This window comes from Amblyraja radiata, chromosome 37 (genome assembly GCF_010909765.2).
Source record: "Amblyraja radiata isolate CabotCenter1 chromosome 37, sAmbRad1.1.pri, whole genome shotgun sequence".
Taxonomy (NCBI): domain Eukaryota; kingdom Metazoa; phylum Chordata; class Chondrichthyes; order Rajiformes; family Rajidae; genus Amblyraja; species Amblyraja radiata.
The window spans coordinates 886,849-958,937 of NC_045992.1; the positions used below are offsets into that span (position 1 = coordinate 886,849).

Genomic DNA, 72,089 nt, shown 5'->3' on the forward strand with positions numbered 1-72,089 from the left:
CCCAGGTGTAGGTCAGAAGCCACCTGGACTGGGAGGCTGGAGATCGGATGCCTATTCTGGTGCGGCTCTCTGCTTACGGAATGAGCTAAAGTGTGGACAGAGCTACCAGCTGGTCACCGACCGACCCTGGCCTGTCCCATGAGTGTTCAGCTTCAGTTGGGGGGGGAGGTGAAACTATCCCAATTGTTGGGAAAGAAGTCAAAATATAATCACTTTGCCAGCTCTTGATAAAGTACCATCTTGGGTATTCCCTGCATCCAATAAAAGGCTGGAATGGGGGTGGATTCCTTCCAAATCCAGAGACACAACTAGCTGGGAGTAGTTTGAATCTGGGATCATTCAAACTCTGGTGGCTGCACTGCTCAGTGTGAAACCTCCCAACATGAATGTGAAATGCTGCGTGCTGATCGCCCTTGTGCTTGCAATAATCTGCATCAACTGGACCCAAGGTACGTGACAGTACTCACTGATAACTTACAGTGTGAATCACACGCAGTATTTGTACACCTTACCATTTTCAGGACTGTCCACAGTGTGCTGCAAGAATCTGTGTTAGCATTGCCAAAGCAGACGGAGCAAAGTATTTGCTGTAACATTGGCCGCCCTCAAAACAATTTCTCGTTTTGGTACAGATTCAGGTTTGGTTTCATCAGATCTGAATGAAGATATTTTTCAAAACAACTGTTAATTCCACAAAGATTGCGCACAGGGTTCTGAGCAAACGTGAGTGGGTGACAGATGTTGCAAATGTCCACACTCTTTAGAAAATACTCTGTCTAACGTTCTAAAATAAACTCCCAGTAAAATTCTTAACTAACATGTTGAACTGCTTTGTTAGTGAAGCATTTTAAATCCTGATAGATTTCCAAGTTTTTGAAACACGCACTTTAATAAAGACCTTCCTTTCAGAACTCAGTTAAGAGTGAATGGAAGTGCCTGATAACTTGTGATGTTCTCAATGTCATGTTAGTAACAGAGGATTAGGTGTGTGGTATTTGTAGTGAGGATACCTTTCTAGATGAATGACCTTCACAGTGCATGTGGTTGGAACACAGATGGGTGACACTGTCAGACAGGGGTTGTCCAACCTGCAACGTTACTGACAGTGCTGTGTAGAACTTATTCAAGTAACAATCAACCATGTCACTGCTGCGAGAGAACCCTCCACTGATTTGGACTCCCTGCTGCTCTGTGACTGCCTGTTTATTTACTCGCAATCCTTCCAGAGGCCGTATCACCTTTCAACCAACTTTCGCCATTCACTCGGCTTTGGTTAACATTCGCCGTAAGGATTTCTGTGAGGGATTTAATTGAAAACCTAACCTAAAACCCCTGTCCCACTGTACAAGTTCATTCCAAGAGCTCTCCCGAGTTTGCCCTGATTCGAACTCGGAGATTTACGGTAATGGCCACTCGTCGGTACTCGGGGCTCTCGTGGACATTTTTCATCATGTTGAAAAATCTTCACGAGTCTTCCCGTGCTTACCTGCCGTTAGTGAGTCTTCCCGAGTACCTTCCGTTAGCGCTAAGAGACGTCCCTGAGCTCCGACGTACTCGCTACGTTCACTCTCCGTGCTTATCATGAGTTTGATTTTTTTTAAACTCGGGAGAGCTCTTGGAATGAACCCGCACCGTGGGACAGGGCTATTAGTTTAATATATAAGGCATGATTGGAACATTAAATCTCCAACATTTCTTTAGTAAAATAAGGGGAAACGGTAGTCAGGAGACAAGAGAGGTTATTTTTCATGTGTGCAGGTTATGGAATAATGAAGTTATGAAGTGAAACAATTCATAGAAGAATTTTGTGGCATGAATTTTATCTGCAAAGCAGATTTGTTAAGGACCAGTCAGTTTATGACAAATTAGTTATTTACTCAAATTGCTTTAAAACAGTTAGGCAGAATTTCAACAAGTGTTAAACGTTAAAGAGTAATTTCACCAGACCACTCTGGTCATTCTGTCAAGAGTTTAAATATGTAATAACACTGAGAATGGCTCCTTGCCTTTTGTCACTTACAGGCTGAGAACATTTTACTGTTCCAGGTGATATTCATATTGGCTGCTTACAGATTGTGCATGGTAAATGAATATCATTATATCATGTAGGAACTGCAGATGCTGGCTTACTATAAAGGCACAAAGTGCTGGAGTAACTCAATCGGGCAGTAGTTACGTTGTCAGGCCAGCAATCCCAAACTCAAACTACTGATCTGGCCAAGTAATTGTAAATCCCAGCACAGTGGCTGGAACTCAAAATCCATGCACACACCGTGAGGCTTCTGGTGTGTCCGAGAAACTGTTTCACCAACGCCCTTCACTGAAGGACCCCTGACATGCATTCCGTGGACTGCAGGAGGCTGAGGCCTGATCTTATGGAGGTATATAAAATCATGAAGGGTTTAGATAGGAACTATCTATTCCGTTCTGCAGACGGAAGAAGGTCCCAGCCTGAAACGTTACCTATCCATGTTTTCTAGAGATGTTGCCTGACTCGCTGAGTTACTGCAGCTCTTTGTGTCTTTGTGTCAGGAGTGGCCATTCTGCACGGTTACCTTCAGATGGGTGATACTTCAATAGACAATAGGTGCAGGAGTAGGCTATTCGGCCCTTCGAACCAGCACCGCCATTCAATGTGATCATGGCTTACATCTTACATTCCTTACACCTGGCCTCACACCTGTGTGAGTGTTCGCCCCCCCCCCCCACAGGGAGGAGACACAAGTGTAGGGGCTGCATCACAGACACTGTTGTGAAGGTGAATAGACAAGCAGCTGTGAACCATCCTGTCTCACTGCACCCACTCTGCTCTCTCTCCGGCTCCCCGAACACAGACTCGCTCTACATCACCGCCTAGCAGTCTGAAGAAGGGTCTCGACCCGAAACGTCGCTTATTCCTTCGCTCCATAGATGCTGTCTCATCCGTTGAGTTACTCCAGCATGTTGTGTCTATCTTCAGTTTAAACCAGCATCTGCAGTTCCTTCCTACACATTCTAACAGCGTCAGGTCTGATTCAGGTGCGGAGTGTAGCCAGCCGTCAGGGACTTGGCTTCAGTCACTGCCGAGTTATTTAACCCATCGTGGGGCGTGGAGTTGTGCTGCTGTCATGATCTTCAGCAGACCTCATCACAGAAGGAAGTCATCTATCAGGCTGCTAGGTCTGGGCTGCAATCCTGAATGGCGTGTGTGAGAAAGATCAGATAACGATACTGCAGGCCTGAACTCTGCTGCTGAAAGGTCAGGCAGACAGCAGCATCTTGTATTGCCCATGCCAATGCTGTCACCTACAGTCCAGATGCATTTGTGTAACACAGAACATGGATCAGTACAGTACAGCACAGCATCAGGCCCTTCGGCCCACAATGTCTATGCTGTACAAATGAAGCCAATTTAAACTAATGTCCGATATGATCCACATCCCTCCATTCCCTGCACATCCTGGTGCTTATCTAAAAGTCTCTAAAGCATCACTATCGTATCTGCCTTCACCACCACCCCTGGCAGCGCGTTCCAGGCACCCACCACCCTCTGTAAAATACTAGTCCTGCACATCTCCTTAAAACTCCCCCCTGACCTGAAAGCTAGACTTTGACATTTCCACTCTGGTTAAAAAGTTCTAAATGTCTTCAGTATGAGTCTCAAAACATCATATATTTCTGTAACTCAGCAGGACAGGCAGCATCTCTGGAGAGAAGAAATGGGTTTCGGGTTGAGACCCTTCTTCCTGAAGCTGAAACGTCACCCATTCCTTCTCTCCAGAGATGCTGCCTGACCCACTGAGTTATTCCAGCATTTTGTATCTATCTTCCGTTTAAACCAGCATCTGCAGTTCCTTCCTCCACATTTATGCACTTCTGTCAGGAAATAGGCAATAGATGCAAGAGTAGGCCATTCGGCCCTTCGAGCCAGCACCGCCATTCAATGTGATCATGGCTGATCATCCACAATCAGTACCCCGTTCCTGCCTTCTCCCCATATCCCCTGACTCTGCTATCTTTAAGAGCCCTATCTAACTCTCTCTTGAAAGCATCCAGAGAGAATCGGCCTCCACCACCCTCTGAGGCAGAGAATTCCACAGGCTCACAACTCTCTGTGAGTAAAAGTGTTTCCTCATCTCCGTTCTAAATGGCTTACCCCTTATTCTTAAACTGTGGCCCCTGGTTCTGGACTCCCCCAACATCGGGAACATGTTTCCTGCCTCTAGCGTGTCCAAACCCTTAATAATCTTATATGTTTCAATAAGATCGCCTCTCATCCTTCTAAATTCCAGAGTATCCCTCAGCCCCTTCTCAGGGGGATATGTACCTGCAACCCGCCATCCCTCTGTACATCCTTGTTCCTGCCAACCTTGACCTTTACTATACACTGTCATGCATAAAGTGACATCGCACCATGAGACATGAACTAATAGACTATCTTTACTCAAATACCTCGCAAGTTCACAAACATGGGCTCAGCTTGGTCAAGTTGGTCGGCATGAACAAAGTGGGCTGAAGGGCCTGTTTCCATGTTGATCCTATCATTATAATATTAAATCTTAGAAAGTAGTGTGGAATTGCCTGTGGGACCGTGTTCATCACCCCTCCCACCAGATGTCCTGCAGACCCGCCAAAGCCGTGGGTGGTTTGGGCAGAACATGAAGAATCTTCGCATTCTACCTCTCCTTCTGCCAATATCTGGACATAGAGGCGACACAAGTGTTTCATATTCATTCTGTTCCAATCCGCCCTGAGAGAATTGTTCCTGCGTGCATCATCAAAGCAGGCGGGAGCTGTCTGCGACGTTAGAGTCTGTGTAAACAGCCGTCTCGTGCTGTGATTATGGCCTTATGATTTGAAGAAGGTGCTCGCGTGGCAAGGGGAGCGATGCGGAAAGGGTTAACGGCTTTTACCACGTGTCATTTACATTGCTCTGCAACTTTTCACATCCCATTAAAAAGGAAAGTTTGCTGCTTGACATTGGGCCCCCACAAAGTGACATTGATAAATCAGGACTTGATTTTACGCTGGGCTCTAGTTCAGGCAACCAGATGCCCTCAGTACAGACACTGAAATGCGGCCTGCAATGTGAACTGCTGATGGCTTTTAACCTGGGTCCCAATAGATAATGGACACTCTGATGCATTACATTACTCTGCCAATGTGTGCTGGACTTCAGGGTGTTGAGCTGATCAATATTCACAGCAGCTCGCCCCATGCATTTGCATCCCATATTCAAGATTCGAGATTCAAGATTTCAAGAGAGTTTATTGTTATGTGTCCCAGATAGGACAATGAAATTCTTGCTTTGCTTCAGCACAACAGAATATAGTAGACATAAATAAATAAATACAGAACAGAACTGATCAGTGTGACCGTATACCAATGCATATATATATATTCTATGTCTCTCTATATACATATAGGGTGACATAGTCATAGAGTGATACAGTGTGGAAACAGGCCCTTCGGCCCAACTTGCCCACGCCGGCCAACGTGGAAGAATCAGTCTCGGTCTGAAGGGATCGACTCCCAGCTACTACAAGCTGCAGCAAGTAAGAATGTCATTGTTCTATCTGGGACATATGACAATAAAACCATCTTGACCCTTGACCAGCATTCATCTCCTGCCAGGTGGACTGATGGATCACTGAAGGTAGTTCGAATTGATCGCTTAGACGATAGGTAAATCACAAACCCCAGCCCTTTCGTTTTGAAGTTGAACAGATGGAATCTATAAGATTGCCTGTTGATTAGCACAGTGCGTGCAAGGTCTCCAAACCCATCAGCCAACCTCTCAAGGGGCAAGATACGGGCCAGGGGTTGAGGTCCCTTCATGCCTGACGTACCCACTGCACAAGTACAGAGCAAGAGGGCAGTGCTGCACACAACAACAACTCTGATGTAGCCTCTCCATTCCTGTATGTCAGTGGGCCATGGATGCTCAGGTCTCTCAGTGGGGAGTTTGTGCTTCAATTCATTCAAGTCCTGATCAATGTCCATTCTACTGTCACTGACGTTAATAGTTAACTGGTCCTCTATCTCACTTTGTGTTTGTGATGTTGTCGCCCTCTGGCTGCACGCCACCAGCAGTCCGCCAGCTCCAGGTTTATAAGGATGAGAAAAGAATGTCCATAGTTTATGAATCCCACACTGGGAGCAGGCAAGGGAGTCGTTAAAGTAAAACTCCTCCTGTAATCAGCTGATATTTATTTTTAAGGAGTACACTTTGTGTAATTGAAAACGAGGCACCTTTAGATTAACTCCCATCAGCGAATGCAAAGAGCTTTGTTTAAAGACTGGGAATTAACTTCCTGGAAGCTTTTGTAACCACTAATGTGTAGCATCAGGTTTGTTAATCACCCAGCTTGTACAGAATCATCCCTCCTTTATTTCACGCTGAACATTTCATCTCATTTTATTCAATAAAACATATCTTGTTCCACATTCCTGCCAACAATATTTTCTGGAAATGTGAGAGTTCAAACTACAATGTGCTGGAGGTTCTCTATGGGTCAGTCAGCATCTGTAGAGGGAACCAGATGCCCTCAGTACAAACAATGGGCAAACAATGTTTCTCAAGTATTGTCTTGACCTGAAACATCATCTGTCCATTCCCTCCTCAGATGTTTCGATCTCTAGGTTTCATGGGATGTGGGCCAAACGCAAGCAGGTGGGATAGTGTAGATGGGACATGTTGGTCAGCATGGATGAGTTGGGCCGAAGGGCCTGTTTCAATGCTGAATGACTCCATGACTATAATTCCAGACAGGAAGCAGCTTCTCCACATCCGTACGTTCCTTTGAAGTCACGAAAGGGACTAGTCTGAAGAATGGTCTTGACCCGAAACATCACCCATTTCATCTCTCCAGAGACGCTGCCTGTCTCGCTGAGTTACTCCAGCTTTACGTGTCTATGAATGTTTTCTAATTTGTGTGTTCACAGGAAAGTTGTGATTGCGGTTGTGAAATGGTTGTGACAGTGTTTGTATTCCTTCATTCTCTCCCTCTCTCTCTCTCTCTCTCCATCTCTCTCCCTCCCCTTCCACCTTTCTCTCTCTTTCACCGTTCTATTTTATCGTCTCTGCAGGAAAGCCGTCCTCGATAATAAACAGATGTAAGTGTCGTGGGGGAACAAAGCGCCTTCACCCGAACCACATCCAGAAGCTGATTGTGCTTCCCATTCCAAACTGTCCCATGCAGATCATGTAAGTTCTAATCATCTCATGATATTGTTGCTTTTCACTTACATTGATTGCTGCTAACTTAAAACAGTTACGTGAGCCAGCATCCCTGATCAGTAAGGCCAGCAACATAATCAAGAACCACTCTCGTCCCGCTAAGTTACTCCAGCATGTTGTGTCTATCATCGGTGTAAACCAGCATCTGCAGTTCCTTCCTATATCAGTCTCATCCTGGTCCTCACTCTTGTCCTCTCTCCCAACGGGCAAAAGGTACAGAAGTTTGAAAAGGCACACGTCCAGATTCAGGTACAATTTCTTCCCAGCTGTTATCAGGCAACTGAACCATCCTACCACAACTAGAGTGCGGTCATAGCCCATTGGCAACTATCTTTAATCAGACTTTATTGGATGTTATTTTGCACTAAACGTTATTCCCCTTATCCTGTATCGATACACAGTGGACAACTTGATTGTAATCATGTATAGTCTATCTACCGACTGTATAATACACAACAAAAGCATCTTTCACACTACCACGGTACAGGTGACAATAAGCTAACGTAAGTAAAAGATCTTGGGCCAGTACTGTGATGAGTAATGGCCCTGTCCCACTGTACGATTTCATTCTAGAGCTCTCCCGAGTTTAAAAAAAAATCAAACTCGTGGTAAGCACGTAGAATGTACGTAGCGGGTACGTCGGAGCTCGGGGACGTCTCTTAGCGGCTCGTAATGCTAACGGCAGGTACTCGGGAAATGCGGTAAGCTCGTGAGGACTCATGAAGATTTTTCAACATGTTGAAAAATGTCCACGAGAGCTCTGTCTCGACCCGAAACGTTGCCTATTTCCTTCGCTCCGTAGATGCTGCCGCACCCGCTGAGTTTCTCCAGCATTTTTGTCTACCTTCGATTTTCCAGCATTTGTAGTTCCTTCTTAAACATAAAGTCATCGAGTCACAGAGCTATACCACAAAGAAAAAGGCCATTCGGCCCACAGTGCCTGTGCTGATGATGATGCCAAATCCAACTATAATCTGCTGCACGTGATCCATATCCCTCCATTCCCTGCGTAACCATGAGCACATCCACACGTCTATTACACGCCACTATCGTATCTGCCTCCCCCACCACCACCACCACATTCCAGACACACGCCACCCTCTGTGTAATAACCTGCCTCAGGACACCTACTTCAACCTTTGCCCCCCCTCGCCTTCAAGTTATTCCCTCCAGGATTTGTTTTTTTCCATCCTAGCTGTCTGCAGTCCCTGTTCGTTTCTCTAGCATCCTAAACTTTGAGTCTAATTGTGACTTAATGTTCAGGATTAACTGGGAAACGTTAGTGTAGCTGGGCCTGAGGGAAGATCAGAGGCCTTGCTTCCTCATCCTGGCAATCTGTCACAACTAGAAGTGAAGAGGAATGTAATCTACATCTTCCAGTGTCCCGTGGGGAATATCCAATGGCAATTGTTTCAAGGGCATCATTTTCCATTTCCAAATGTTTGCGAAAGCTGTGAAGTAAGTGGGGCCAAGAGGACTCAACCCAGCTTGTTAGTTGGGTCTGTTGGCGATGAAAGGACAATCAACTGCCGAGTATCTGGAACCCGGCACTGAGCCAAATCCCAATCTCAGCAGCCCAAGAATCCACCCGGCAACAAACATGGAGATGGTCCCATCTCCGGCTCCTTCCCTCTTCCAGGACATCGGAAGCACTTCCTAACCAGAGGGACGAAGCTGCTATGATACGGAGGCAGGTACACTCTGCACAGGAATCTCCCATATACATGGTGAGCCAACACCAGGACAATCTCTCACTCAGATACTGGTTGCAGGATAGAAACACATTTTATTCAGGAGATTGGTCAGAATGGCCTTGTACTTTGCTATAACACAGGAGATATGTTGCCTTAATGTGAGAATGCAAATGGATTAGTTTCTTTTAGTTTTTATATAGATGTACTCCATAGAACCAGGCCCTTCAGCCCATCGAGTCTACACAGGCCATCGTCTATGCCCTTTTACACTAGTTCTATGTTATACCATTTTCTCATCCACATTTTCTCAAAGCACATCTCCGTTATACATTGCCTCTCTCACCTTGAAGCTATGTCCTCTCATACTTAACACTTGCACTCTGGGGAAAATAGGTTCTGATTGTCTAAATATGAAAATATGACCAAGGCCGACATAACAATGGTGACGATCTCATTGTAAACAGCACAGGAAGCATCGTGATGTCAGCCTCACACTGATCCTGCCCATCTATGGCAGGCAGAAGGAGCCCAGCTCGCACCCCACCTCCAGCTGGGCTACAGAATGAGCAGTGGTGCCAGATGTTAGCAGCTGGAAACAGCAGGAGGAGGATGCAGTGGGTGTGGGGAGCAGATGGAGAGGTTTGATCCGTGGTGTAGGCTGCTGGCTGAGTAACTTGTCCATTGCAACTGGTGATGCTGAGGATCCAAATCACACTAAAAGTTTCATCAATTGTGAATTTAAGAAGCCATCTAAATCATTAAAAATGCAGAACATTTACTGTTGGAACTCTACTAATACTCCGATGTTTCTGATACTACAAAATGAGGTAAGATTGTGAAGAGGAAACAGAACATTGGTTTGTTTCAGTACAGTTTGGAGATGCAGCACGGAAACAGGGCCTTCAACCCACCGAGCCCACGCTGACCAACAATCACACCTTCATACTGCATCTGTTATCCTACTTCCTCATCCACTCCCTACACACTAGAGGCAATTTGCAGAGGGACAATTATCCTACAACCCACATGTCTTTGGGATGTGGGAGGAATCTGGTGCACACAGAGAAAGCCCACATGGACACAGGGAGTACATGCAAACTCCATACAGCCAGCAGCCGAGGTCTGGATCAAACCCGAGTCTCTGGTGCCAGTTGCACCACTGTGGCCAAACACAAGAAGTGTAGGGGAATCGAGGACCAGAGGACGTAGGCTCAAGGTGAAGGGGAAAAGATTTAATAGGAATCCGAGGGTAACTTTTTCACACAGAGGGTGCTGGGTGTATGGAACAAGCTGCCAGAGGAGGTAGTTAAGGCAGGGACTATCCCAATGTTTAAGAAACAGTTGGACAGGTACATGGATAGGACAGGTTTGATGGGATATGGACCAAGTGCAGGCAGGTGGGACTAGTGTAGCTGGGACATGTTGGCCTGTGAGGGCATGTTGGGCCGAAGGGCCTGTTTCCACACTGTATCACTCTATGACTCTAAGAAGATAGGGGAGCAGGAGTAGGCCACTCGGCCCCTCAAGCCTGCCCTGCCATTCAATATGATCATGGCTGATCTACCCCAGGCCTCATCTCCTCCTCTGTGCCAGCTCCACATCGACATCAGTTTGTGGATTATTCCAGAATATAACGACGCCTCCAGGGGCTCAGCCAGAACCAGAGAGAATTCCAGAGATTTGGCATCAGGGGGAATGTGAAGAGGTAATTAAGTAAATGTGCAGATGGAATATAATATAGAAAATAGAAAGTTATTTATTTTGGTGCACAAAGCTGAAAATAAAAAAATATAATAGTGAGAGATTAGGTACAGAGGATATCAGAGAGTACAGCAGGTAGACACAGAGTGCTGGAGTAACTCAGCAGGTCAGGCAGCATCTGTGGAGAACATGGATAGGTGACGTTTCACAGAGTGCTGGAGTAACTCAGCAGGTCAGGCAGCATCTGTGGAGAACATGGATAGGTGACGTTTCACAGAGTGCTGGAATAACTCAGCGGGTCAGGCAGCATCTGTGGAGAACATGGATAGGTGACGTTTCACAGAGTGCTGGAGTAACTCAGTGGGTCAGGCAGCATCTGTGGAGAACATGGATAGGTGACGTTTCACAGAGTGCTGGAGTAACTCAGTGGGTCAGACAGCATCTGTGGAGAACATGGATAGGTGACGTTTCACAGAGTGCTGGAGTAACTCAGTGGGTCAGACAGCATCTGTGGAGAACATGGATAGGTGACGTTTAGGGTACGGACCTTTCTTCAGACTGCAGAAGGTGTCTACACTTCAGACCGGCTGAAGGAGGGTCCGGACCTGCTGTAACACATCCATCCTCTCTCTCCACAGATGCTGCCTGACCCGCTGAGTTACTCCAGCACTCTGTGTCTATCTTTGGTATAAACCAGCATCTGCAGTTCTTTGTCTCTCTCCACAGGACAGCCCTTTGACTAACAGAGTCCATGAACAGATTAAATGTATCTCCTTTCCCTACACGAGACCTATATTCCTCCAAACCCTGCGTACATCCGTATTGATGGGGAAGGGGGCAGCTGGAAGTGTTTAGACCAACCTCTCCCCACTCGACTGGCACCAGACAACTCGCTGTGTGAACGATCTCAGCACAGTGTTTGTTGATGGTGGTGTGTGAATGTGCCTACTTAGTGACCTGCAGGAATGTTAAACGGGGAAGTTTTCTACTTATGGTCATTCAGGGAATACCAGGCATTTGTTTATCATTCATTTGCTTCACTTGCACAGCCATAAGTGTCTGTAACACTAAAGAAATATATCAATCCCAGAGACAAAGATCACTCTCCGATTTAATTTAAAAGTCAGTTTTATTGAAAAAGAATACAGGCACAACATGCTAGAGTAACTGTGGATTAGTGCTACTTGACTCACTGAGTTACTCCAGCACCTTGTGTCTTTTGTAAAACCGCATCTGCAGTTCCTTGTATCTATATTTTGAAAAAGTTGAACACAAAAAGGTTGGAGTTAGTAACTCAGTGGGTCAGGCTGGAACTCTGGAGAGAATGAATAGGTGACACTTAGACAATAGACAATAAACAATAGACAATAGGTGCAGGAGTAGGCCATTCGCCCTTTGAGCCGTTCAATGTGATCATGGCTGATCATCCACAATCAGTTCCCCGTTCCTGCCTTCTCCCCATATCCCCAGACTCTGCTATCTTTAAGAGCCCTATCTAGCTCTCTCTTGAAAGTATCCAGAGAACTGGCCTCCACTGCCCTCTGAGGCAGAGAATTCCACAGACTCCCAATTCTCTGTGTGAGCTCTCACTTAGGGTCGAGACCCTCCTTCAGAATGTTTGTTGCTTTTTGCAACTCTTTACTCAGTAAATTTCACGAGAATTTTGAAAGTTGATCATCAAAAGCCAACAGATATAGATTTATTGCGTAGGAGGGAACTGCAGATGCTGGTTTACACCGGAGATAGACATAAAATGCTGGAGTAACTCAGCGGGACAGGCAGCATCTCCGGAGAGAAGTAATGGGTGACGTTTCAGGTCGAGACCCTTCTTCTGACTGGTTTAGGTTTATTATCGCCACGTTTTCCGTGGCGCAGTTAAACACTTTTGTTCTGCATACTATCCAATCAGATCAGATAATACTATAGATAAGTACCATCAGGGGTAAACTCAGGTACAAGGGGAAAGATACAGAGGACAATAGAACTGGTGCTGGATTTACAATTATTTAAGAGTGGTTGTTTGTGATATTGTAGATCTTGCTCTGGGACCAGCAAGCACAGAGTCAGCACACTCCATCACTATCTTGGTACGTTGATGAATTGTCCAGCTTCACCATGCATGTCATGTCTTTACCCACTGGGGCTGTTGGTTACAGTAACAACATTGCTCAGTGTTCACCAGTAGAGAGTGTTTAACTATTACATGGACCGGCAATGGAACAATGCAACTCTTAACTGGCCCATTAATTTAATAGCATACAGATGTATAATTATCATTAATACAATGATTAATAACAGTAATATCCTTAATAATGCAAAACCAAAGCCTACGCTGCCCAAAGCAACAGTCTATTGAAGTTCCCAGTTGCTGAGGTTAGTGTTGTGCGGTGTTCAAGGTGACTGATATTCTTGAATCTATGCTCAAACACTTGCATTAGTGTCAGTATTTTCTTACTGGGTGATGATGAATGATTGTGGTTGGTGCTGGGCAGAGTTCAGGAGCCTGGGGTGGTGTTGATTAATTGAATGGTTAATACTTTATTGTCACAGTGAAATTGTTGGCTTTGCACTCCATACTCAAAGTATGTTGGCATGTATAGGGTGCCGACAAAGTTCCATATTCAAGGGCTCATTGACAGTCTCACTGCAATACGGAGATATTTCAGACGCAGCATGGACCTTTGTTGCCTTCTGCCACAGTGAAGAATGCTGTGGTGGATGTTGGTGTTAAATTCTATTGTGTATTGTGTGTTCTTTTTAAGTGTATCGCTGCTGGCAACTTCATTTCACTGCACCTTCAGGTGGAAATAAATTGACTTTGACTTTGACCTCAGCTGGGATGTGATGATCACACCTTTCCTGAGCTGCTTGTGGAGAGTTCAAAGGTTCAAAGGTGATTCAAAGGTTATTTATTGGTCACATACACCTAGGTGTAGTGAAATGCTTCTTGCCAATGCAGCACATAAAGAAAGAATACAGACATAACATTAATAAGAGATTTAAACATATAGAACATCCCCCCACAATGGCTCCCACCATGAGGGACGGCACAAAGTCCAGTCCCCAACCCCAGTTCACCCATAGTCGAGCCAATTGAGGCCTCCACAGTTGCCTCTACGGAGGCCCGATGTTCCTGGCCTTTCTCGCCGGGTGATGGTGCTCCGGCGTCGGGAGAATCCTCACAGCGGCCTGGAAACCCTGGAACGGCCGCTTCCGTACTGGAGGCCGCGGCTTCCAAAGCCAACAAGGCCGCGCCGGTTGGAGCTCCACTACTGGCGATCTCGTCGCGAGATCCCAGGCTCCCAATGTACAGTTCGGCGCCGCCGCCCGCAGCTGGCCGCTCCTCAGACCCGCAGCTCCGCGATGTTGTTCCCGGCGGTCTTCAGCTCACCGGAGCTCCAGCGCGGCGACCCGGACAAGGCATCGCCCGCTCCACGATAGCGCTCCAGCGCTGTGCCGCTGCCGAAACCGTGGTTCTGGGCGGTCCCCGACAGGAAACACCACTCCAGGCCCGCTGGTAGGCCGCGAGGACGGGTCGAAGCTGCAGCCCGGAGAAAAGCTGCCTCTCCGACCAGGTAGGGACCCTGAAAGGTAGTTTCCCCCTTCCCCCCCCCCCCCACATAAAAAAGTCTAGAACTCCAGAAACAAAAACACTTTAACTAACTAAAAATTAAAAAAAAGATGAAAAGACGGACAGCTGCTGGCTGGGCAGCCGCACACAGGTCAGCGCCCCCGGAGGAGAGTGCCATTGATGTAAGGCCCAGCGCCATCACTGGTGATGTAAGGCCCAGCACCATCACTGATGATGTAAGGCCCAGCGCCATCACTGATGATGTAAGGCCCAGCGCCATCACTGATGATGTAAGGCCCAGCGCCATCACTGATGATGTAAGGCCCAGCACCAACACTGATGATGTAAGGCCCAGCACCAACACTGATGATGTAAGGCCCAGCACCAACACTGGTGATGTAAGGCCCAGCGCCATCACTGATGATGTAAGGCCCAGCGCCATCACTGATGATGTAAGGCCCAGCACCAACACTGATGATGTAAGGCCCAGCACCAACACTGATGATGTAAGGCCCAGCACCAACACTGGTGATGTAAGGCCCAGCACCAACACTGGTGATGTAAGGCCCAGCACCATCACTGATGATGTAAGGCCCAGCACCATCACTGATGGTGTAAGGCCCAGCACCAACACTGATGATGTAAGGCCCAGCACCACCACTGATGATGTAAGGCCCAGCACCAACACTGGTGATGTAAGGCCCAGCACCAGCTGTGATGATGTAAGGCCCAGCGCCATCACTGATGATGTAAGGCCCAGCACCATCACTGATGATGTAAGGCCCAGCACCAACACTGGTGATGTAAGACCCAGCACCATCAATGATGATGTAAGGCCCAGCACCAACACTGGTGATGTAAGGTCCAGCACCATCAATGATGATGTAAGGCCCAGCACCAACACTGGTGATGTAAGGCCCAGCACCATCAATGATGATGTAAGGCCCAGCACCAACACTGGTGATGTAAGGCCCAGCACCATCAATGATGATGTAAGGCCCAGCACCAACACTGGTGATGTAAGGCCCAGCACCAGCTGTGATGATGTAAGGTCCAGCACCATCACTGATGATCCTGACATCTCCTCCTCCTGAGCAAGACTGTTTGATAGAGGGGTGAGGGGGCAACTCCGGAGGCTGCCTGTACCTCTGCCCATCACACAGGGCCCACCATTCTCACCCACCTTCCACTCACAGGAAACCTGCCCAAGATCATCGTCTGCTGGACGTGCAGTTGGGAACTGCTGTATTCTCAGTTCCAGCTAGAGGGGATTCTCTGTAGTTGGCCCTACCCTTGACTATCCATCCTTTGTGTGATTTCTGCATCCGGTTGTTCAGAGACCAAGGGACTGATAAACTGGATGTTAGTGAACAGGGAACTGGCAAAGGCCCCACACCGAGCAGAACCTGGGCATAGTTCCACACAAGAAGCATTTTATATGCTGTAACTTGTCTCCCGCATGCCATTGGGTTCCTGGAGAGTCGTAACTGGATTAGCTCACCTCATATTATTGCATTCTTCTGTCCTCATGGAACATACTCAATAATTTCAACGGAGCAAGGTTTGAGAGTGTTCTCAGCAGCCAGAGTTATAACTGAAGTCTGTCACTTCATTGCAAGCTGGGATAATCCGACTTGTTCCTGAGGCTGGGAGATCTCCCAGACCCGAGTGAGGGAGTTGTGGAGTTTCTCCACTGGTCTGGGAGCTTTATGCCTTGGGGAAAGCTGCGGAATGTGGGCCGAGCTGCCAGGGGCAAGGCTCATGGAGGCAGAGACAGGCAGTGCTTTGCTTATAAATGGAGAACATCTGTGGAGAACATGGATAGGTGACGTTTCAGGTCAAGACCCTTCTGAACACTTATTGTTTTTGGTGACGGAGCACATCAGTAGAATACAGGTACCAGCACCTCTAAAATGGTAACAACTTTTAGTGTAAATTAATTTTTAATGTGGTTGATTTTATTCCTTTTAGTTATTTGTTTATTAAATTCACAAATCAAAACTGCATATGGAGATATATTGATAGATAAAAATACTTGATAAATGTGGCTTAATTTTTAATTGATGTGCGTACCATCACCTTTTTATCTACTGGAAACAGGCCATTCGGCCCACAATGTTAATGCTAACCAGTAATCACCTATCCACACTCATTGCATCTTCCAACACTAGGCCACTAGTTTTCTACGTCTAGGTAATTCAGGATACCTCTCAATTGTTGTCAGTGTTTTAGTTTAGAGATACAGCATGAAAACAGGCCGTTCAGCCCACCAGGTTCATGCTGACCATCCATCACATGTTCACACTAGCTCTATGTTATCCCACTTTCTCATCCACTCCCTACACATGAGAGGAAATTTAAAGAGACCACTTAACCAACAAATCCACACATCTTTGGGATGTGGGAGGAAACCGGAGCATCCAGTGGAAGCCCACACATCACAGGAAGAACGTGCAAACTCCACACAGGCAGCACCCAAGGTCAGGATGGAGCCTGGGTTTCTGACGCCGTGAGGCAGTAGCTCCACCCACTGTGTCGCTGTGCCACCAGTAGGCGTTGGTATACAGTGGCGCAGTGGATAGGGCTGCCACCTCCACCCACACACCAGTAATGTACATTGCTGTGGACTGACCAAGCATTTTGCCTTTGACAATGCAATGCAGATACCTCGTCTCACTGCTGTACTTTGATCTTCTCACTTGACAGAGCCACTCTGAAGAACAACGGTGGCCAGGTCTGCATTCACCCGAAGACAAGATGGCTTCGCAACAGAAAAAGATACCTGTAAGGAACAAAACCACAACGATGGCTGTCTTTCAAGTCTCTTGCACTTTAACTGAGATTAAGTACACTAATCGCAAGCTAATGTTTTCAAATGAAATAACTTTGTTAAATTAGTGAGTGTGCAAAGCGCACTTCCTCAGGTTCCTGTAACAATGACTCCCTCTCACATCAATGGTCACAACAGTTCTGAGTCATTGGAGCAGGATAACTTTGGAGAATGTTGGCAAAATTCAAAGCAATAATAAGAGGCAAATGGATTAAACTTTACCTGTTATATAGACACAAAATGCTGGAGTAACTCAGCGGGACAGGCAGCATCTCTGGAGAGAAGGAATAGGAGACCCGTATTCAGACTCAGCCACCCATTCCTTCTCTCCAGAGATGCTGCCTGTCCCGCTGAGTTGCTCCAGATTTTTGTGTCTATCTTCAGTGTAAACCAGCGTCTGCAGTTCTTTCCTACAAACTTTACCTGTTTGTGGAATAGTTCTATTCATCATGGAAAAACCTCCCCTTCTTGATTTTTCTAAGGAGCCTGGCTGTGTCCAAATAAATCAAATAACAACCATCGATAGTGGAAATTGTCCCAATCCAGTTCAAGACTCACCCTTTAAATTCAACCCATTGATGGAATGTGGAGCATAGCAGGCCACATTGTAACTGAACATAGAAGATAGGACATAGACCAGTCCACCATAGACCAGTCCAACATAGACCAGTCCAACATAGACCAGTCCAACATAGAACAGTCCAACATAGAACAGTCCAACATAGAACAGTCCAACATAGAACAGTCCACCATAGACCAGTCCAATATAGACCAGTCCAACATAGACCAGTCCACGCCGCCTGCCACTTTTGCGGGCTGGAAGAGTCTGTGTACCACGTGTACATGGAGTGTGTGAGGCTGCAGCCACTGTTTGAATATCTAAAGGGGCTGCTCCTTGCCTTCTGGCTGCATTTTTCACCCACCATCCTCATCTTTGGACACCCTGTGCGTAGGGGAGAGGGTAGGGCTCAAGATGTCCTGGTTGGGTTGCTCCTGGGCCTGGCCAAGCTGGCCATCCGCGAGTCACGGCGCCAGACGGTGGAGGGCTCTACCCGAGCCAGCTGCCTGCCCCTTTTCCGGGGTTACGTCCGTGCCCGGGTGGGATTAGAAAGGGAATACGCCCTGTCTACGGGCACCCTGAGGGAGTTCCGGGACCGCTGGGCACCGAGGGGGGTTGAATGTATCCTTGACAAGGATTGTAATATAATTGTTTAGCAGTTGCTTAGCATATTTGTTCGTCTTGTATTATGGTGGTGTTTTGTTTTATTGTATTGTCAATACTATTTTAATATTTGAATAAATATTTTTGATTAAAAAAAAAAAAATAAAAAAATAAAAAAAATATATAGACCAGTCCAACATAGACCAGTCCATATAGACCAGTCCAATATAGACCAGTCCAATATAGACCAGTCCAATATAGACCAGTCCAACATAAAACAGTACAACTCCATGGGCCAAGTTAGTGCCAGGAAGTTACACTTAATGGGAGATACACAAAATGCAGGAGTAACTCAGTGGGACAGGCGGCATCTCTGGATAGAGGAATGGGTGACGTTTCGGGTTGAGACTGAGAGTCAGGGGAGAGGGAGACACAGATATGGAAGGGTAATGTACCTTGTATTTTTAACGAGCCATCATTACCTTGCAGGAAATCCCTGATGTAGACGCTGCCATGATGTGCGGATCCTGTGGGCCTTGTCAACACATTTATATTCCATGGAGACTGCGATCTGCTTCACTCAGTAACCAACTATTGAAAACCCAGCGATATCATTTACCAGCCAAACATTTATACCAGCATGTGCTGACCAATGCTTTCAGATTCAGTGTAATGACCATCTCTATATTGGTTTCACCTTCCACACGCTAACCTTATGTCTGAACAAAGAGGAGCATGCGCAGGGCGTGACAAGGCAGTGCCTCTCAGTGGTCTGGTTTGGACCCATCTCTTCTTGCACAGCCTAAAGTTGTAGGACAACTTGTTCTATTTGATCTTATTTGATTGTGCACGCCGGGTTGATTGCATTCGTTGAAACAGGGCGGACCACGTGAAGGTTGCAATCTCCCACCCCGACCTATGTATTGATGTGACAACCCAACTTGCTTCTTTCACCACATAACTTGCAGGAACTCAACTAACCAATAGAACATCTCAAAGACCTGACCAAAAGGATGGCAGGCCCACTGCGGGCAAGTTGGAGTGGTGCAGGAGAGATTCTCCTACATGTTACCTGGGCTTGTGCGCTTGAGCTATAGGGAGGTTGGATAGTGCTGGAGCTTAATTCTTTGAAGGGTAGGAGGTGTGAATTTATAGCGATGCACCAGATACATGGTATATACGTGGCTGGTCCAGATGAGTTACTGTTTAATGGTGACGCCAGGATATCGATACAGGAGTGTAATAAGAAGGAACTGCAGATGCTGGTTTATACCAAAGATAGTCACAAAGTGGTGGAGTCAGGTCAGGCAGCATCTCTGCAGAAGATGAATAGGTAACATCTGAAGAAGTGTCCCGACCCGAATCATCACCTGTTGATGTTCTCTAGTTTGCTGCCTGGCCTGCAGAGTTACTCCAGCACTTTGTGTCTATCTATTGTTACTGGAAACTTGGTGATGGTGAAATTGAATATGGAGTTGGTGTTTAGACTGTCTCTTGTGTTGGGGGGTAATATTGCTTTGCCAGTTATCGGACCATGTGAATGCTAGCCAGGCGCTGCTCTGCCGAGGCAGGAGCTGCTTCATTCTCTGACAACAGCACTCCACAGCCAACCTTTCACCTTAAATGGAAAGCAGAGGCAGCGGTCGGTCGACAGTGAGGTGGCGGCACCAAGGGAAATGATGCATCAGTCCCAGACCACAGGCCAACAAAACCCAGCAGGAAAAATAAATAATAGCAGTTACCCGCCGGCCCCATAAACATTCATACATCACAAGGGGTCACGAGGGATAATCTGTTGGTGTTTTGGTCTGCTTCTCATAACACATAAACTTGCTCTGCTAAATATGTAGGAAATACACTTTACACATGCTTACAGTACGGCATCTAAAACATTCATGCTCCTTTTCATTTCTTGAATGCTTTCTTTTGAAAATTGCCTGTAGCTCAGTGATGGCTCTCCCACCAGCTCTTGACCCTCTCATCCCCTCCCCATCCCCCTCTCCCCCTCTCCCCCCTCACACACCTCGCCCCCCTTGCCTCAAGTCACCCCGTTCCTGTACAGTCTTCCCTACACTCCCATCCCCCCCCCATCTCCGTTCCCCACTCCCCCCTCCCCCTCAGTCACCCTGCTCCCTACACTCCCATCCCCCCCGTCTCCGTTCCCCACTCCCCCCTCCCCCTCAGTCACCCTGCTCCCTACACTCCCATCCCTGAGTTCCCCATTAATCCCCCTCTTTCCCCTCCCGCCTGTCCCCTTCCACCCATTCCACTCCCTCTGGCTTTACATTTCATTCCTCTTCTTTCCTTATCTGTCACTCTTTTGTCACCTCTGGTCTTTGTCACTTCCTGCACCCATCTGGCCATCACCCCCCTCACCTGTATCCACCTATCACTTGCCAGGCTCTGTCGCGCTCCCACCTGTCTTTTCCAGCTTTCTCCACCATCGTTCCATCAGAGTGAAGAAAGGTTTCAACCCCAAACATTATCTGTCCATTGCCTCCACAGATGCTGCCTGACCCGCTGAGTTCCTCCAGCACTGTGTGTTTTGCTCTCAATGTTAGTTCAGCTCAGTCACCAGCTGCTCCATCTCTGGCCTTAAATAATGAGTTCATTCCTGTTCAGCCTGAGCTCATAAATCTGGACATCCCTTTTCTTTGGTCTGCGATGTCCCATCTACCTACTGAAACACGCAACAAACATCACAGAACAAGGTGTTCTCCTGAAAACTCTGACCACTGGTAGAATAATCCACTAGGCACCTAATCATTTGAAGATTACTGCTGTGCTCCTAATATTGAACAAATCACAATGTGCTGGAGTTATGCCCCTGTCCCACCTAGGAAACCTGAACAGAAACCTCTGGAGACTTTGCGCCCCACCCAAGGTTTCCGTGGGGTTCCCGGAGGTTTTTGTCAGTCTCCCTACCCGCTTCCTCTACCTGCAACCTCCGGCAGCCACCTGCAACCTCCGGGAACCGCACGGAAACCTTGGGTGGGGCGCAAAGTCTCCAGAGGATTCCGTTCAGGTTTCCTAAGTGGGACAGGGGCATTACTGAGCGGGTCAGGCAGCATCTGTCTATTCAGCCTATGGAGGGAATACCTCCACAGATGCTGCCTGGCCCGCTGAGTTACTCCAGCACTTTGCATTTTGCGCAGGATCCCAGCATCTGCAGTTCCTTGAGCTCCAAATGTTCATTGTCTCTGTGACAGTGTTGACCACTTTCCAAGTCAGTTGATCGGAAGCAACATTTATTTCTCTTGCAGCCTGCCACAGCTCAGATAAGATGAATATAAAGATGCACAAATTGAGGAGAGCAATTGCCAAACAAGTTGAAAGAAACAAGCCCAGACAAGTCTCTATTTGGCAAATTAATACGTCAATGCATCTCGGCAAGTTGACGCTTGCAGTTCATTCAAAACATATAATGGAATATTATTAACATTAACATATGGGGTACAAATATTATGAATATAAATGTAATTCTATTCAACAGTATCAATGTCTGGGGTGGGATGGATACATTTGTTTTGGAGTATTTTCTTACAGGGTGGTCTAAATAAAACCGAATTACTTCTGGAAATGGGTTTAAAGGGCCCAAGGGAAGGACTGGGCTCTATGTCACTTGTTATAAACACAACACTCACAATGGAGCTGATCTTACCTAACGATCTGTATCAGCTATTGATTTTGTCCTTGAATATTCTGCATTGTTTCCCAAATATTTCACAAGGACAGTAATAAGCAGTAATTGCAAATTCCGAAGCCTCTCAGTCTGACAACATTCCTGAGCGCGATTGCTTATTGTGACACAATACAATGCCATTTTGTAAGGTTCCTTATAATTCTAAATTTACAGAGTCTTTGTGCTTTACTCCCAGGAGCTCAGCTGGCTTTGTTAGTCGCCGCTGTGTGATTTCCTGCCTCCAATCAGCCACCATTGCAAAGGAAAGTTCAACATTTGTGAAAGTTAAGATTCCTCACAAAGTTTATCTGCTAATCTCCACTGTAAAACTTTGTAATCTGTGAAAAGAAATGCGACTAATTCACAAAAGTTATTGTATTGGGAAATTATTATACGTATTGTTTGTAAGTCTTATCCAAAATAAAAGCATATTGACTTTAATCTTTGCCTCTCCATTGTTGGGGACTGGAGGGTAGACTTTACCATTGGACCGTTGGCCGAAATAGACAGTGTTTGGACTCCAGGTGTGATCATTGTTCATGAACTGCTTTGGGTCGGTGGTAAATGGACACTCTTTCTGTTTTAGCGACAGAAGAAACTGCAGATGTTGGAATCTTGAGCAAAACACAAAGTGCTGGAAGTACTCAGTGGGTCCGACAGCATCTGTGGAAGGGTTTGGGCAGATGACGTTTCTGGTTGAAATCCTTCCTCGTACGTAATCAGTTCCCCTCAACTTACACAGTTGATGTGTTATGTGAAAACTTCACCTATCCATTCCCTCCACAGATGTTGCCTGACCAGTTGAGTATTTCTAGCACCTCCTGTTCTATTGTAAATTTCCAGCATCTGCAGTTTCTAAAATACTCATCTTGATTTTCATTACTCTGATCCTCCAAGTTGGTGCCGAGCCAAGGTGACTCTCTGGGTGCTGATCCCAGAAGTGCATCTGCAATTCCTCATTACAATCTCTCCACTCTTATAAATCTTTATTTCAACAGCATCAGATTTACTGGACTTTATCTTGCACTAAACGTTATAGCCTTTACCCTGTATCTGTACACTGTGGACGGCTTGATTGTAATCATGTATTGTCTTTCCGCTGACTGGTTAGCACGCAACAGCAATACACGTGAGAATAATAGACTCAAGGCAAGGCAAGGCAAGGCAACTTTATTTATATAGCACATTTCATACACGAGGCAGACTCAAAGTGCTTCACATAAAAACATGTCATACAATAAATGAAATAATAAAATGAAATAAAATAGAAGAACTAAAAGAAAAGAGAAGCAAAATTAAAAATGCATTATAAAAAGTGCAAAAGTTAAAAGTGCAATGTAGTTAAGATTTAGCTGAAAGCTAAAGTAAACATAAAAGTTTTCAGTCTTGTTTTAAAAGTGGTCAAAGTTGAGGCAAGTCTTAAATCTTCAGGAAGTTTATTCCAGCTATTTGTTGCATAGTAACTAAATCCTGCTTTCCCATGTTTTGTATTTACTCTGGGAATCACTAGCAGATTGGTTTCAGAAGATCTAGAAGGCTTATATAGTGGAAGCATGTCAGTGATATACTCAACTAAAACTATTTGGTCCATTTTATGGGAAGTGACTTTCTGAAGCCATGCTGTGTGTTCTCCACCATACTCAAACACAATAACCTAGCACTTTCACCACCAAATTTCTGAAGCAAGAAAGTAACCTGAGGCAGTTTTCTAGAGAGTCGCGGGCAAGAGCAGATGACAGAGAGAGCCTTGTTCAATCAACAAACATTCTTTAATGAGGTTGACTGTTGTTTTAAGACTGAAGGGTCTACACTCCAACAAGAGAAAAATATTCAAAATGTTTTTACACCACCACAAAATAAACACAAATTGGGAAACTATCTGACCACCTCCACTCAGTCACCAAGATAGATCGTACAGGCAAATCATTTTGGTTGTATAAAATTAATTCAGGACCTGTTCTTGCATGAAGAGGCTCCTAGCATTAGTTCTGAATGTTGTATGTTGTTTTGAAGTAAGCCCATGGCTTTAACTCAGGAGGTTGAGTCGAGGTCACATTCCAGGCTGCTCTCTAGTTAGTGATTGTCCACAAGGGTCTGTCCAGGCCACCTCAATCCAACACCCATGGGACTATTCTAACCTACTGACCCCAGCGCAGACAAGGCAATACCAGCCCGTTAATCTGGCTCCCAGCCTCACAGTCTCATTAATCTTGACTGAACCACAATAACATCAGCAGTAGCCTGGTGTTGGTGGGCTCAGCAACCCGGCCCCAGACACCGTCGTCGCTGTGGCTATCCCTTGAGGTCGAGGATGATGATCTACGTTCTGTAGTTTTTATGGACTCTCAGGTGGCTCATGAGTCCAATCCTGGCTTTGAAAGTTCTTTGACATTCAGGACATCCAGATGGCAGATCGGCCTTTGGTTGTTGCTGCCTTTCCTTCTGTTTTCTTCTCTTTTCTTTTAATTCTGCTGCTCACAGAATGAAGTCGCCTGTGCGTGTGTTTGTTTAACGTGTACTTGATGTTGCACGCCAAGAAGCACATGGTCCTTCACAAATCAATCAACTGATTCCAATAGCAAGGGAACCAAGTCGATTGGAGCCGATAGATCTGTTGCAGCCTTCATCCACCTTCACAGCCGTTGAGTTCAGGATCACTTTGTCCGCCTGGTCCGTCGTTGAGGTCTTGTAGGTTGGATCGTTCCTAGTCTGAACCCTCATCCTCGACCTTACCGCCATGGGTGGCCGTACCAGAAGCTGGAGCTTCCGATGGCATCGCTCCCGGAATCATGGGGTCACACAAGCCTCGTCACCACCACAAGGTCAATGGTCCAGACACCACACCCCTTCCAATGTGGAGGCCAACAGCCAATGATGCACCACCCACTGTGGGCATGGAGAGAAGAACGGTTGGTGGTGGGGACAGAGGGGGTCCACACAGACCCTCACCCCTCCTCATCCTCCCCCCCCCACCTCCTCCTCCACTCCAACCCCCCACATCCCCACCCCCCAGCCCTCTCTCCAACCTCATCCTCCCCCCCCCCACCTGCTCCTCCACTCCAACCTCCACATCCCCATCCCCCAGCCCTCTCTCCAACCTCCTCCTGCTCTCCCACCTCCTTCTCCACCCCAGCTTGCACCTCACCCCCCCTCCTCCCCTCCTCCCCTCCCCTCCTCCCCCAACACAACTTCTACACCATCTCCCTCCTCCTCCTCCTCCTCCTCTAAATGGGGGCTCATGGATGGCAGATGAGAGTGGAGGAGACTGTCCATTCCCTCCTCAGATGCTGCCTGACCCGCAAAGTTCCTCAGGTGCTTTGCTGCTCCAACCAGCTGCTGGAAGCTGTCCACCACGTTAGAGGCACTAGAGGTCTTACGATCCTTGCATTTCTCTGCCAGAGGTTTGTGTTTTTATTGCAGGTTTTATTGGGTGAGTTATCTGGGAGAGTTCTGGCTGGCAGGATGATTCCTGGATTCTTTCTGCCTGCAACCTTTCAAAGGCTCGCTGCCATGAGTTGATGTTACATTTTAACCAACATTCTCAAACGCTCACCGCTGTAAGTCTGTGGAGATTTGTAACTTCATAAAGTTGCTGATTATTTCCAGTTGTCGTGGCCGAGCTTCAAATCTTCTTTTCCAGGGATCAAGACTCTACAATTTGCTTTCCAAATTGGAACAGAATTGTGTGGGGCATTAACTTGCCCTTGGAACAGGTACTAGATGGTTTACGTTGGGGTCTTGCAAACAGAATGGAAATAAATCAAAGGACTAAGAGCTTGTTGATGATGACTGAGTGAAGAATATTAGTTTAGTTTAGTTTAGAGATACTGTGTGGAAATGTAACCATGTTGCACTGGGATTACAAACAGGAACAATTTGCAAACATAAGTAATAACTAATAAGTTAAGTATATCTTATTTTGACTGTGACTTTGGTTCCAATACAGACTTTAGTTTGCACAATATTATGGGTAGCTAGTATTGGGCTCAATCATTTATTCTATTTTTGATTATTTTATATCATTTATGTGTCATTGTGTTCACAGATGTGTTAAGCTGCAGCTAGTAAGTCTTTCATTGTTCTTGGTATATATGTGACCACTAAAGACTCTTGACTCATCAATCTCTTCATCCCCTGCATATCTGTGTGTCTAACTAAACATCTCTTAAACATCACTATCATATCGGCTTCTAAAACCATTTCTGATTGGTAATTCCAGGCATCGATAAATCTGTGTATAAAGGACTTGCTCCGCCCATCCTTCTCCCCCTCTGCTCTCAAAGCTATGTCCTCGAGTATTTCAACCCCAGTTCAGCTCTAACATGGCTCATACTGTGGAGCATTGGAATAAAACACAGAGTGCTGGAGTAACTCAGCGGGTCAGGCAGCATCTGTGGAGAACATGGATAGGTGACGTTTCACAGAGTGCTGGAGTAACTCAGCGGGTCAGGCAGCATCTGTGGAGAACATGGATAGGTGAAGTTTCACAGAGTGCTGGAGTAACTCAGCGGGTCAGGCAGCATCTGTGGAGAACATGGGTAGGTGACGTTTCACAGAGTGCTGGAGTAACTCAGCGGGTTAGGCAGCATCTGTGGAGAACATGGATAGGTGAAGTTTCACAGAGTGCTGGAGTAACTCAGCGGGTCAGGCAGCATCTCTGGAGAACATGGATAGGTGACGTTTCACAGAGTGCTGGAGTAACTCAGCGGGTTAGGCAGCATCTGTGAAGAACATACCATGAGGAATCAAGTACTGTAACTGCAATAAAATTGAAGTGACACAAAACTGAATATTTGACCTGATGCACAAATATAATCAATTTATGGGCTTTAAATACTCCAATCGTGTGGTTTAACGTGGAGTATTTAATCCTTCTCTTTATTCCTCTCTTCTCATTAAACGTACGCCAGATTCAGAATTAGTGATATCTTTGTGCTCATCTCTTTACTTCATCTCATACAAAGTAAAGCGACTGGAGCCGGCTGGGATATGAACCATGTTTAATTCATTATGGATGCAGCTGGATTCAGGACGCTCCCAAATTAGGAGCATGCACTCTCCCACTGACCTTCATGCCTCGTATCTGTGGCACCATCTCATTGCTCTTCCTCTCTGTCAGGCATTCCAAATCCTTTTTCTTGGGACCTGTAACAACTGCCCAAGAGCTTGAGTGACCAAACACATTGTTCACGACCGAGAGACACCACACTGTCGTGATGCACCACAGCTTGGTTTGGGAACAGCTCTGCCCAAGACCACAAGAAATAGCAGAGAGTTGAGGATCTAGCCCGGTCCATCACACAGGCCACACTCCCCACCATTGTAGATGTAGCCCAGTCCATCACACAGACCACACTCCCCACCATTGTAGTTGTAGCCCAGTCCATCACACAGACCACACTCCCCACCATTGTAGATGTAGCCCAGTCCATCACACAGACCACACTCCCCACCATTGTAGATGTAGCCCAGTCCATCACACAGGCCACACTCCCCACCATTGTAGATGTAGCCCAGTCCATCACACAGACCACACTCCCCACCATTGTAGATGTAGCCCAGTCCATCACACAGACCACACTCCCCACCATTGTAGATGTAGCCCAGTCCATCACACAGACCACACTCCCCACCATTGTAGATGTAGCCCAGTCCATCACACAGACCACACTCCCCACCATTCTAGATGTAGCCCAGTCCATCACACAGACCACACTCCCCACCAATGACTCCATCTACACTTCACGCTGCCTCGGAAAGCAGTCAACATATCAAAGACGTGTCCCTGTCCCACCTCGGTCAATCCTTCTTCTCTCCGCACCCGTCCGGCAGAAGGTACAGAAGCTTGAAAGCGCGCACCACCAGACTCAGGAACAGCTTCTTCCCCTCTGTTATCAGGCTTCTGAACGGTCCTTGCATAAGCTAGGGTACTGTCCGATTCACCTCTACCCCATTGCGGACATTGGACTTTGTCTGTGGAACTGATGCGCTACAATGCTGAGAACTATATCCTGCACTCTGTATCTTCCCTATTGCTCTACCTGTTGTATTTGAGTCTGACTTACCTTGATAAACCCAGCCTCAATTACCTCCTCTGGCAGCTTGTTCCATACATCCACCACACTTTGTGTGAAAAAGTTACCCCTCAGATTCCTATTCAATCTTTCCTCCTTCACCTTGAACCTATATCCTCTGGTCCTCGATTCACCCACTCAGGGCAAGAATGTCAATAATAAACATGAGGCTTAAGCTAGCAGCGTATGTTGGCATCTCCTGGGGTAAGACTGGCTGGGGAAGGGACGAAGAGAATCCATTTTAAACAAACAGTTTAATACCTCCACTCAAGGACTGGAAAAGGATGTAATCCAAATATATAAGGAAATTATCTAATCTCTACTCCGTTTTGCTCTTTGACCCTGTCAAAAAGTATTTATTTATCTTTTCCTATCCTCCAAGACTGCGAATAACTAGCGTGTTGTACATGGTTTGCAAGAAGAGGCGGGAGCTGGGTTCAGCCCTTCACTGACCATCCCAACCTGCTGTTTGTAATTGAGCTTTGCTGTCACTCCTCACCCCTCCCCGAGTCTGGACATCTATCGTTCTGATAAAGATCTTGGGAACGGCAGCCTCCAGTGCTGGAATGGTAACAAAGGCGACCTCCACCTCGAGGGTACAGCAAACTGAAAACAGCTGTCAACGTCACTGAACATGAAGCAGTCTCTTTGACAGCAACTCCCAAACCTGCCACCTCTGGCAGACTGAGGACTGGGGCGGGAGGCATGTGGGAACACAACTGCCTGCTGGTCACACTATCCTGACTTGCAAATGTAGCACAGTTCTTTCATGCAGGCAGGCTTTACATCCTGATACTCCCTGTCCAACAGCACGGTGGGAGTTCCTTCATCAGTGGACGGCAGTGGTTCAAAGATGCAGCTCCTCTCCAGGTTCAAGAACAACTTCTCCTCATCTACCACCAGACTCTTGAACACCGCACAACCCAAACCACTGACAACCCTCCCTCTGAAGAAGGGTCTCGACCCGAAATGTCACCTATCCATGTTCTCCAGAGATGCTGCCTGACCCGCTGAGTTACTCCAGCACTCTGTGAAACGTCACCTATCCATGTTCTCCAGAGATGCTGCCTGACCCGCTGAGTTACTCCAGCACTCTGTGAAACGTCACCTATCCATGTTCTCCACAGATGCTGCCTGACCCTATGAACTAGGGGTCACAGTTTAAGGATAAGAGGGAAGTCTTTTAGGACCGAGATGAGAAAATCATGTTTTACACAGAGAGTGGTGAATCTGTGGAATTCTCTGCCACAGAAGGTAGCTAAGGCCAGTTCATTGACTATATATAAGAGGGAGTTAGATGTGGCCCTTGTGGCTAAAGGGATCAGGGGGTATGGAGAGAAGGCAGGGATGGGATACTGAGTTGGATGATCAGCCATGATCATATCGAATGGCGGTGCAGGCTCGAAGGGCCGAATGGCCTACTCCTGCACCTATTGTCTATGTTTCTATGTTTCTATGACCCGCTGAGTTACTCCAGCACTTGGTGTCTATCCTCCTTCATCAACAATCTACTCTGCTCTTTGTATAAAATGACACTCGTCAAGAGTCAAGAGTGTTTTATTGTCATATGTCAGGGATGGGACAATGAAATTCTTACTTGCTGCAGCACAACACAATATGTAAATATGTAAACATATTACATAATTGGGGGAGAGAAAAAAAATAAAAAGTTCAATAAATAACAAATATGGTGCATACTTTAGCTTCCACATAATATTATCATCTGCCTACCTGGTTTAACAGTTAATGTGAAAATAGACACAAGATACTCGTAATTCAATGGGTCATGCAAATCTCTGGAGGAAATGGATGGGTAGCGTTTTGGGTCAGGACTCTTCTTTAGACAGCTTGTAGTAAGGAGGAGAAAGCTGGAAAAGAGAGGTAGGAGATCTGAACAGATAATATATTGTATTATTGTTTGTTATATTTATGTGTTGTTGTGATTAATGTGCCTGTAATGTTGCAGCAAGCAAGAATGTCAATGTGTAGGAAGGAACTGTAGATGCTGGTTTGTACCAAAGATAGACACAAAGTGCCAGTGTAACTCAGTGGGTCAGGCAGCATCTCTGGAGAAAATAAATAGGTGATGTTTTGGGTCAGGATCCTTCCTCAGACTGAGGAAAGGTTCCAACCTGAAACACCACCTGAGAATGGCATTGTCCCTGTCCCAGTGCTTGCAACAATTAAACACTTTTGACTCTTTGACGCCAATTCGAGGTGAGCATTAAATGCTGGGCTTTACAGCAACACTGCCTTCCTGAGTAAACGCCAGAATTTGGACATAAATAAATACTTGACATTATGGGAGTATGCCTTACTAATAACAAGGACAGGCAGAACTTTAACATAATCTCCAGCAGTTCACGATTCCATCTGCAGTTCCCATTTAAGTTTGAAACTGCTGCGGCTAAACTGAAATAATACCATTTAATGAATTCACACATAATCTCCAAAGCTGTGCTGGACCTATGGAAAGTCACTGTGGAAAAGGCATGTTTTAAAAGCTACATGTTCTCAGTTCAATTGTAATGAGAAACATCGCTGGCAGTGATTACTAGCGGGAGATGTGAGCATGTGTGAATCACAGAGGTCATCGGCTTCTCTTAAAATGTCTCTGTTTCAACGTGATTTGCTGCCTAGTGTAGACAAATGTAATTGGAGCAAAAACTCCAGTAGTTGCTGCAAATGTGAACCAAGTGGCAGGAAATACTGGAGGTTCTCAGCAGGTCAAGCAGCATCTGTGGGGAGGGAAGCACCAGATGGTGACTGAGTTGATACTTCCAGCGTGGCCTCTTGTTGGGTGGACTGGTTGGTCTCAAGCCAATGGGAGAGAAGATTCCGATTATCCGTGGGAGACAGTGAGGATGGAGGAGCATTGTGTGGAGAGAGTTGGTGGTACCGTGGGTGAGGAGGGAGGAGCAGGGGAAAGGTCAGTGATAGGGTGGAAGGCAGTAGACACTGAATGAGAAAAGTGATGATAGACACAAAAAACTGGAGTAACTCAGCGGGACAGGCAGCATCTGTGGAGAACATGGATAGGTGACGTTTCACAAAGTGCTGGAGTAACTCAGCAGGTCAGGCAGCATCTGTGGAGAACATGGATAGGTGACGTTTCACAAAGTGCTGGAGTAACTCAGCGGGTCAGGCAGCATCTGTGGAGAACATGGATAGGTGACGTTTCACAGAGTGCTGGAGTAACTCAGCGGGTCAGGCAGCATCTGTGGAGAACATGGATAGGTGACGTTTCACAGAGTGCTGGAATAACTCAGCAGGTCAGGCAGCATCTGTGGAGAACATGGATAGGTGATGTTTTGAGTGGAGACCCTTCTTCAGAAAAAGGGAAATTGGTGCAAGGCAAGTGAGTTAGTAATGGGTCAAGAAGATGGGAGGGAGGGGGGTGAGTGGAGAAAGGAAAAGGAAACATGACTTTTCAATGCTCCATGATAATGATCCTGACCTGAAATGCCATCTCTTCATTCCCTCCACAGATGCTGCCTGACCCGCTGAGTTCCTCCTCTACTGTTTTATGCTCAAGATTCCCCATTATCATTCAAGGAGAACCATATTCTTGCTGTGAGAGGAGGGAGGAGGCGTGGGAGGGTGTGATTGAGGAGAAAGGCTGGAAATGGTCAAACAGAGAGAGTTGTAGAGATAGCAATGAGAACAAGCAGTAGTGGGGAAAATCCCAGAGGCATTTCAAGATAATGGCAAATGTTATACTTAACCAATTGAGATGGAAGGTAAGTATTAATGTTATTGAAACCTTACCTTTAAATAATCATGCTGACAGCATCAATATACAGTCAGGCAGGATATTAAACTATAGTTTAGAAACTAAATGGAAACTGTATATCATTGACTTGGCTGTGCATCAATGAAGTGGAGGCAAACAAACCTATTCAGCTGTTGCACCAATTTGTGAAATATAATACCTGGAATAATAAGCTGGGAAAAGTAAATCTAAAAATATTTCAGTTATGAGTGAGGTTCAGGGGCCGGCAAGGAACTCCAGCCAAAATGTTTGTGAAACAGCCCGCTGCCAATGTTGTTAAAACATATTTGCATCTAGAGGCAAATATAAAGGCCTGTAATATGTGTGTGGGTGGAGTCTGCAGGCAACTGAGGAGACCTTTAACAAAGCAGGAAAGGGAGAAGGTTGATAAATATGCTGGAGAAACTCAGCGGGCGAGGCAGCATCTATGGAGCAAAGGAAATTGGCAAAGTTTTGGGTTGAAACCCTTCCTCAGAGAGTTAGATTTAGATCTTAGGGCTAATGGAATCAAGGGATATGGGGAGAGAGCAGGAACGGGGTACTGATTCTGGATGATCAGCCATGATCATATTGAACGGCGGTGCAGGCTTGAAGGGCCGAATGGCCTACTCCTGCACCTATTGTCTATGTTTCTGTGTTTCTAACAGGGCTGCATGTGAACAGAAAGTCAGTCTTGGAGCAGATTCAGAACATGGACAGTTCATCCTTGCATTTTGCTTATCTTTCATTCATTTGTTCTATATCATTTGTTTCTCTCTCCCCCGACTCTGTCTGAAGAAGGGTCTCGATCCGAAACGTCACCTATTCCTTTTCTCCAGAGACGCTGCCTGACCCGCTGAGTTACTCCAGCACTTTTTCTATAAACCGGCATCTGCAGTTCCTTGTTTCTAAATGCAGTTTAATATTTGGAGAGGTGCAAGTTAGCAAGAAAACTGCTAAATAAATGGTCGGCTTTTGTTGGTGTGGGCACGTCTTTGGAGTTCATATATACAGCTCCATGAAGGTCACACCACAGGTCAATGAGGTGATTAAAAAGGGCCACACACAATGCATTCATACAATACTGAGCCTCAGCTAGCACGAGCCGGGAGGTTATGCTGTAGTTACACACGCCACTCGTAAGGTCACATTCTGTTGTGATGCAGCAAGTAAGAATCTCATTGTTCTATCTGGGACATATGACAATAAAACACTCTTGAATCTTGAGTTCTGCTCACCTTGTTGAAGAATTACACTGGAAAGGCAGCAGAGATTTATTGGGGACTGCAGACACGAGGACAGGTCTGACAGGCTGGGCTTGTTTTCTCTGGAATTGAGAAAGCCAAGAAGAAATGTAATAAAGGAGCATAAAGTTGTGAGGGCGGAGAAGTGAATAGGAAGGTCACGCTGGGCTGAGTGGGGGAGTTGAGGACTTGGCAGAGGCAGCATTGGTGGTATCTCTCCAGTGCCTAGAGTAACACTGACCGAAGTGGAGGGGTGGACAGTGAGTATTGATCTGTCTCGAGATGTGTCCATGGAAACTCCATCACCCTCGTGGGTGGGGTGGGGTGGGCTCACAGCAGCAGTTGGTGAGATCCCCGAGATAAGAGTGGACAAGTTTAGGGAGAGATCTAAATACAAGGGCGAGGATTTAAAGTGTGGGGCTTCAGAGGTCACAAAGGACTCAAAGGTGAGAGGTGAAGGGCAGGGTTGGACCACGAGAGGGTTTGGATGAAGGTGATGATGAAGGAATGAAGGGAATGGGTTTCCAAAGCCCTACGAGTGATGACAGAGCGGGTTAAAGTGCCGCCACTTCTGTTCTATGTTCTACCTGGGGAATAGTGAACAACCTGTGTGCTGGAACAGAATAATTCAAGGTCCTGAAGAAGGGTCTCGAGCCGAAACGTCTCCTATTCCTTCGCTCCAGATGCTGCCTCACCTGCTGAGATTCTCCAGCATTTTTCCAGCATCTGCAGTTCTTTCGTAAACATTTCAAGGACTTTGTTCTGTGAGTGGGAAGTAGGGGTCAGGCTACAGTTGATAATATTTTGCGACCATGATATTTGCAGTGTTTTAAACCTGGCTCTGTTCACCTCAGTCTCTTCAGCCTTGCTGGCCATTTGATTCTGGGAGTAGTGCAGAGAGGGGAACGCTTTCTCAAGGACATCATGCGGTGAATTCAGAACCACGATTGTTGGCGTGACTTTCGCATCCTATTCCTTGGCAAATACTCCTTCAGATTATGAAAGCTGGCCAAGATTTGTAAAACACTTTAATCCTTTGGAGACACAAGAAACTGCAGATGCTGGAATATTCGGCAAAACACAAGATTCCATCACACAAGGATCGATCGGCTGAAGGGTTTGTTTCCATGCTGAATCTCTAAAGTCAACAAAGTCAGTGTTTCTCAAGCGATAATATGTCTTCCCAAGTCTGATTGAAATATAATGCACAAAGTGCTGGAAGAGCTCAGCGGGTCAGGCAGCATCTGGGGAGGGAATGAACAGACAAAATGTCAATGTCCATTCCCTCTAACGATGCTGCCTAACCCGCTGAGTTCCTCCAACACTTTGAGTTTTGCAGTTTGAGTCTTCATTGTTAAACAGCCTGCAGCAAATTGTCTGCATAACTCTGTGTCAGTGTAGCTCAGGGCTAAACACACAAATACTTATTTTGTCCACGATCTTGAGCAGTGTTGCCTTTCAGTTTTCATTCTTTATTGAACGGCTGCCATGCTTCATTGTTTCCATTGGTTCTTGTTCAGTTTGAAGTAATTATAGAAGCCAGTTCCCAAGATAAATTTATTACATTCAGATGTTTATTACATAACATTTAACGTGGAAAGAGTTTCTGCCAGAGTGGAGCTGGGCGGAGGGACATAGTTGCTGTGAGTATTTCTCGGATGTAAAGCAGGGCGAGTGCCAGTGCCCTGGGGGCGATGAGACCCAACCTTTGATGCAGTCCCTAGCAATCACAGTGGAACCCATAACTGCGGTCAATGCAGCAGTAACAGAGCAGTAACAGAGCAGTAACAGAGCAGTAACAGAGCAGTAACGGAGCAGTAACAGAGAGCAGTAACAGAGCAGTAACAGAGCAGTAACAGAGCAGTAACAGAGCAGTAACAAGGAGCAGTAACAGAGCAGTAACAGAGCAGTAATAAGGAACAGTAACAGAGCATTAACAGAGCAGTAACAGAGCAGTAACAGAGCAGTAATAAGGAACAGTAACAGAGCAGTAACGGGGCAGTAACAGAGAGCAGTAACAGAGCAGTAACAGAGCAGTAACAGAGCAGTAACAGGGAGCAGTAACAGAGCAGTAACAGAGCAGTAACGGGGCAGTAACAGAGAGCAGTAACAGAGCAGTAACAGAGCAGTAACGGGGCAGTAACAGAGAGCAGTAACAGAGCAGTAACAGAGCAGTAACAGAGCAGTAACAAGGAGCAGTAACAGAGCAGTAATAGAGCAGTAACAGAGCAGTAACAGAGAGCAGTAATGGGACAGTAACAAGTTGCAGTAAGGGCAGAAGACTCAGGGCAGAAGGCACAGAAGCTTGAAAGCACACACCACCAGGAACAGCCCCTCTGTCATCAGGCTTCTGAATGGTCTTTCCATCATCTCAGGCACTGTCTGATTCACCTCTACCTCATTACAGACATTGGACTTTGTCATTTGTCATTTTCTGCACCCTATATCTTCCCTGTATGTGAGTTTGACCTGACTATTTATTTATGATATATCTGATCTGAGTCGATAGCATGCACAACAAGGCTGTACCTCAGTACACGTGACAAAGATAAACCTAAACCTATCTCTAATATTCCTTCCACCCAAACCACGGACATTATCGTGGGGGAATAATATTTTCATTCATTTACTTTAGGCTGCCAGTAAATGGCAAGAGATTTCAATTCTTTGAGTTGCTTTTAACACATTAGCAAACACATTCACAGTAAATTCCTCTGTGAAATGTTTTAGCAAAGCCCTTCACCTGATAATGTGATAGCTGTATTATAGTGGTGCACATGGGAACAACATGTCCAGTTTGTAACTAGGTCTCACCAGGAGGTAGAGGGCCAGAACCTCAGTCCTTTCTGAACCGTGGTGAAGGTGTGGGAGGTGAGTGGACCGCGTGTTTGAGGTTGAAGGAGCGGGTGGAGTGGTGGGCCGCTGGAGTGGCCAGGGATCACGTTGATCGAGTGGAGCTGGAGGCCCCACAGAGGCTGAGCGTGCGGATCAGAAGTGTCCCGCAGCGGCATGGAGCGGCATGGAGCGGCATGGAGCGGTATGGAGCGGCATGGAGCGGTATGGAGCGGTATGGAGCGGCATGGAGCGGTATGGAGCGGCATGGAGCGGTATGGAGCGGCATGGACCGGCATGGAGCGGTATGGAGCGGCATGGAGCGGTATGGAGCGGCATGGAGCGGTATGGAGTGGCATGGAGCGGCATGGAGCGGTATGGAGCGGCATGGAGCGGTATGGAGCGGCATGGAGCGGCATGGAGCGGTATGGAGCGGTATGGAGCGGCATGGAGCGGTATGGAGCGGCATGGAGCGGCATGGAGCGGTATGGAGCGGTATGGAGCGGTATGGAGCGGTATGGAGCGGCATGGACCGGCATGGAGCGGCATGGAGCGGTATGGAGCGGTATGGAGCGGTATGGAGCGGCATGGACCGGCATGGAGCGGCATGGAGCGGTATGGAGCGGCATGGAGCGGTATGGAGCGGCATGGAGCGGTATGGAGCGGCATGGAGCGGTATGGAGCGGCATGGAGCGGTATGGAGCGGCATGGAGCGGTATGGAGCGGCATGGACCGGCATGGAGCGGCATGGAGCGGCATGGAGCGGTATGGAGCGGTATGGAGCGGTATGGAGCGGTATGGAGCGGTATGGAGCGGCATGGAGCGGTATGGAGCGGCATGGACCGGCATGGAGCGGCATGGAGCGGCATGGAGCGGCATGGACCGGCATGGAGCGGTATGGAGCGGTATGGAGCGGTATGGAGCGGTATGGAGCGGTATGGAGCGGCATGGAGCGGTATGGAGCGGCAGACAGCGCTGGGGGACATGGACAACATCACCAGGCCAGGCCGACACTTCCTACTCCAACCCAGTGCCATCGCCACGACAACCGGCCTTTATGGCCAAGGTAAGACTCTGTATTTTTAAGGACATGAAACTTGAAGAGCACAAGATGACACCGGAAACATGGTGACTCTTTGTCTACTGCCTCAGTGAAGCTTACTATTCTTACACTACAATTGTTGTACTTTTGTACTTACTTCTGATTGTGCTTACGTATAGAATGATTTTACTGAATCGTTTGCAAAACAAATAATTTCGTTGTGGCTAGATATATATGAGAACAAAGTACGATATACCCATTGGCCTGTGGTCTCAGGTGGACATGAGATGTCTCCATGCTCCACCTCATGGGACTGATGGGAGCACACAACTCCAGCCACAGTCCGCCCATCCTGTGGCACACTTTATTAAATTCACTCTTCGAATCTCTGCCAAGTTTAAAAGCAGTGAAGTCATTTGCTGAGTTTCACTGTGAGTTAAAGCTGCCATTTCTTCACTAAATTAATAACATCGAGCCATTAGTGGCCTCTCTGCTATGTTTATCTTGATCGGCATGTAGTTTCCCATGAGTTCTACATCAGGTGCAGTCACCACAGTGAGAGGGTTACACTCACTGTACAGAGTGGTGAGTTTCAATTATTTTGAATGATTTCCTATTTGTGAGCTTTACTTATCCCTGGTGTTGAATTGAGCTGCATTGGAGCCAACTCCAGATTCAGGGACAGTTTCTTCCCTGCTGTTATCAGGCAACTGAACCATCCTATCATCCTTTTTAGGGCCGACAGATGGCACAATGGGCTAAGTGTTCGGCTGGCAACCGGAAGGTAGCCGGTTCGAATCCCGCTTGGAGTGCATACTGTCGTTGTGTCCTTGGGCAAGACACTTCACCCACCTTTGCCTGTGTGTGAATGTGTGTGAGTGATTGGTGGTGGTCGGAGGGGCCGTAGGCACAGATTGGCAGCCACGCTTCCGTCAGTCTGCCCCAGGGCAGCTGTGGCTACAGAAGTAGCTTACCACCACCGAGTGTGACTGAGGAGTGAATGAATAATGCGATGTAAAGCGCCTTGAGTATTAGAAAGGCGCTATATAAATCCCATCCATTATTATTATTATTATCATCAACTAGAGAGCGGTCCTGATCTCCCATCTACCTCATTGGAGGCCCTTGGACTATCTTTAATTGGTCTTTACTGGAATTTATCTTGCACTAAACAGTATTCCCTTTATCCGGTATTTGTGGATGTACGTGATTGTGAGCATGTAGTCTTTCTACTGACTGGATAGCACAAAACAAAAAAGTTTTTCACTGTACCTCAGTACACGTGACAATAAACTAAACTAAACTATTGGACATTGTGTTGGAAGATAAATGCTGGGCTGTTCTGCACAGGTTCAGTCGGCAGTGGGGGAAATTAAGCAAGAGATCGGTGTCTAATGACCTGAATGTTGGGTTTACAAAGGTACATGGGGCGGGAGATTGCAATCTCCACGTGGTCCGCCCTGTTTCGAATAATGCAATCAACCCGGCGTACACAATCAAATAGAACAAATTGTCCTGGAACTTTAGGCTGTGCACCCCATACGCAGGAGGAAGACAAAGGTACATGACATCTGAAGAGAGGTGAGGCCATTCAGGCATCTTTCAGTTTGGTTTATTGTCACGTGTACCGAGCTTTTGTTGCGTGCTAACCAGTCAGCAGAAAGACAACACGTGATTACTATCGAGCCATTTACAGTGTACAGATACATGATAAGGGAATAATGTTTAGGGCTGGATAAATCCATCAAAGTCCGATCAAGGATAGTCCGAGGGTGACCAATGAGGTAGATAGTAGTTCAGCACTGCTCTCTGGTTGTGGTAGGATGATTTAGTTGCCTGATAACAGCTGGGAAGAAACTGTCCCCGAATCTGGAGGTGTGCGTTTTCACACTTCTGTACCTCTTGCCCGATGGAAGAGGGGATCTTCAAACTGCAACCCCCACTAAAGACCGACTCAGATGCCATCAGTTCAGTGGATTGATAGTTCACGATGATTGTTCCATTCTCAACGCAACAGCAACTACCAACCAGGTTGATACGTACGATGGGAGACGTACACCATCATTGAACACAGAGGGAGAGTTTCTAGAGCGGAGAGTGTCAGGACACTGTGCAAACTCTCTCCCTGGCTGAACTGTGTTTGATAGCCAACAAAGATGAAAGTGAATTGCAATTGACTTTGGTTTTTTACAAATATCCTGTCTTTTCCTGCCAAAGATATGTTTAAAGTAATGTTTGTTGGATTTGGTTCGTGAAATTAAAGCTCTATCAAGGATTAGATAAAGTGGAATTAAAGGCAGGCATGATTCTATTAGCTCTGTCTCACACACACAGCAGTGAATCAATGCCAACATCCGGAGCACAAACTTTGTGCAAATGCAAGAAGTCTGGAGGTTGGAGAGGACTCAGGTTGTTTGTCATTGAAGACCTTGCAAAAAGGTTCAGATTACTGCATTCATTACCACGCTGGATTAATTAATATCACTGATCACTGGCAGAAGATCAAATGTCACTATATTGCAGCTGAATTGTTGGAATCCAAGAGAGAGAAGTGTACACCATTGATACGAACATCACCCAGAGTTAACATAACCAAGTGTGTAGGGAGGAACTGCAGATGCTGGTTTAAACCGAAGATAGATACAAAAATGCTGGAGTAACTCAGCGGGACAGGCAGCATCTCTGGAGAGAAGGAATGGGTGACGTTTCTGGTAGAGACCCTTCTTCAGACTGTCTGAAGAAGGGTCTCAACCCGAAACATCACCCACTCCTTCCCTCCAGAGATGCTGCCCATCCCGCTGAGTTACTCCAGCTTTTGTATCTAACTCAACCAAAGGTGGAAGGGGAAACATTTAATAGCAACCTGAGGGGCAACCTTTTCACACAAAAGACAGTGGGTCTGTGGAACGAGCTGCCAGAGGATGTAGGTGAAGAAGGTACTATAACAGCATTTAAAAACATTTGGACCAACATGGTAGGAAAGGTTTTGAGGGATATGGGCCAAAAGCAGGCAAAGGGACTAGATTGGAAGGCCGACATGGACAAGTTGGGCCGAAGGGCCTGTTTCTGAGCAGTGAGACTCTAAAGTTAATATCTACATGGGGTAATTACTCTGCAATTTTATTTGAAATTCTGTTTCTGAATGGTACGGAGATATGCGCAGATTTAAGAGGCAGAGTACAACATTCCTTTCATATCTATGTCACTTAAGATGAAGAAGACAAACATGTTTAAAATCATGGGACTAAAGTATTGTCAGATTTCTATTTAGGCAAGACTGTAAAAGGAGAGGAAACAAATTGTACAGAATCCTGTAGTTTTCCCCATTCCCACCCAACAAGCATCAGTGTTGGCCAAGCTGGCCATCCGCGAGTCATGGCACCAGGCGGAAGATGGCTCTGCCCGAGCCGGCTCCCTGCCCCTTTCCCGGGGTTACGTCCTCGCCTGGGTGGGGTTAGAGAGGGACTACGCATTGTCCACGGGCGCCCTGGGGGATTTCAGGGACCGCTGGGCACCGCGGGGGGTGGAATGTGTCCTGGACAAGGATTGTAATATAGTTATTTAGTAGTTTACTTAGTCTAATTGTTTTGTCTTATACTATGGTGGTGGGTTCTGCTTTGTTTTATTGTGTTGTAAATACTATTTTAATATTTGAATAAATGTTTTTGATTTATTAAAAAAAACAAGCATCAGTGTACTTGTTGCAAATAATTTTATAGTTTTAAGTACTTTTTAAAGTGAAGCTGTGTTAAAGTTAATTTTACTCAAAATATATCAACCTCATTCTTGGAGATACCATTTTGTGAAAACAAATTAAAAATCCTGCCCATATTCAGATGGACAGGATTGACATTGGATTAAATAGACAAGCAAGTTTCATGCAAGTTAAATGGTTCGACAAAACGATTATTTTCATTGTAGAAACCAGGAACTGTAGATGCTAGTTGAATTTAAAAAGGCTTTGAGTGCTGGAGTAACTCAGTGGGTGAAGCAGCATCTCTGGAGAACATGGATGGGTGACGTTTTGGGTCGGGACCCTTCTTCAGAGTTTATTTTCTTGGCCAGTTTAATGTTTGTCCACTAACTTCCACCAGATGTTGACGGCACCACTCTGCGACTTTAAGGTATTACACTGACCAATCTGTGCGCTCACCAACCTTACATCATCAAAAACAGATTATCGAGTCATTATCACATTCTGGATTCCAGCCTTCAACTTGCCCACACTGGCTGTTGGGTTGGGTTGAAGTACAACAGTGTCACACTTCAGATGTACTTCACTGGCTGCGACAGACTTTGTGAAGTCCTGCGTTTATAACATCCAGGTTTTTCTTATCATGATGTATTAGTATGGGTATTAGTTTATTATAGTCGTGTACTGAGGTACAGTGAAAAGAGTTATTTGCATGCTATGTAGGCAAAGCAAATCACCAGTACAACCAAGTCAAGCATAAGTACAAAGGGTAGTATATTTTTTAGAGTTACAGAACGAAAACAGGCCCTTCGGCCCACCGTGTCCGCACCGACCAGCGATCCCCGCACATTAACACTATCCTACACACACTAGGACAATTTACATTTATACCAAGTCCATGAACCTACTAACTTATACTTCTTTGGATTGTGGGAGAAAACCGAAGATCTCAGAGAAAACCCAGGTGGTCACGGGGAGAACGTACAACCTCCGAACGTACAGACAGGCACCCGTAGTCGGGATGGAACCCGGGTCTCTGGCGCTGTAAGTGCTGTAAAGCAGCAACTCTACCGCTGCGCCACCGTGCCGCCCTACGGAAAATATACCAGAGTGCAGAATGTAGTATTACACCATTATAGTGCCTGAGTTATAGAGAAAATGTCCAGGTTCCACATGAGGTAGATTGGAAGATGAGTAGATTGTTCACTGTATGGTCTAGTTGCCTAGTATTACTGAATATAAATTTATTGTGTTGATGATTCTTCTGTAACAATTGAACGACTCTTGACTGCTGAGTTATAGCGTTTCACTTTTACAAGAAAGTGCAGATAAGTGCAAGAGACACATGAAGGTAGGTTGGGAGATCGGGATTACACCCTGAGCTAAATAGTTGCTGAATCTGGTAGTACGCGCTATCGAGCTCTTGTTTATTTTGCCCTATGGGAGTGTGGTAAAGAATGTCCTTGCTTATGTTAGCTGCTTACCCAGGGCAGCATGAAGTGTAGATGGAGTTGATGTGGGGGAGGTGAGTTTGTGTGATGGACTGGTCTGTATTTATAACTCATTGCAATTTCCTGGGGTCTTGGACTGAGTCAAATGCAAGATAAGTAGTGGTGATTGGCTTGTCACCACTTTAATCTTCATTGTCGGACCCTTAGCATTAAACCTTGTTTGTTTTATCGTATGAATGTGCTAAATTGGTGACATGTCAATGTGAAAGATGGTGAGACTAATGTTGGTGCAGTCTTAATGGATTCAGACCGGTTTCCATCGACAGAAGACAGAGCAATATATTGCAGCATCCATCTGAAGTGATGGCGTTTCAGTCACTGACAGAGACTGGAGACATTCTGGTGATTTGATTGTAATGGATGCAACCAGCAGGAAAGTGTATTTCTGACACATGTTTACATTATAGACAGAGATTACAAGAGTGCTCAGAAATACTTAGCCAGGAGTAGGAGAAATACAGAATTTATTCCTTGCAGTTGATAATGCATGAGGTTGTGATGTGGAGACGGATCTCAAGCCTAATGCATCGTGGAATCTATTAAATAACAATGTCTGGCTGCTGAGAATGTCCTGAGTGAAGTTTACAAGCCTATCGTTATTCTGCCCAATAGCAAGAGGAAAGGAGAGGCGTTAATAGGTCTCACGCACCATCAGTTCACCTATGGTCTTTCAGCTGCTCTCTTTGGTCTGGGTGGCAATGGATGTCCACATGTCCACCTAGGTCCTCCTTCCACCTAGGTTCCCCAACTAGACAGAACATCTCCCAGTGAGGAGTAGCTGAACAGCAGGAGGCCATTGACAAGACAGGCCAGACAACGGGCAGCTTGGCCAAGGCCAGAGACACGTTTGGCCCTTCTCCTCCCAGCCGTCATGTTCCACACGTTTATCCCTCTCCACCTCCACATACTGTGACCGTCACCCACACTGAGCCAATACTTCCTGCCATCCCAGATCCATCAATGCCCATTGCCTGATCCTGATCTCCCAAATGAAGAATGATCACTCTGGTTTAGGATGCAGGAGAGCCAGGTGCCCGTGAAGCTGTGTGCAATGCGGCAGTGATCGGACTTTGAACGCGACGACTCTCTGGGTCCTGTCCCAGGAGAGGATCCATTGTACACACGTCCAGTGGGATTTTACTGGGTGGCTGCAGAACACATGCTGTATCACTGAACATGTGACAACAACAAACGTATTTGTTTCAAGTCAAGTTTATTTGTCACATACACATACAAGATGTGCAGTGAAATGAAAGTGGCAATGCCTGCGGATTGTGTAAAAACTATTTTTTGAAGTCTCAACCCGAAATGCCACCCATTCCTTCTCTCCCGAGATGCTGCCTGTCCCACTGAATTATTCCAGCATTTTATGTCCACCTTCCATTTAAACCAGCATCTGCAGTTCCTTCCTACACAATAACAAACTATGCTGACACTAAAGTAAATTACTTAATAGAGGAAGAGAGAAAATCTGGCAGAAAATACAGCAGTTTTTTGTTTTTTATTTGAATTTCACATGAACTCATAGAGTAATATTTGAAAGATAGACACAAAAAGCTGGAGTAACTCAATGGGTCAGGCAGCATCTCTGGAGAAAATGGATGGCTAACATTTCTGGTTGGGGCCCTTCTTCAGAGTAATATTCTAACGTATGAAACAATCTCTAATTTTCCACTGTATTTCCACATCAACAGTAAACGTTGACTGGTTTGATGAGTGGGAACATATAGAACATAACATTTTTGGCCAATGCCTCCATAAATAGTACAAGCAGGCTCTATGTATTTCACATTGTGTTGTACCACCAATTAATGGTGTACATTGAGCATTTTTTGTGCAGTTGGATTACATCCACTGGGAATGGAATCCATCCTGTCAAAACCAATTTAATTTGAAATCTTATTAATGTCAGCTCCACTTAAGTTGGCATACAACTTGATAATAATGCTTTGCAGCCGTTTTAGGACCTATATTTGCCTGAACCAGCACGCAAACTGATTTTGTTTATTTGATGTGAAACCCGTCCTCCTGCATAATAAGGTTGCGAGGGATTTTCACACATCTAGGACTTCATTTTTATCCAATGCACAACCTTGTTTCTCGTTGCAGGGACAAGTGGCATTAACCAACCTGGAGATACAGGATCAACCCCTCACTGTCTGTTCAGTGACAGGGTGAGGAGACCTTTGTCACTTTCCTCATCTTTAATATCAGTACAACTACTGCACTGGAACAACAGTGCTGGAGTAACTCAGCGGGTCAAGCTTCTTTAGTCAGAGGGTGGTGAATCTGTGGAATTCATCACCACAGATGCCAAGTCAATGGATGAGTTTAAGGCGGAGGTTGACAGACTCGTGATAGTATGGGTGTCGGGGGTTACGGGGACAAGGCAGGAGAATGGGGTTGAGAGGGAAAGATAGATCAGCCATGATTGAATGGTGTAGTAGACCTGATGGGCCGAATGGCCTAATTCTGCTCCTAGAACGTACAAACTCTCTGGAGGACATTGATCGGCGATGCTTTGGGACCAGACCCTTCCAGCATCTACAGCTCCTCATGTGTCTGATCTACATCAATAGTAGTATAAAATAAAGGAGAAATCAATGCTGTTGAGGCAACACTCACACACAGCTGATTCATCACAGCTACTGATGAACAAGTGAAGCCAATTGGGACCAAATGTAAACCATTGCAGGTGCATGTGCCAACTAATAAAATAATGAATTATGCTAATTTTAAATCAATTGAAAGCTGAACCATTTATGGTCAATTTAAACAAACCATAAATTACATTCAACCCTGGAGACAATTAACAAATAATGGCCCCAAATGAGTCTAATTATAGCTGCAACCAATTGGATTCCCAACTCCAAGAGCCAGATCTGATGCCTTGTTGCTCAGGACTAATGAATTCCAAATTGATATAATTTACTGCCTTGCAAATTGGACAATTATTAGGCTGGTGTTTTCCACACTTTGCCCAGCCCTGAGGCTGTTTCTGGGAAAGGAGAGCAAGCCCTTTATTTGTGGCCGGGGGGGCCTTTGTTATTTTTAACATCAAAATGCTGTGTGCTTGAAATGCACCTGAATCTGGAATGTAGACTCTGTCTCCAGTTTGGCTCCTAGAGAGCTTGGAGTGCTTTTCTCTGTGTTCTGGGGACATAACATGGCAATCTGGGGATATCAAATGGCATAGTCTCTAGGCAGAGCAGAATGCTGCTTGTAATATACACTGCAGAATGTTGATCTCCCAAACACCATCGGGTGAAGATTGTCTGCTCACTGGGCTGTGCGTTAGTGATGGACCCTTCCATCCATCTACCCCAAGTTTCAAAATGGTTTAAAGATTCTGCAAATAAATACTCAACTATGGTTCAATTGAAGTTTATTTGTGAGGGGCTATACTTTCTGTCACAGGATGATGGCAAAAACCATTAAAACTAGTTTGCAGGATCTCAGCTTGCAGTTATCTTCAATTCATCAAAGCAGCAGTCTACAGTGACACTTGCAGGAATACGTTTTGACTTGGCAGACTCTTGCTATGTTACTGAAATCGGCATTGTTTGGCTGCCAAGACCAGAAAAGGAAGTATATTGATTCCCCCTTGCTTTGCTTTCCTGCTTAGCAGAAATAGATTGGGAAAGAATGTGGTAATCAGAACATAACTGGGGAAATGGAATGATTTTACCTTGTATAATCCTTGCCAACTTTCTCTCTCAGACCTTCACAAGCCTAAAATAATCCACATGCAGGCACCTTGCTGGCTGCTGATGTCATACACTTAGACATAGGTTTATAAAACTAAACCCAGAGCCACTATACATTTCCAAACATTAATATTTAAAAATGGATCATTTAAACAAGCAGGGAATAAAACTTCACAGTTTACTTCAAAGAAGCAATATAATTTTAAAGCACGGCAAATTATACCCTTGTAGATTTTTTGTCCTGAAATCTTTCAGGGGATCTTCCTTTATTTTGAAACAAGTGTGAAAGATGAAGAGGTGTATCTTTTCCCTCATACTTGAATTAATGGGTTACTGCTGATAAAACCAAAGCACATTTCTGGAAACATTTGAGACTTAACCCAGCGCCATGTGTTTCCAATCCCAGTTACCTGGTGTTGAAAATAGTTTGAACAAGTGAGAGATCTCCTGACATGGAACATTAACGAGAATCAAATGGCCACACTCCAACCCACACGGACAATGTCACTTCTGATCCCATCATCACATCCAGCCAAGATCCAGTCTACTTAATCCTATATCATCAGAAATAAATACCAGCTATTACGTAATATAACCAATGCACTCTTATATCCTTTTGATTATTCTAGTTGTCAAGATGATATCTGAGATTTTTCTCTGTAACTGATGAATCTGATGTAACATTTAAAAAGACAAAAAAATCACAACTTCCTACAAGAAGACACAGAGTGCTGGAGTAACTCAGCGGGTCAGGCAGCATCTCTGGAGAACATGGATAGGTGACGTTTCACAGAGTGCTGGAGTAACTCAGCGGGTCAGGCAGCATCTCTGGAGAAAAAAGGATGGGTGACATTTTGGGGATTATAATCTATTTTACTCAGCCCAAGTTAATATAATTACCAAATTTAATGCATAAAGGTGCCTGTTTATTCTCCTTTTTATTAATATGAAGCCCATTAATCATGATAAAACTGCCAGATTTCTTGTGTCATTTTTGGTTAGTCAAATGAATTAAAGCAGATTTCTTTCCAAGTCATTGGAGATTTAATTGAGGGTTGTCTTTAAAGTGCACGCATGAACGTTTAAGATACTATGTCCTCGTGGGTTAGATGGACATTAAACCTCTGCAACATTCCTCCTGGGAAGTTGCTAGAATGGATTTGAGCTAGACTTTCATGAAAGAAAAACCACAGATGCTGGTGAACTAAAGGAAAAACAGACAAAGCTGGAATGGGGATGGCACAGGAGCGCGACGGTAGAGTTACTGCCTCGTAGCACCAAAGACCCGGGCTCGATCCTGACCACAGGTGCTGGCTGTGTGGAGTTTGCATGTTCTCCCTGTGACCGCGTGGATTTCCTCTGGGCGCTCCGGATTCTTTCTCCCAACCCAAAGATGTATGGGTTTGTAGGTTAATCACCCCTGAGGTGTGGGATGACATAGAACCAATGTGGACAGGTGATCAATGATCACTGTGGGTCGAAAGGCCTTTATTCAAACTGTAACTCTAAACTAAATTCTCCGGAGGTCAGGCAGCATCTGTGAGAGGGGAAATGGTTCACCATTCGACAAGGAAGAAGTTATGACAAAGAATTTCTGTGAAGAGAAATTCTTTAGAATTGTTTAAATAAAATTCCTTGTAATAACCATGATGTCACACAGCTCCTGCCTTACTGTTAGAAGTTGATGCACAGAGGCAGTCTCTGGTATTGAACCCACGCTCCTCACTGAAGCACATTACTGAGTGATGTCCACGATGCTCGGTGCCAGGAAATAGATACAACATCTCTCCCTCCTCAGCCCAAAGGCAACACAACTAAAGCGCATCACCATGCCGGGGGATGTATCGACAGCATTCTGGAATATTCCTTGATGTGCACATAAAATAAACTTGCCCAGTACGTCAGTCTTTGCCCCTCTAACTTTGCCCTCTAGTCTTTGACATTTCCATTTTGGGAAAAACATTCTGACTGTCTACCACATCTATGCCTCTTATATACTTATTGACTTCTCTAACGTCAGATAGCCCTTGCTTTCCCTCTCTATCCCTCCCTCTTCCCAGTTCTCCCACCAGTCTTATTGTTTCCGACTACATTCTATCTCTGTCCCACCCACGCCCCTGACATTAGTCTGAAGAAGGGTCTCGACCCGAAACGTCACCCATTCCTTCTCTCCAGAGATGCTGCCTGTCCCGCTGAGTTACTCCAGCGTTTTGTGTCTACCTTATATACTGTTATCAGATTTCCCCTCAACCTCTGATGCTCCAGTTTGTCCACGGAGCTACAAGCTCTCTAATCCAGCCAGCGTTCAGCTACAGCTCACCTGCACCCTCTCCAAAGCCTCTACATCATTTTTGTCAAGTCAAGTTTATTCATCACATACACATACGAGATGTGCAGTGAAATGAAAAGTGGCAATGCTCGCAGACTTTGTGCAAAAATGGAGCGATCAGAATTGTATATAATAGTCCACATGCGGCTTAACGGAAGATAGACACAAAATGCTGGAGTAACTCAGCGGGACAGGCAGCATCTCTGGAGAGAAGGAATGAGGAAGATTTTGGGTCGAAATGATTCGGGTGGAAACCTTTCTTCAGGCTTAACCAAAGTCCTACAATGTTGCCCCATGTCTGACCTATGAAGGCTAACATATCCTATGCATTCTTCACATCAAGCACCTTGATGTCCGAACATCAAATATTAATTATACAAATTTTAACATCATTATGATTCTATTCTCCGATTTCTTAAAACATATTTTGTCTTTTCTTCATTTGAAGAAAAGGATGAAAGAGACATATCTTTCATTTACATTTCTTTTCCTTTTCCTAAGTGTGTTACCCAGTGTCCATAGGGCAGCTGGACAGCATTGTGCTCAAGGTAAGAATGTTTCAGAAACTGAAAGGTCTCCAAGGATTATTAAGGAAGGAGTTGACGCATCCTGTCGATTTACTCCCTCTAGCCCAATCGGAGTTGGTGAGGAGTGGCTTCTGTTAATATAAATGGTGCTTAAACCACACTGCTTTTAGACAGATTTAACCAGAAATTCTTGTGCAGTGTGAACTTCACCAAACAAGCAGCCATGAGCCTGAAAGTGTGTGTCGTGGTGGTCCTGTTGATCGGGGTCATGTACATCAACCTATCACAGGGTAAGTGACTGCTATGTTTAACAGCAAATGCATTAGGATTCTTCTGGGGCAAGGAGAAATGTTTGTGGCTTGTACTTTCCTTTCTATCGAGTGTACATCTAGATAGTCTGAGCAGAGTTTGAAATGAGACAAAGGGTTTGGCAACGAGACATTAATGTAACATTGCATTCCAGATTAAATTATTATTTTTTATCTTTTCGTCTTGACAAAGGCAGAGTGCTTTGCGGCCAACTTTTGCCATTTGTTAGGCAATAAATCAGCAAGTTTATATCTTCATTGTAAATACAGCTCTTGATATATTCTCTTAAAGGTTCTGATGATGAAGCGAGCTTGTTTTAATCTTGTGTGAGCATTAGAACAGAGTTGCTATGGAGTAGAGTAGTGAAGAGGTGAAGCTGTTACAGTGGGCTCCTGGGAGATGGACAAACCTTTGCTGTACGTCCAATGACACAGATTGATTCCTAATATGTTGGCAGTAACACTTTTTCAGTGGTTTACGTACCGCATGCCGATTGTTCACTGCTGAAAATTGCAACAGCATGTCTTAGTAAAGATTAAAACAGCTATCAGATCTGTCCAACATGGCTATAGTGAAAACAGATTGACAGCTGTCATCATATATTAATGAAATGATGGGATCAGTGAACTACAAAGTGAGTGTCCAGAACAATCCATGCAATGTTCCTTCTGCCTGGCCTTTTCTCAGCTAAGTTCACGTCAGTAGTTGATTGAACTGGGCTCTGAGTCACCAGCTGTTCTGCATCACAAAGACATGTATAGGTGGCGAGATTTTCCTCACGATTCCACCTCTCCCTGCTCCATCCAACCTGGCAGTGACTCAAAATGATTCTAATCTGGTGTGTGTGTGTGCGCGCGCGTGTGTGCGTGCGTGTGTGTGTGTATATGTGTGCGTGTGCGTGCGTGTGTGTGTGTGTGTGTGTGTGTATATGCGTGCGTGTGTGCGTGCGTGTGTGTGCGTGCATGTGTGTGTGTGTATATGTGTGCGTGTGTGTGTGTGTGTGCGTGCATGTGTGTGTGTGTGTGCGTGCATGTGTGTGTGTGTATATGTGTGCGTGTGTGTATTCCACACACTGGCTCTCTGCCTCACAGTACAACATAGTGCAGGAACTGGAGTAATAGCGAGTGTCCGTGGCTGCAAATTATTGGAAGAGTAATATTTATTAATAATAATAATCATTATTAGAAATAATAATTTGCCACGGAATGCATGTAACAACTGAAACTGGTCAAATCCAGCCGGGAGCTAATGAATCCAACTAACAGTAGTGTTTCAATAAAATACTGCGGGAGACTTTTTCTTTAAAAATAGTTTTGTTCCAGAACAATTTTCTTGGTTGGAGATGATGTGAGGGTATCTGATGCTCAGTTTGATTGGAGTCCATGGAGATGTACATGTATGAGTACACCTGGCAGGTGACAGCACGACCAACCTGCAGGGTGATTGCATCTGGAGGAACATGGAGCAATTGAGTTAACGTCTTCTCTCTCCCTCTCTCTCTCCCTCCCTCTCTCTCCCCTCTCCCTCCCTCTCCTGCAGAGAAGCCGACTGCAGTTTTGAACCGGTGCATGTGCAGAGGGGGAGCGGCACAAATCAACGTGAGGAACATCAAGGGTCTGCAGCTCATCCCCATCCCAAACTGCCCAATACAGCTTATGTGAGTACACACATACCTCAGTCCGCTCTGTGCTACTCCTTACTGTCCAAGGCGACCATCACTTTTAAAGTCAGAACTCCTAACAATGCCATCAAACCTGTGCGCACTGTAATGGAGTTTTGATTTCCTGGGGTGCCGGCATTTTAAATAGTCAAAGGCCAACCTGAAGTTTCTATTTGAAAGTAAAGGTTCATTTAATAAGCCAAGTTTATTGTCATATGCACAATATGGTGAGGAACAGGTGCGATAAAGATGGTGCTTGCAGCATTGGCACAAACAGATAAAATATACGGTGTATATGTAAGTTATGTAAGGTAGTGAAAAGGAACATGACCGTGTGTAAAAACAAGACGTCAGTGCAAGACTCAATTAGTAAACAAGTGCGTGGCAGTGCAAGAGGTGGTCGGTAGTGTTCTGTTAGTGAGGTAGGGTTAGGATTGTGCAGATCGGTTCAAGAACCTGATGCTTGTAGGAAAGTAACTGTCCCTAAAGCTGGTGGTGTGGGGCTTCTGTACCTCCTGCCCGATGGTAGCAGTGAGAAGAGGGCTCAGCTCGGATGGTGGGGGTCCGTGATGATAGATTCTGCCTTCTTGATGACAGTTGCCACCTTCTTGATGATAGATGCCACCTTCTTGATGATAGATGCTGCCTTCCTGAGGCAGCATCAGGTGTGGATGTTCTCGATGTAAGGGAGGGCTGTGCCCCTGATGGACTGGGCTGAGTCCAACACTCTCTGCCACATGTAGGCCCCCTGCATTCGATAACTGGTTAACACTAAACTCTGCCAACATTAAATGAGCAGAGACAGAAATAAAGCCTAATTACATATATACAGCAGCCATATGCCTGCCTTATTCATCAATTTTAAATCCTGCACAACTCGTTCAGAAAAACCACAACGCTTAAAACGTTCCCAATACTAAATACTGTTTTCTGCAGATTTATTGTCTAAAAGTTTATTGCGTAAAGTAATTGGCTTAATTCTGTCAAAATGCACAGGATACTTGCAAACATCTGGTGTGTGTGTGTATTACTTGTCACAAGTATTATACACATGCACAGAGACTTAATTGAAAGGCTGCAGTGGGTCTGTGGCGAACTATAGAGTCTGCAGCTTCCTATAAATGCATCTGTAAAGTAATGTTATGTTGTAATGAACTGATGGTGTGCTAATGTGACAACTCGAGTGATGAGCTAAACAGTGAAGGAATGGCTATAATAGTGGACACAAATCCTCACATATCTCCATTTAAAGACATATAGTTGAGATATATTTTAGCTGCATGTAATCTGTAGTTTGTGTTCATTGATGCTATAATATTCCTTCATTAAATAAATCCATCAACGAGTACAGAAATATTTCAGAATTCAGATTTAACAATAAGAAGCTATTTCTCTCTGTTGTGGATTAGAGCTTTTATCATCTTCCAATCTAATTGTTTTATTTAAAATCACATGTAATAGTGAGAAAATAATGCCTATTTGTGTCTGAATGATGTACTGGAGTGTGGCGATGCTTGCAGGATTCCATCTATAGCCCTGCTCTTTCTTTATGTTACAGAGCCACGCTGAAGAATGGCCGGAGAATTTGCCTTCATTCCAAATTTTTGTCCCTTTGGAGAAATAAGGTGAAAGGGTAAGAATTTAGACATTTTAACTCAAACCCTCAGTTACTTAAAGAGAGCAAGCTCTAAAATTAGCAGCTGAAGAAAGATTTGTATTTTAAAGTCACATTTACAATCTCGTTTCTCTTGTATCACAGAGACAGAGAGTGATACAGCACTGAAACAGGCCCTTCAGCCCAACTTGCCCACACCGGCCAACATGTCCCAGCTACACTAGTCCCACCTGCCCGCGTTTGGCCCGTATCCCTCCAAACCTGTCCTATACATGTACCTATCTAACTGTTTCTTAAATGTTGGAATAATCCCAGCCTCAACTACCTCCTCTGGCAGCTTGTTCCATACACCCACCACCCTTTGTGTGAAAAAGTTACCCCCCAGATTCCTATTAAAATCTTTTCCCTTGCACCTTAAACCTATGTCCTCTGGTCCTTGATTCACCTACTCTGGGCAAGAGACTCTGTGCATCTACCCGATCTATTCCTCTCGTGATTTTATACACCTCTATAAGATCTCCCCTCATCCTCCTGCGCTCCATGGAATAGAGACCCAGCCTACTCAACCTCTCCCTGTAGCTCACACCCTCTAGTCCTGGCAACATCCTCGTAAATCTTCTCTGTACTATTTCCAGCCTGACAACATTTTTCCTGTAACATGGTGCCCAGAACTGAACACCGTGTCCACCTGGGATTACAGGCAGGGCCACAACCTGGACAAAAATACCTGTTGACAGCTCAACACTTCCTTGACGCCATCCTCGAGTGTTAACAAGACACTGGCTCAAGTGACTGAAATGGGACACAGTCACAAACATCTGTCTTGAGGGAGGGATTGTTAAAAGACTGAAACTTAAGAGACAGAGAAAAGTTCAGGGAAATGTGGGTGGTGCACATTGTGTGGCCATGGAGACGGCTGGAGCCATTCTGATCAGCCAAGTGAATTAATCTCTTCTGAAAGTTCAATATTTCCTGAAAAAATATGACATGTTGTCGATGTAATTAGAGTCAGAGAATGTTTTTTTAAGTTTTGTTGCTGGATGTTTTGATTAGCGGTATTGTTATATTGGTCTAGAACATAATTCATTGTAAACATCAAACACACAATGCTGGAGGAACACAGTGGGTCAGAGTGGTGGGAAATGGATAAATGATATTTCATGTCGGGACCTTCTTCAGGCTGGTTGTCCATTCCCTTGCAAAGCTACCTGACCTCCTGAATTCCTCCAGCACTTTGATTTTTGTAACCACAGCTGGCTTCACTCCTACATGCCTTTTGGAATCAAATAGTCAGACTTGTGCAATTTGACATGACTTTCATTGGAACCACATTCCCTTTCTCACTCCACGAGCTGGATGAGTTTGCCGCAGATTCCTCTCGTTATCCTCACAACCGCAAGAATGTAGTTGTACATGTAGCCCAGTCCATCCCACAGATCACACTTCCCACCATTGGCTCCATCTACACTTCAAGCTGCCTCAGAAAAGCAGCCGACATTATCAAAGACTTGTCCCACCCCAGTCATTCCTCCTTCTGCTCCTGTTTGGTAGAAGGTACAGAAACTTGAAATCCCACACTGCCAGGCTCAGGAACAGCTGCTTCCCCTCTGTTATCAGGCTATGAATGGTCCATCCCATACGCTAGGGTGCTGTCCGATTCACCTCTACCCCATTGTTCAATCCCACAACCTGTTTACACGCTTACCAAACCAGGTCATGATCAGCATGATCACATTGAATGGCGGTGCTGGCTCGAAGGGCCGAATGGCCTACTCCTGCACCTATTGTCTATTGTCAAACGTTAGCCATTTTAAAGCGAATATTTATGCTGAGTGCCCTGAAGTTGTTATTTTTGACTGAAAAGCTGGTCTTTATTTTACAGGCAAAGGAGGATGTGAATGATGCCCAGAAATAAAGCCAGCCGCCAGCGGATAGTGAGTCAGCTCACAGGGACCGTGCCCCCCGCGCACTTGTTATGTTACTGCCCCATCACCAGCCCAACTGCTTTGCAAGGCTCCAGCCCCAACCCTCAGCATTGTGTCACAATGCTGAACCTAGCTAGCTGCAAGATGGTGCAAGCACGCATACATTCATCAACGGTGCAGTTGATAGTTTAAATGGAGCGAAACGCAACTATATTACTGCTGCCCAACTCCAAGGCAAGCTCCCGGGGATAGATGACATAGTTAAAGAAAATGATGTGGTGGGACTCAGGCAGCTAATGCAGAATGTGCAGAGAGGAACTGCAGGTGCTGGTTTAAACTGAAGATAGACCCAAAAATCTGGAGTAACTCAGTGGGACAGGCAGCATCTCTGGATAAAAGGAATGGGTGACATTTCGGGTCCAGACCCTGAAGAAGGGTGTCGACCTGAAATATCATCTATTCCTTGTCTCCAGAGATACTGTCTGTTCCGCTGAGCTAATGCCGCTGAGACCAGGTCTGTGGCACTACACACACTGCATTGTGATGTCCAGTCTCACAAGCCTGGCATACACAGCTGTACACTCGTGCTGCTACCTGTATGTTTGACACCACGTTTCATTCCTGTGTGAATCACTCCATCAAAGAACAATCCAGTCCAGCTCCTGGAGAATGAATGAACAAAATCACGCAGCTGCAGATTTGGTGATCTCTGAGTGCCTCTGGCAGGTCTACAGCTGGGAAGGTAAATGGAAATTCTTCCTTGCTTTTGTGAGGAGCCCAGTCACACCTGCAGCACAGGTGACCACTGCCAGGGGACGTCAGCATCTTAACAACACCAAACCCGGTCAAATGGCCAGACCTCGGGTCAGCCTGGCTGGAATTTTCTTTCCTCCAGACTCCAGTTGTCCACATGGATGGTCAGAGCCTTATCTTGGACTCCGCCCAGAGTCACCTTACAGCAGGTTCAGGAGGACCTATCCATGCTCGGTGGCCTCCATGGATCTCCCCTCTGTGGGAACATTCATGGTCACTTTATGGTGTCTCCCAATGACAGCTGGGCTTGGATAAGGAGCTCACCATCGTTGGTCAGCATGGACTTCTGAACTCCCACTCTAGTAGCATGGATTGGATCTATAGGTCCAAGCAACCCCATGGACGAGGGCCCTAGATTAACAGCACTGTCCAGCCAGCATTGTCCAGCTGGGTCCAGATGTACTAATGGAAGGATTGGATCTTCTGTCCCTCCCACAATGGGAGTGACCACATTGACTGCTAGACTGTAAAACAGACCCACAACTGATTAGCTACCTTTGTAAAGTAGAAAGGATGGATGGAAACTATTGTTTGATTTGTTAAGTCTTTAAAACTGCCATCGGAGTATATTATGTCATTAATAGCTTGTTTTGTACATATTGGAATTTACTAACCTTGTCTTGTCATGCAGCGTTTATGAAATCACTGACTATCCAATGAAAATCTGTCATAAAGCTTGTGTTGACCTCTGTCCAGATGCCTAAAGATGCTTCAATGTCCTTCTCCCTTGCTCTGCCTGTCCTCATATTTCCCATATAATGTGAAAAAATTAACAGGGAACTGTCTTCAAGTGTGAACGTTCAATTCAACAATTTTATTTTCTTGAAGGGAGAAATTCCATCAGCTATTTCTCCAGGCAATGGTTAGCACATGCGATGTGTCTACTCTTTTGTACTATTTCTCTGTTCATTTGTAGATGAAGTGTTTTGGATTCTTGATGAAGAAAGTGAATATAATTGACACTGTTATATTCTACTAATTGAAAGACACTGACTACTCTTTTTATATATTGTTTCCTTGTAACAAGTTATAATACTTTTTTTTACACAATAAACTTTATAAATAATTCCTAAAACCCTGTTTTGCTTATTTGATATCTACACGTTGAAATATTTAAATAGCAAGGGAAGGCATCTGGTTGGAAACATTTCCAAATTGCAAAGTGACAATTGATGGTTGGCCTAATGTATATGAACAATGATGACTGTGTCAGAATTGAAGAGAGATAATGTTGGGGAATTCGAATAGTTGGGTTAATATGAGAGAAATGTTGAAGGAAGGCAAGAATCTCTGTGATGTATCCAGGGCAACATCCTTGATCAGCCTCTCAGATGTTCTGACTGAAGAAGATCTCCTCTCCCCCCCCCCCCCCCACCCCCCCCCCCCCCCCAGACAGGAAAGCTGGGAGGCCATTTCCCTTCGCCCCCCCCCCCCCTCTGCCCCCACTGATTTCTGCTCTCCTGTTCTTTGACCACGTGGCAGGTTTTGTCTCAACTCCACCTCTGCGTTTGTAGATATAAGATAGATATAATTTAATTGCCACACAACCAAGGTCGGTGGTATTTGGGTTGCCAGCAGCGGTACAGTAATAAAGAACACAACCACAATAAAAATTTCACACAAACATCCACCACAGCATTCATCACTGTGGTGGAAGGCACAGAGCTTGGCCAGTCCTCCTCCATTTTCCCCCGTGGTCGGGACCACCACCACCACGGGCGTCCAGATGGTAAGGGACAAAGTCAAAGTCAAGGTGAGTCCAGGATCGGCTCTTCCCAACCAGAGACCGCGGCTTCAGGCTGGTTTAGGCCGCAGGCCGGCGGTCAAAGTTTTAAAGTACCAGCCGTGCCGCAGCCGGAAGCACCGCAGTCTGCAGGGCCAGCAGTCGAAGCTCCCCTCCAGGGGAGATTGTACACTTCTATACTGGACCAAACTATTACCAAATATGATCAGCCAGCAATTGAGACTTTGGCTTAGAGATTCAGCATGGAAACAGGCCATTCGGCCCACCAAGGCCGTGCCGACCATCAGTCGCCTGTACATTAGTTCGATCAGATTAGGGACAATATACAGAAGCCAATTAACCTACAAACCTACATGTCTTTGGGATGTGGGAGGAAACCAGAGCATCCGCGCGGTTGCCGGGAGAACGTACAGACTCCACAAAGACAGTACCCTTAGTCAAGATTAAACCAAGGTGACTGGCACTGTGAATCAGCAACTCTACTGCTTCACCACAATGCCGTCCTTTGAAAACAGCCACTGTAATGAAAGATTTATGTTTTGTGATTTAATCTGAATGAGTTCCTGAAGAAAGCATTATGATCTCCCTGGGCAGCTGGGCAGCCATCCCTCACACTAACTGTCAGCTGGAGTTTACGTTGTAATCAAGTCTCCAGGGTTAAACAGAAGAATAAAACCTGGTATTGCCAACTGTGGCTGTGGTGAGCGCATCCCTCCAACGTTCTCTTTCATGTTCTATTTCCGTTTGGGATTCTGGAGAAGTTCTCTGTTGAATGTTGTCGGAGATCAGAGTACTGGAGCCCAGGCGGAAACTCAAATAGACACAAAACTTATTCCTTGGAACTTGAGTCAAAGCGCAGAATCTGGAAACCAAATCGTGCAAACTCAGTAAAATCAAGTAATTGTGTGTCTGTGTCGGCAAGTAAACTCACAATCTTATTCCAGTAAAGTTAGTGTGTCAGATACATGAGGCCACATCACCTGCACATGCATCAAGGAATGCAAATTGAAATAGATAGAACATTAGCACCCAGGTTCCATAGGAGTGTTTATACTCGTCATGTCAGACTTTTTTGGTATTGATTGTGGATTTCATCAGGGTGAATTGGCTTTACCGGAACAGCTGTAACAAGGATACTCATATATTAACCTACACCTAGAAGGATCTCGACCCAAAACATCACCCATTCCTTCTATCCAGAGATGCTGCCTGTCCCGCTGAGTTACTCCAGCATTTTGTCTATCTCTGGTGTAAACCAGCATCTGCAGTTCCTTCCTACACATACATTGTAATCTGCTATACTGCAACCTACACTAACATAATCAGTATCTATCTATCTATCTATCTATCTATCTATCTATCTATCTATCTATCTATCTATCTATCTATCTATCTATCTATCTATCTATCTATCTATCTATCTATCTATCTATCTATCTATCTATCTATCTCTAAAACTCTGATCTTGTTATCTTCCGGTTTGGCGGTCATTCGACTTGCGCAAAAACGGTTCGCAATATTGCTACGGTTTTTCGCCAGTTCACTCGCCATTCTCCTGTGCTGCGCGTGCACTGAGTTTCTTTCCGATCGGTTGAATATTGTCAAAGCTAGCGAGGTTTAAAAAATCTTAAAAACCGCACATGCGCAGATCAATCTCTTCTCCCGCCAGTCAGCGGCGCGAGGATTGGTCTCTTCCCCGTCACTCACCGGGACGGTCCGCCCCTTCCTGTGCCATCGCGTCTTTACTGGAGCTGAGGACGGCCGGCGGAGGTTTCTAACCGGACTTTCGGAGGGACCTGAAGCAGCCCCGCCCCCAGCAGCAGCCCCGCCCCCAGCAGCAGCACAGCAATGTCGACAAACGGAAAGCGGAGAGTCTGGACCCGGCGGAGGAGAGCATCCAGCGCCCACTGTGAGTCGAGACCCTTCTTCAGATTGAAGAAAGCTGGAAGTGATAGGTGGGTACTGGTGAGGAGAGGGAGATGATTGGCAGATGGGTGGAGTAAGTGACAAAGGCCAGAGGTGAAGAGGAGACTAAAGGGTGTCGGACATGGAGAGGAAAGGAGGAGTGAACAGTAAACCGGGAGTGAGCTGGAGGCAAATGTTTATTCATGAGGTCACCTTAAACACATCACGGAAAGGGAATGGTCGTGGGTTACCCATGTGAAGAGGGGCAGTGTTAGTCCACTCAACTCACTTTGTTATCCCAAGTCAGTGCTAGTTCAGGCCTTTATCATTGATGGCTGATTGGAGTGGACAGGTTACAAGGAAAGAACTGCCTCTCTCAGCACGCCCAGTCAAGTGCTGACACTCGGTAATCCATCACCTCTCCCAACAGGAGTCTCTGGCATCAATACCTTGCCTTAAAAGGCCATGGGCATGGTGTGGGGTTTGTGGTGAGCTGCTACTCTGCTCCGCCTGGTCTTCACATGCATCACCATCAGCAGCTCTGGCCAATTTGCTGCTCTGCTGGAGGTTTCACCTCCACAACATCTGCTCTTGAATAGTCAGTTTCCCCACAGCAGTGACATTGCTCCACATGTGACATCTACTATTGGTTACTGCACAGCCCAGGGACCAATGCTGACTGGTAGGAACTGAAGCCTCTATAGTTTAATGATCAGGCTTGAGTCATGGAGCTGTACAGCAAGGGAACAGGCCCTTCAGCCCATCTTGGCCATGCCAACCAAGTTGTAATATTGGCCTAAATTGTACAGCACAGAAACTAGCCCTTTGGCCCACCTTGTTGGTGCTGGCCTGTATATCTAGAACTAGCTGTGTAGCATAAGTCAAGAGAGTCAAATCAACTATTTATCAAATAAATAAATCAAACATATATTTGTCATATGTAGCAACAATGGAACAATGAAATTGTTACATGCAGCAGCACAATAGGTCTGGAAACTACATATACATAACGTATAATTAACACAACATTCAATAAATCTCAACACTAGTACAAAAACTCTCGGTGTCTTTAGTGCAACCAAAGACAGTCGGTAGTTTATAGTTAAGGTTGTGCAGTGTGGAAGACCCTGATGGTCGCTGGGGAGAAGCATTTCCTGCACTGGTGGTCATGGTCTTCAGGCTCCTGTACCTTGTTGGCGATGATAGTGGAGTGAGAGTGTGGTGTAGATCCTTGATCATGCTGGTTGCTGTTTAGTGCAACCGATAACCCTCTGCCAAGCACGATGGGTACAGAGGCAACTTTACATCAGTGACGGAGATGGTGTGGAACATGAAATACAACGGCATAAAGTGTCTAGCAAAGGGTTAAAAATAACCACCTCTAAACAGCAAACCAGACAGGCCACACACATGGGTAGTTAATGGTGTGTGAAGTTCTCTGAGAATGCTCAGTGGGTTCATCATAGTTTGACTGGGAGAATGTTCTCCAGTGTTGAATGATCACAGAATGATGATGCTGGAACTGCTTTGGGAAACCAGCAAAAGCAACAAATGACCGAACTATTTAGTTGTAGTGACATAAAAACATGGTGTCAATGGTCTCAACAGAGGGTAGAAGGCCTTGTCATCTCTGCAGGAATACAGAAAGATGGATTTTTACATCAAACTTGCAGAATCCTTGGCTAACGGTGAAATACCAAGGTGGGAAGCTTTGCTCACGAGACCCCCACAAATGAAGTAACCATCAGTAAGTCAAGTCAAGAGAGTTTATTGTCATGTGTCCCAGATAGGACAATGAAATTCTTGCTTGCTGCAGCACAACAGAATATGTAAACACAATACAGAACATGAGATAAACGTTCAGTGTGTCTATATACCATAGACCATATATATGTACACAATAAATAAACAGATAAAGTGCAATAGACTGTAAACAAAAGTGCTGGAGAAACTCAGCAGGTGCAGCAGCATTTATGGAGCGAAGGAAATAGGCAACGTTTCGGGCCGAAACCCTTCTTCAGACTGGTGGAGGGGGGGGGGGTCTGGGAGAACAAAGGCTGTTATTCAGCGCTTGCTTGATGTCGAGTTTAACAGCCTGATGGCTGTGGGGAAGAAGCTGTTCTTGAACCTGGATGTTCCAGATTTCAAGCTCCTGTACCTTTTTCCCGATGGCAACTGAGAGATGAGTGTGTGGCCAGGGTGGTGTGGGTCCTTGATGATGCTGGCTGCTTTTTTGAGGCAGCGACTGCGATAGATCCCTTCGATGGTGGGGAGATCAGAGCTGATGATGGACTGGGCAGTGGCCACAACTTTCTGCATTCTTTTGTCCTCTGTCTCATTGGCTCAGTTGATGTTTAAGGAGTTCAGGTATTCTGGAAGTTTGATGTAAAAATACATCAAAGAAGAAGTTCATTGAGTCTGTTGGCAGCAGCAACTCTGGAGACCAAGGGGTGGGTGACATGGATGGAAGACTTTGTATCTGGGACATGAGCAGTGGTTTCCCAAACCCAGCCAGATCTGAAACGTTGTGAAAACATAAACCTCAACACATCAGCGATGCACGGGTTTATGAGAATAATAGACAGGGTTTGGAATAAGATTGGGTTTTACGGGCAACATTGCTGGCATTGGAAGAAGAAAGAATGAGGACTCAAGTTGAAGAGGGACAAGGAAAGGAATCATTGCAGGAGGCATTTCCATGAAGGGCGATTTGAATATCAGGTTAAATCAGGAATGCTAACCGTGGAGTCGGTGACATGATTCTTGCCCCATAATATTGAAACCTGCAAATAATAATAATAATAATGGATGGGATTTATATAGCGCCTTTCTAATACTCAAGGCGCTTTACATCGCATTATTCATTCACTCCTCAGTCACACTCGGTGGTGGTAAGCTACTTCTGTAGCCACAGCTGCCCTGGGGCAGACTGACGGAAGCGTGGCTGCCAATCTGCGCCTACGGCCCCTCCGACCACCACCAATCACTCACACACACACAAAGGTGGGTGAAGTGTCTTGCCCAAGGACACAACGACAGTATGCACTCCAAGCGGGATTCGAACCGGCCACCTTCCGGTCGCCAGCCGAACACTTAGCCCATTGTGCCATCTGTCGTCCCATGAGTATGTTGGAGATGAGCTGGGGTCAGGCATAAGATGTAGTGGACCTAACCATGTGAATCTAATAATTCAAGCCCATATTTCAATGAGTCAGCCATTATCCAGGGCAATGCAGGAAGGAGACAACTATAATTTAAACAAATGCAGATGAAAGATTTCTTTCAAGCCAACATATGAGTAATTGATGTGTAGGAAGGAACTGCAGATGCTGGTTTACACCAAAGATAGACACAAAATGCAAAATTCAGAGTGAAGGGTCTCAACCCGAAACGTCACCCATTCCTTCTCTCCAGAGTTGCTGCCTGAGTTACTCCAGCTGTTTGTGTCTATCTTTGATTTAAACCAGCATCTGCAATTCCTTCCTACACTAAGAAAAAGGAGCAATTCTTAAATCGTTTTTCAGTTCTCTGAAGTCAAAGTCAGTTTTATTCGTCACATGGACCCGAAGGTGCAGTGAAATGAATTAGCCAGCAGCGATACACTTGAAGGAGATATACGTGTCAAGGTGTCAATCCTTGAGGGGATTATTTCCTCCTTTCATTGGTGTTTTGCTCAAGATTGTCGTATCTGCACTTCGTGCCTCCTCAGCGAACCCTGCTTACATTGGTCGATGACCCACATGAGATGTTGGTAACTCGAAGCGGAGGCTATTGGAACGATCCTGGCACCGTTATATGGTTGAGCAAACACTATGCATTACCTGTCTCCACATTAAGTCTCTTAGGGTCACTGATCACCATTTGACTCAATTAGTCATTTTCTTTACCTAGACGACAGAAGTTTAAAAGTCTGACAACTTCACCATTACTACTTGTAAACAGTGCCCCTGACCTGATCAATCAAACCAAGCAGCAAATGAAGCCAGGATTTGTAACTTTAAAATGTTCTGGCAACTCTCACCGTTCAGTTTTGTTGACAGCTGTTCCTTAATCTTCATTGTGATTGAAGGCATCCCATCCAACCTTATCTTTTATTTACCATCATTATGTTTTAACAAGCCTGCAGCCCCAGATGCATGGATTCTCACGAGAGCTGTGACATTATTAATCAGCCTGAGAGCTGTGGGAAGTTTTGAAACAGCCTGGGTTTTACACTGGCATCTCCCACACTCACACACACTCTGGCCCAGCAAAGGGAACACAGCAAAACCTGCACTTCCATCTGGTGGAGAGGAGATAGTCTTCTTCTTAGGCCCCCTTCGGACATGGCTGACTCCAGGGTGCTATTCCCTATATGGAGGATGCCTGTGCGTGACTTTGTTTAACGTGGGGAGACTGGTGCACAGACAGCCACCCCACGGTCCTTGACAGATCTGGGTCAGGATCCAGTGGCATGGAGCCCAAGACGACCGGAGACCCTTTTCTGCTGCAGCCTTCATCCGCCTTCCCAGCCGTTGTGACGCTCCACTAAGGTCAGCCATCGTCCTCCACCTGTTCCACCGTTGAGGTCTTGTTGGATCGTTCTTTGTCAGAGACCTCCCCCTCGACCTTACCGCCATGGGTGGCCCTACCAGGAGCACAGCTCCAGACGGCATCGCTCTCAGGATCTCAGGACCACACAAGCTTCTCCACCACGACAAGGTGACAATCCACGGAGAAGTCAGTGTAAACATGTTGTGGAGGTGGGAGTGTCCCTTCTTTGTCACCGTGCTCGCAAGTCCTTTGAAGCTCACGAGGTTTTGAGAATTAGATGGCTGTTTCCCCAAAAGGAACTTCGTTTGCAGAAGATGAATAGGTTAGTCCTTTGTTAAATAGAATTTATCATGAAAAAGATGCAGTTTCACAAGTGAATTATTTGGTAACCAAACTACCTCCTTTCATTGTGTAGGAACTGCAGATGCTGGGTTAAGCCGAAGATAGACACAAAATGCCTGACCCGCTGAGTTACTCCAGCACTCAGTGAAACGTCACCTATCCATGTTCTCCACAGATGCTGCCTGACCCACTGAGTTATGGTGCAGCAGCATCTATGGAGCTAAGGAAATAGGCAACGTTTCGGGCCGAAACCCTTCTGGAAATAGACAATGTTTCGGGCCGAAACCCGGAAGGGTTTCGGCCCGAAACGTTGCCTATTTCCTTAGCTCCATAGATGCTGCTGTACCCGCTGAGTTACTCCAGCACTCTGTGAAACGTCACCTATCCATGTTCTCCACAGATGCTGCCTGACCCGCTGAGTTACTCCAGCACTGTGTATAATTCTGGTTTGATATAGGCCAATCAATGTATTCAATTGTCGTGATAGGCAGCCCATAAATTTGCAAAACTGGCCTTTTAATTTCAAGCTGATCATTGCTTTCAATGTCCAGGAGAAGATATATTCTTAACGCTGGTTCTTGTTTTGAATTAGTGGCTGCTCCTTTCAAATAAATTTAATCCCCGACAGGGTGAAGAGGTTACTTGCAAAATTAGCGGGGAAATTGGATTGTTCTGAGTGCTAGGATAGACTGGATGGGCAGAATGGTGTAATTTGCCAGGATATACGGGATAAACGTCCATGGATTGCAGGGTAAAATGTGCCCGAATGATTGGTGAAAACAGCACTGTTTGTTTTGTCTAAATGGAAACCTGAATGTCTATCAACACTGTCTCGCGGGAGCCAATCACAATTACCACGGCCATGGAAACAATCATCGTTGGCCAATATGTTGGGACGGACGGTGTTTGGTTTCAGGGCAGCGATGCATTGTGCGGCCTCAGTAATCTCTAACACATGGAGATTGGTGCGGGTGGGGAGAGGGATGCAGTGTAGCGGACCTCCCGACCAGCCAAGGGAACACATGTTGATGTGTACACTCACCCAGGGCAGTGGCGCTGAGGCCAAGAGGCAGCTGATTGCCCACTGCACACTTGACCGAGGCGTTACACATACGGTCCAGTGATAGATGGAGAATTTCCCCCAAAATCAAAATAATTTGTTGTGTTTTCAGCAGGATATTACAGCGCCCTGTGTTTCATCTGTGACAAGTGCGCATTTATGACAGTCCTTGAGTGAAAACAGACATCTGTAAAAGTCATTGGTAGCATGGGATCACTTTGCAACAAGTTACATTGGCCAATCACTTGACCACTGATGGGCTATGATGGAGAAGCTGAATAGCAACAGTCAGCAAAATGTTTTCATTTCCCAGCAATCCATCACATGAACGAGTACCTCATAGTCCTCTTGTGTAGCCGATAACACAATAGTAATGACATTGAATTCCCCTATTGCAGTAACTAACCTGTAAACATTCCCTTCATTTTTCCACACTGTTCTGTTTCCTCTCTGAGTCCCACTTGGATGTTGACAAATCTGATGTACTGAAGGTATGAATGTCATTGTTTAGTTTCAGGGCATATGACAATGAAACACTATTGTCCTGACTCCTTTCTCCCCTTTCCCCTCTCACCTCCCCTGCTGCCTGTATTCGTTCTCCTCCACCTTCCACACGTCTTTTCTCATCTACTTATTACCTTTCATCTCTGGCCATTATCCAATCACAACCCCACTCACCTGTATCCACCTATCACCTGCCAGGCTTAATCCCACCCCCACCTCACTTTTCCAGCTTTCTCCCCCTTACTACAATCAGTCTCAAGTCGCACCTTGACCTGAAACGTCACCTATCCATATTCTCCAGAGATAGACACAAGATGCTGGAGTAACTCAGCGGGACAGGCTGCATCTCTGGAGAGAAGGAATAGGTGATGTTTCAGGTCGAGACCCTTCTTCAGTTCAGTCCAGAGATGTTGTCTCCTGTACAGAGATACAGTGTGCAGCTTGTTCTGTGTGCTATCCAGTCCAATCCCACTGTACATGAGTACAATAGATCCTCTTCTGGAGCAGCACGCAGAGAGTCGCCACGTTCCAGCGCCATCTTGAAAGTCTCCAAAACTTCTGATCTTGGCCCAAGGTGAGATGCAGTTTCTTATTTTCCCATATGTTTATAATTCACCTGCACATCAACTCAACAGGTCTTGAATAGGTTGCATATACAGGTAGGAAAAGGCACAAGTCTTGTTACTAGTTTTATATTCTTATGTTCTTTGGAAAGCCTGAAGTGCTGTACTTTTGACAGTTTTATAATGGTAGTAGATGGAGAGAGGAATCTATATGCAGCACCCCACTGATCATCCATTGATGGAAGGCAAAGCAATCCACCATCGCAATCCTTCCTCAGCAACATGCAGATGAAACCAATATTGATTTTTTTTGAACCATTGCTTTCCCATAATGTAATAATAAATCTTTCACCGGAATGTTGAAGGGAGAGTAATAGCTCGGAACTGTTCCAATAACCTGTCAGCTGGCCAAGTGGTGAACGAGTCTGGTTCTGTGTGTGCTTCTTCTCAATGAGCAGGTTGTCTATGAACTGGTGATTGCTGTACATCACATGGTTAGAATTCTCCATTAATTTCACAGCCTCCAGATATTGCTCGCCAGAATTGTAAGCATCAGGGTATCATGTTAACCCAATAAATGGCGGAATTTTCATATGACCTTGTGTGATTTAGCACTCAGACATTGATTAGCTGCAACTGCACCAACATGCCTGGATGAAATGTTAAATTGAGAGAGTGATGCACAGCCCATTACTCATACATGGAGCTAATATGCAGACTGAACCTTTGACACAAATCAACCTTGCATTGAGAACACAACTGTGGGAAGGCATCAGTTAAGTGACTGGGCCAGTTCACTGCTGGTTGAGTTTGGATCTGTGCGATTTCTGAAGAGGGCAATTTGGCTCAAGCTACACAATACATCTCGAGTTCCAACAGGTTCTCAGTTGTGAGAGGGGAAAGATTTATTGTGAACCTGAGGGGTAACTTTATCCACACAGAAGGTGGAAGGTATATGGAGCGAGCTGCCAGAGGGGACAGGTATAAAGACAGCATTTGAAAGACACCTGGACAGGTACATGGATGGGAAAGGTGCCAATCATGGGCAGGTGAGACTAGTGTACTTGAGGAGTCTTGGTCATCATAGACGTTGGGCCGAAGAGCTTGTTTCCATGTTATATGACAGTGATCTAAGTGCAGGCGGTTGAATTAGTTCTGCTACAATATCTGCATCACGTGGACAGTTTTTAATGATGGCACAGTGAAATCTTGCAGCTAGCGTCCCGCTAATGTCGGCAGAGACTTGCAGTTTGATCATCTACTGCCTCATTCCAAACATGAATCAAGAGGTGACCTTGGCAGTCGGTGTGAAGTATAGTTCACCTTTCACACTGCAAGACAGTGCCATCAGTCCGAAGAAGGGTCCTGAAATCAAACATCATCTATCCATACCTTCCACAGATGCTGCCGAACCCACTGACATCCTCCAGCGCTTTGTGTTTTGTACATGGCTACTGTTGGTAGCCTGGTGCAAGGTATAACTCGCTGGACTGCCCTTCCATAACTAGCAAGGTGTAGATCGCTGGACTGCCCTTCCATAACTAGCAAGGTGCAGATCGCTGGACTGCCCTTCCATAACTAGCAAGGTGTAGATCGCTGGACTGCCCTTCCATAACTAGCAAGGTGTAGATCGCTGGACTACCCTTCCATAACTAGCAAGGTGTAGATCGCTGGACTGCCCTTCCATAACTAGCAAGGTGTAGATCGCTGGACTGCCCTTCCATAACTAGCAAGGTGCAGATCCTAAACCTCCAATGTGTATCTTGACTAAACAGTGATGTTGCTGTTGCTACGTTAGTTGACATCAGCTCTTTCCTCTGTAAATTGTGGTCATTGGACCATCAACCTCACCTCCGTTGAAATGATCTCAGTCCACCTGGCATCTCACCTCTCTCTCAATTCACAACCCATCATCCATCTTGGAATCTGGTGACTTCTCTTCCCACTTCTCCCTGCAACCTTTTCCCTTCTATGGCTTTCCCTTCTTACTTCTAACTCCTGATAAATGTCCCTGATCTGTGGACACTCTGCCACAGGGAGTATTAGACGTCACTTGTCTGAATCATCATGACTTGTAGATGTATATAAAACGATGAAAGATGTAGATAGGGCAAACAATCAGAAAATTGTTCCCAGGTGGAAAGGTCAAAGACTAGAGAGCACAGTTTTACGGTCGGAGGATGAAATTTTAAAGATGTGTGGGACATGTATTACCCAGTGGTGGGTGCATGGAATACACTGCCAGGGATGGTGGTGGCGGCAGATATGACAGAGGCTTTCTGATAGACACATGGAAATCGAAAGTGGAACTCTGCCTCTTGGCGGTGGAGGCCGGCTCTCTGGATACTTTCAAGAGAGAGCTAGATAGGGCTCTTAATGATGGTGGAGTCAGGGGATATGGGGAGAATGCAGGAACGGGCTACTGATTGGGGATGATCAGCCATGATCACATTGAATGGCGGTGCTGGCTCGAAGGGCCGAATGGCCTACTCCTGCACCTATTGTCTATTGTCTATTGAAAGAATGCAGAGGGATGTGGATCAGGTGCAGGCAGGGGAGATCAGTTTAACTTGGCATCATGTTAGGCACAGACATTGTGGACTGAAGGACCTGTTTCTGTGATGTACTGTTCTGTGTTCCATGTTTTCTCAACTTGGCGTTCCTGGTAACTCTCTTCTCGGCATTGCTTATATATTTGTCTGCTCGATGTCCTTACACTTGGTTGAAATTAAAGAGACTCCTTTTGAGTTGCCGTTTGGTGATGGTTTACCTTGGCCCTTGCCGTGTGACCCAATGAGCAGTCCTGGTGGACAAGGCAAGCTCTAGTTTAGGGCTGGCCCCATTTGCCAATGTTCTTCTAGTGAGTCTGGGATACTTGATGGCCAGTTAGACAAGATGAAGAGATAGTTGAATCCAAACACAAGTAGGGTTGGTGCCACAGGCAGGGCCAGTAGTTAGTGACCATCTCCAATGTAAAGAACCACTGAGATGAAAAAGTGTCAGTGCTCAGACAAGGTACAGATGGTAGACTGAAGGACTAGCTTTTTTAATTTGTGATTTATTAGTCAGCTTAGTTTAAATTCCTCAGCTGACAGGAAGCTGGGCCAATACCCAAGTCAATTACACTGGAAAGGATGCAGAGTAGATTCATGAGGATGTTGTTGGGCTGGAGGATTGAGTTATAAGCAGACCAGATTGGCTGGGCTGTTTTCACTGGAGCGTAGGAGGTTAATGGATGACCTTACGGAGGTTTAGAAATTGTGAGGGCAAAGGATAAGGTGGATGTTTTACAGTTGTTTTCCTTGTGTCTAAAAGGGGTGCCTGAAACTAAACTAAACGGCATAGATTTAAGGCAAGTGGGGAAAGATTTAAAATGAATCTGATGTGGGGCAACATTTTCACACAGAGGGTGTGAGCCTGTGGAACGAGCTGCCAGAGGAGGGTATCATTACAATTGATAACACATCTAGATAGGTGAATGGAGAGAAAATGTTCAGAGGGATATGGGCAAAATGGAGTGACCAGCTCAGGTAGACATCTTGGCCAGTACGGACATGTCGGGCTGAAGGGCCAGGTTCCATGCTGTGTTGTTTTAATACCCTGTAACTAAATCACCACACTATTGTACCACATAGCTGATGCCTTGCCTCAGATGGGGTTACAATCGGACATGGTGGCTCTGCAGACCAAATACAAGGATGGCTTTAGTTTAGTTTATCGAAGTATAGTCAGAAGCTTTTGTTGCGTGCTAACCAGTCAGCAGAAAGACAATACATGATTACAATTGAGCCATTTACAGTGTACAGATACATGATAAGGGAATGACGTTTAGTGCAAGGTAAAGCCAGCAAAGTCTGATCAAAGACAGTCCGAGAGTCACCAATGAGGTAGATAGTAGTTCAACACTACTCTCTGGTTGTGGTAGGATGGTTCAGTTGCCTAATAACTGCTGGGAAGAAACTGTCCCTGAATCCGGAGGTGTGTGTTTTCACACTTCTGTACCTGTTGTATGATGGGAGAGGGGAGAAGAGGGAGTGACCGGGGTGAGACTGGTCCTTGATTATGCTGTTGGCCTTGCTGAGGCAGAGCGAGGTGTAGATGGAGTCGATGGCTTGTCACTTTAGGATGCAGCTACTGATCCCTGGACAGTGGGCGATAGGCTTTGGGTTGGTTCACACGCAGTGGGTTCTCACAGGGCACTTCATCCACTCCCTCCACTCACTACTTCAACACATATGTGTAGGAAGGAACTGCAGATGCTGGTTTAAAACGAAGATAGACACAACATACTGGAGTAACTCAGCGAGACAGGCAGCATCTCTGGAGAGAAGGAATGGGTGATGTTTTGGATCGAGACCCTTCTTCAGACTGGTGAAGGGTCTCGACCTGAAACGTCACCCAGTCCTTCTCTCCAGAGTTGCTGCCTGTCCCTCTGAGTTACTCCAGCTTTTTGTGTCTATCTTCTGATTATACATTTCATGCAAATGTCAGATGATTGAAAACAGAGCAAGTTTATTTTCGTAAAATGAACAAATTAGATTTGTGTTAGTGAAGCAGTGGGAGACTGGAGAGATACAGGAGAAAAACAAAATTGTAGTTATGTCAAAAAAAGTATATCTGTCAGTGAAACCAAATACAAATTGAAGTAGCAGAGAATGGCATTAAAACAGACCTGGATGCCATTAGCTCTTAATATTGTAATGTTTCAACTCTGTGACTGACAGGAATATTCAATTGTGGTTATAGATTCATAAAGCTATACAGCACGGAAACAGGCCCTTCGGCCCACCTTGTCCATGCTGACCAATTTGGAATATTGGGCCTGCCCATATCCCTTGATACCCTTCCTCAAAGTATTTTAAATATCATAATTCTATCTAATTCCAAAGCTTCCTCTGGCAGCTCATTCCAGAAACCTGCTGAGAGGATAGGTTGTCCCTGAGGTGCTCTTTCCTCTCACCTCAAGCCGCTGCCCTCTAGATTTAGAATCCTCTAACCTGGGGAAAAGACTGTGAGCATTCACTTCATCCATGCCCCTCATGATCTTGTACACCTCAGTGGGGTTGCCTCTCTACCTCCAATGCTCCAGTGTGTCTTGCCTTGGTGAACCAGCAACTGCAGGTCCTTGTTTCTACAAGGTGTTTTTGATTCTGGCCAAACGTGCTTCCCAGTTTTTGTATCTTCTGCCCAATGGGAGAGAGAAGGAGATGGAATGACTGGAGTGTGAATGGCCCTTGGTTTTATGTCTGCGCTCCTGAGGCAGGGTGCCTCTGGGAAGTGTTATGAAGTGGGAAGGTGTAGGAATACTGGACAGTTTCTTGCAGGAAGAAGAACCATAGGTGGTGCTGACCAGCACCCACGCATCACTTATGGTCATCGCAAAGCCAGAGTCGTTTGATGCTTCATTGCTCTGATCTAAGGCAACCGCCAATTCCAGGAATCAATGTAGATCGTTGCCAAGTTCAGAGCATTAGTGGAAAGAGCAACATCACCAACAACAGGATGTGTGGTCAACCCATGCATTCAGCGTTAGTCTGGGAGAACGTGGAACAGCTGATGATGTTCTTGGGTTCGAGGATCAATAGGCTTTGCTCTTTGCAAACTGTTTCCTCTAAATGTTGATGACATTTCACAAAGGATGTAACATTGAGGGAGTGTGGCACAAGCTGCACTCTATGTATCACATTTCTCCCTAGTTTTATATAAACAGCAAAACACTTAACACAAGATATGTGCACTTTCAAACGATGAATCATAAAATCAAAGCAATGCTGCGAGAATTACTCCATTGATGATTGGAGTGAATTGATTCAATTTAAAGAGGAATTGGAGTCAATGCCAATTGGAGAAAAGTGGCAACTGTGTTTAATGCAGATCACCTCGCTGAGATTTGAGTTATGATATTGAGCTCCCCTTTCTATGAAAGCATAGTTTTGAGTGTATGTAATAAATAGCCGGGATTAGTTATCTCCAGGGAGTTGTGCAAAGTCTTGAGAACCTTCCTGATGGCCATAAATCACGTTCATTTATCTTGCCGTATTTTTAGCAGGATGTAAGAACTCGTAATTGATGGAAATGCACCTTAGTTACATCCTGAACAAGGGCAGAGAGATGAGAGTTCTCCTGTTATACCCTATTGTTCCATAACTTCACAGCAGCATGTGTTGAGATTTCAACTTGCATCTTACTATAGTATATAATCAACCCATGGAGACCATATGGGACAATGCCTGCCAACTACTGATTGAGTCATTTCTTATCCACTGTCTATGGTTTCTTTGTAAAAATGTATTTAATTCCCATTCTGGATTTGTTCCAAAGCTTTTCCAGAAAGCGGTGGAGATGACTTCTTATCTCTGGTGCTTCCTCCTGCTCTGTTCATGATGCCACTCTCCACCATGGAGGGGTGAACATTTGAAGTTCTCCCCCAGTGTGTGAAAGCTTGTCTGCATTCTACACTGTGGACATTCCGAGTGTCTATGTACATGAGGCTTTTGAGTCTTCATTGAACTTGTTACCATTGTACCTCTGCTACCAAAAGGCAAG

General features: G+C 45.6%; 2 protein-coding genes across 2 annotated transcripts; both read left to right on the forward strand.

Moving 5' to 3' along the window:
* Positions 1-206: 206 nt before the first annotated feature.
* On the forward strand, positions 207-20,305 carry LOC116966429 (stromal cell-derived factor 1-like). Its single transcript, XM_033012676.1, has 4 exons — positions 207-449; positions 7,069-7,186; positions 16,892-16,969; positions 18,667-20,305. Exons 1-4 carry the CDS (start codon positions 383-385, stop codon positions 18,680-18,682), a joined length of 279 nt encoding a protein of 92 aa, XP_032868567.1. The 5' UTR covers positions 207-382; the 3' UTR covers positions 18,683-20,305.
* Positions 20,306-48,706: 28,401 nt separating this feature from the next.
* LOC116966372 (stromal cell-derived factor 1-like) lies at positions 48,707-55,960 on the forward strand. The gene is made up of 4 exons (XM_033012555.1): positions 48,707-48,860; positions 50,419-50,536; positions 52,098-52,172; positions 54,037-55,960. The coding sequence occupies exons 1-4, from the start codon at positions 48,794-48,796 to the stop codon at positions 54,050-54,052; spliced, it is 276 nt and encodes a 91-aa protein (XP_032868446.1). The 5' UTR covers positions 48,707-48,793; the 3' UTR covers positions 54,053-55,960.
* The last annotated feature ends 16,129 nt before the right edge of the window (positions 55,961-72,089 follow it).

Bases quoted from the DNA above. Each gene is read 5' to 3' on its own strand.
- LOC116966372 (XM_033012555.1), top strand. From the start codon at position 48,794: ATGAGCCTGAAAGTGTGTGTCGTGGTGGTCCTGTTGATCGGGGTCATG. The intron at 48,861-50,418 runs GTAAGTGACTGC...CCTCTCCTGCAG, and splicing joins GTACATCAACCTATCACAGG to AGAAGCCGACTGCAGTTTTG. The intron at 50,537-52,097 runs GTGAGTACACAC...TTTATGTTACAG, and splicing joins AACTGCCCAATACAGCTTAT to AGCCACGCTGAAGAATGGCC.
- LOC116966429 (XM_033012676.1), top strand. From the start codon at position 383: ATGAATGTGAAATGCTGCGTGCTGATCGCCCTTGTGCTTGCAATAATC. The intron at 450-7,068 runs GTACGTGACAGT...TCGTCTCTGCAG, and splicing joins CTGCATCAACTGGACCCAAG to GAAAGCCGTCCTCGATAATA. The intron at 7,187-16,891 runs GTAAGTTCTAAT...CTCACTTGACAG, and splicing joins AACTGTCCCATGCAGATCAT to AGCCACTCTGAAGAACAACG.